The sequence below is a fragment of the Talpa europaea genome (assembly GCF_964194135.1).
Source record: "Talpa europaea genome assembly, chromosome: 13".
NCBI lineage: Eukaryota > Metazoa > Chordata > Mammalia > Eulipotyphla > Talpidae > Talpa > Talpa europaea.
The window spans coordinates 1849852-1921940 of record NC_140080.1 but is presented as its reverse complement, the minus strand read 5'-3'; the positions used below and the strand labels follow the sequence as shown (position 1 = coordinate 1921940).

General features: G+C 44.9%; 1 protein-coding gene across 1 annotated transcript; it reads left to right on the top strand.

Annotated features, from left to right (window-relative positions):
* Nucleotides 1-18991: 18991 nt before the first annotated feature.
* Nucleotides 18992-63164, top strand: TACR3 (tachykinin receptor 3; the record flags this gene model as incomplete). Its single annotated transcript, XM_084251985.1, has 5 exons — nucleotides 18992-19404; nucleotides 44377-44565; nucleotides 45967-46117; nucleotides 54202-54398; nucleotides 62852-63164. 5 exons carry the CDS (start codon nucleotides 18992-18994, stop codon nucleotides 63162-63164), a joined length of 1263 nt encoding a protein of 420 aa, XP_084108111.1.
* Nucleotides 63165-72089: the final 8925 nt, after the last annotated feature.

The following is a 72089-nucleotide window of genomic DNA, read 5'->3' as shown; positions in this document are numbered from 1 at the left end:
TTTATAAAATTCACTTATTTTCTTTTTTTAGCTATAGCTCTTATGTCATTGATATGTAATTCCTGACATTGATGATTTTTGTCTTCTCACTTTTCCCTAATCAGTCAGACTGGAGATTTATGAATTTTATTATGTCCTCAAAGAACCAACTTTCACCTGTTTTGAATTTCTCAATAGTTGGTTTTTTTTTTTTTCATTCACGGTTTTTCAGTTCAATATTTTGTAGTCTAATATTTCTTATGCTTAGCTTGGTTAATTTTTTGGGGGGTCGTTACTGTTCTTAAAAAAATTCGTACGGTAGAAGCTTCGTATTTGGGAATTTATTTTCTCATAATGACGTTTTATGATGTAAATGTCTCCCTAAGCAGTTTTTTATTTAAATATCTTACATTTCAGTTTGTGTGGCTAATTCAAGTTCTAAATATTAAATTTCTAAATATTTCAGTATTTCCAGCTGTTTGAATGATTGATTTCTATCGAATATCAAAACACTTGTTTCATGATATTAAATATAGTCTACAGAACAGGAAAAATAATCATCTATTTCCCTTCAATAAACAACTAATACGCATCCTTCACCAAACTTTTAAAAAACTGAATAGGAGGGAAGACATATAATTAGGTCAACATTAACTGATTTCAAAAACCGGATAAGAACATGTGAAAAAAGACAACTATAGAGCAGTATCTGTGATGAACATAGAAGCAAAAATGCTCAACAAAATCTTAGTAAACCAAATTCGGGAATGCGTTAAAAGAGTTTAATGCAAAATGTTTCAGTATACATAATCAATGTAGTACACCAAGTCAACAAAAGTGAAGAATTAAAAATTAACCATATGACCTTCTCAATATATGTGGAAAACACATTTAACAAGATCTGACATCAATTTATGATAAACCTCTAAATAAAATGGGCATAAAGGAAAGTGCTTCAGCTAATAAAGGCCATATGTGGTCAACCAGCAACTAGCATTATACTCAACATTGAAAAACTGACAGCTTTCTCTCTGAGGTCAAAAACAAAGAAGTCCATTCTCACAGTATGTTGTCCTTACTCAACATAGTATTTCAAGTCCTAGCCAGAGTGGTCAGACAAGAAATGAAAGGTATGCAATAGGAAGGAAGGCGTAAAACAGTCACAGGTTACAGATGATATGAGTTTATATGTGAAAACCCCAAAGGCTCCATGAAATAACTGCTAGAAATAACCACTGAATACAGTAAAGCTGTGTGCCACAAAATCAATGTACAAAAAGTAGTTGCATTTCTTTACATAAACAGTGAACCATCAGAAAGAGAAATTAGAAACCAGCCATTTACAATTGCATCAAAACTAGATGATCTTCAGAAACTGTAAATACGTTAGATTACATGGCAAAGGAGAGTTAGGGTTGTACAGAGAATTAAAGTTGTCAGATGACCTTGAGGTGAGAGGTTAGATTAATGTCTATATCTGGATGGGCCGGAGGAGAGTCCTCTGTCAGCATCTACTGAGGATTGGTTGCAGGACCCCCGCGGGCACCCATATCCCAGCATGCTCAAGTCCTGCATATGTAATTGTGCAGCATCTGCACATAACCTATGCACATCCTCTCCTGTATACTGCAGATCGATTCCAGATTGCTTATAATACAATGGAAGTTTGAGGAAACAGTTGGGAACTGTATTAGGGAATGATGACAAGAGAAGAGCCTTGTAGGCCTAACATGCAGGACTTTCCTTCCATCATGGTGGGTGGGTTTTGAGGTGTGGAAGGACACAGAAGGTCGGCCGTGGTCACAGAATCTTTTGTAACTGAAAGGAAGAAACAGAAGCGGCAGGTACAGACAGAGCAGCAGGATGAACCTGAACTTCCTTACTGCCTTGGACGTGGGAGAGGTGGGCCCATGATGGTTGGGGACCCCGAGAATCTGGAAAAGGCAGAGAAACCAATTCTCCCCCCAAACTTCCAAAAGGAATTGAGGTCTAGTGACCCCTGGATTTGAGATCCATTTCCAAGTTTTGACCTTCAGAAATACGCTGTGATTAACTCCACATGGCTTTCGGGCCCTCTTGGGGGCGGGGTGGGTATTGTGGCAGCGATAGGGAGCTAATGCGCCATTGGCTACTTTTGTGATAGGGTACACCATGCTCCCACCTAGAATGCCTGGGTTGTTGCATCATTCGTGCTTTCTGATTTAATAGTAGGCTTGAAAAATTTCTTGGTTAGATAGTATTGTTATGGTAATTTCTCTTACTAGATGGGTATTAATATTTAGTATGAAATAACCATAGGCTGTTTAATCTTCAAGTTCATAACATTACCACAGTAAATATTACTACAGTGAACATTCTCATGTATTAATTATTTTCTGGAATTTCTCATCATCTCCTTGGTAAACTTCCAAAACTGTAATTATGGGGTTGAAAAAACACAACTGTAAGACTCTTCACGGGACGCCCGTTAGCCCAGCCCTGGTCAGGATGAAAGTGCGATACCCCGACTACACATGCAGCTTTCTGCTCTCCTTGTCTCACCCCGGGGTGGGGGGAAAGGAGGGACATGGTCACCACTGCTTTGCCAGCATTGATTAGATTATTAGTGATGGAAGACTGGGAATGGTTTAAGCGCGATAACGTGTGTGACCACTCTTTCTGGACACCTACCGGGCCGCCCCACGACCTGGGCACTCTTGCTGCGCCACCATTGCCAGCGAGGCCCCTCCTGGGGTGCCCACGCTCCCGTGACTCACAGCGGGCTGGCCCTGCTGAACAGCCTGCGTTCTGCCAGGGACTGAGAAAATGCAGGAATTATATGGATTTTCTCATTAAAACCTTATAGAAAATTTATGTAGACGTTATTACCATTTTATAAATCACAAAATCAAGCTCCATTTAGAGCTTAAGAAGTAAGACAAACCCCTGAAATGATCCGTAGGGACTGAAGGCACTTTAATGGGGTGAGTATAAGCTATGGCCAAGCTCAGTGCTGCATGGTAGCATGGGGGCAAGCAGCAGATTTGTATTCAGGCTTATTTCATGAATACTTGATTTTTTTCCTGCTCAACTCTATCATTGCCTAAGTTAATTTTTCTCCTAGCCTTATTTTTATTCTAAAAGGGGGGAGGGGAATAATGGCTGCATTACAATTTGGCTCTGATTGTGTGTTATACATGCAAGTTTCTGAAACAGAGCTCATTCCTTGTTCATTCTGCTGGACACACAGCTCTTGGAGCTCGAAGATCACACCTGTGTTGCTAAAAATCATCCACTGCCTGTCAGACAACAGATACCAAATATTTGTTCGGTTTCCCTTATTTTTGCTGTTACTCAGTACTAGAATACTCCCCAGACTGTCCATTAAAATCTTTTTTTTTCCTCCATCATTCGTATATTTCAGTGTATTCCTAATGGGTAAAAATATTTCCCAGCTTCAGTGATGAATCATAACTGAGAGAATAGTAAATCATGTACTAATATGTGATTCACCATGGTCTTTGTAGCTTCTAATTTCAAAAAATACCTATTTGTGATTCCTTGGAAAAAAATGTCATAGAGCTCTCTGTGTGTAGTCATTTGACCTACTACGACTACAGGTACATTTAAAATAATGAAAATGTCATTCGTCATAATAAATCATGTCAGTAAACATCAGACTTTTTAAGCACATCTCCTTAGATTGATTTGGCAGGAAATGTAGCGCTATTGACCCAGAACACATACAGAGGCCCAGAAGCCTCTTCCTCCTCCTCGAGTCCACGTAAGGTAGTGAATCTGAAACTCATTTCTCCATCATCTTTCAGCTGAGACTCTTCTATGTGACATGGCTTTGCACCAGCAAGGATTGCAGCAGAGTCTGTTCCCTTCCTGATTTAAGTATGTAGACTCCACTGCGAGTACCTTTATTTTTTTGTTGTTGTTTATTTTTTTTTTTGGTAAGGGTGGCACATTTTTGCCTTGTAAATATGTGTAAATATGCTGTAGTAGTGACCTTGGGCCTTGTGGAGATCGTTGTGCAGGAGTGGCTGAGCTCAAGACCTTTTAGAGTTGAGAACAAGATGAGCATCAGCAAGTGCCTGTCACAAATGTCCCCATGGGAAAACACATAGCAGACACTACTGTTTGGGGCTCTCTGTTTGCTGAGGCCATACCCCTTACTGACAAAATTGACTTTCCTGGCAAGCAGAAAATGGAAACTTGTTTACTTTTAGGGTTAACGTCATAAGTCTAAAATCTTAGTCTAAAATCCTAAGGTATTAGATGCCTAGCTATTATTTTTAACATTAGAAATGAAGAGAGAAATAGTTACTGCTCAGCTACAAATGTCCAAATGCAGAGAAGGTTGGACAATGACAAAGTTACATTATAGCTATATTAATATGTACACTTGATTGAGTTGTTGTTTGTTGTTGTTGTTGTGTTGTATAAGTGCTTTGGAGGTTCCTTAAAAAACTAAAAATGGATCTGCCATATGACCCAGAAGTTCAACTCCTAGGAATCTACCCAAAGAACCCAAAAACACTAAATGGAAAAGAAACCTGGGCTCATGTTTTCCAGTTTTTCTTTTTCTTTCTTTCTTTCTTTCTTTCTTTCTTTCTCTCTCTCTCTCCCCCCTCCCCACTGGGTACAGTCAGAAGCGCGGGAGGGTGAGAGAATTCACCAGAGTCAGAGGGGAGAGCAGAGCAGGCAGACTGACGAAGTACACTGCTTAGGGGAGCAGCAGGTGGCAGGAGAGGTCTGTGCGCCATGCGGGACCCTCACCCGTTGGCTGGGGATCGAACCGGCGCTGCAGAGGATGCTGGCAGCTTCGCAACACAGCACTCAATCGCTGTGCTACCGGGGAGACCCTGTTTATTCCAGTTTTTCAATAGACGAACAAACATAGGTTTTTAATTCAACTAAGAAAGTCTTTCTTTTGTCTTTCTGCGTCCACAAAAATAAAACTGCAGTTATGAGTATGAATTTATGTTGCACACATTGTCCCAAGTCTCTTTGGGCCACATCTTTGTGCTGTCTTTATTATAAAGAAGGTTTTAAAGTTTCAGGAGTCAAGGGTGGACATTTTTATTTTGATGCTTTTGAATTTTATCCTTGGAAGAAATTCTGGCTTAAAGTATTTACTTTGAATGCTTGTGTGTGTGTCTGTGTGTATGTATATACATGCATTTGCAGTCTGTCTAGATGTGGCACGTGCTTTGCGGTAGAAATCGAATTTTATTGTCCCAAGTGGACAGCCATTTGTCCCACAGCCGTTTATGAAACAGTCTCCATTTTCCCCACCGATCTAGCACTAAATCTCACTTTATGCAGTGACTCGGCACCCCCTTTCCATCCTGATCCACTGATCCAGTTACACCAAAGCTACTAGTCTGTGTTTTTAATAACCTCATAGTTCCATCATGCCAGATTCCTCTTAAATTTCTGTAACTGTTCTTAAACATTTTTTGTAAACTAAAATTAATTTGCAAGTTCCATGACAAATCTTTTAAGGTTTTATTTGGGGTTACTTTGAATTCATAGGCTGCTTCTGGAGAAAAAAAATGTGTTTATAATATCAGATTTGTCCATAGAGAAACATGAGTGAACTCTGCATTTATTTTTGACTTTTTTATATCTTTAGATAAAATTATAGATCTATTTGGAGGGCAGGTTATTTTATTGTCCCCACACGTTTACATGGAGCTGATACACATATTGATACCCTGTGTACCCTCTAAGACCTCTTGAAGTCTTGGAGGTGGAATCGTGAGTGGCATCTAATGAATTCTGTAGTTGGAATAAAGCAAAGTGGGCATTTTCACTTATGTCTGGTAGATACTTAAATTCATGCACTCTTTCTAGAAAGCAATTTAAGGAAATAGATCAGGAACCTAAGCTGATGACTCAGAAGTCTGAGGAAAAAGTAAGCTGGGGGAAACAGATGAAAGACTAGGATTTATGTATAAATATGTTGATCTTAATGTTGTCTGTCATAGTTGCAAGTGTCAAATAGCTGCAAACAAGTATTCAATTTTAGCTAAACAAATTGGGCAGAGAATAAAACAAGGCAAGGGGATGAAGTTAGACAGGGATTCACACAAGCAGGTGTGTGCCTGTGTAAAGACATGCAGGAAGATGTTACTGTAATTGTGATGTTGAAAAATTCTTGAAATAACCAGAGTAAATTTTTAGTGGAAAATTATTTTAAAACAAAGACTCTGGGAAGTTCTTGGTAACAGAACATGACTTTACACTACGTGCATTGTGAGGTGCTGTATTTGTGTGCTTCCAGTAAACCAGTGATGTTGGTTTGGCTTGGTCTGCCCATTGTTGTCCATCATGGAAGCAGTCGGTGCAAGATTTTTCTCTTGCATCAACATCTTAGCGGGAGTGTGACTTCCTCATGAGGCATTTTAATTAATTAAATAGGAAGCCTGAACTACTAAGTTTCATTGCGTAATGGTTGAAAATTGCAGGTGTTTGACTTACATGATAACAAAACATAATTTATTGTATTTACCACCAAATAAATTGATATGTCTGCTGTAGGAGGTGCAATGATCAAAATTTTAAAATGTCTTAGTAAGCTCTGCTTTCTCACTTGAAATATAAGCCTATTAAATATGAACAAAATTTTCAACTCTTAAATTGTATGAAGGCGGGCTTGACAGGGAAGTGTGAGGGTTTTTTTTAAGAACACAAAAATGGTACAATAATAAGGGAAAGAATAAAAAATAGTGTTTTGCTGAACACTTTTTAAAGTTTTTTTAAAGATTTATTTATTCATGCAAGAGCTGAGGTACAGGCCAGAGGTGTGGGAGGTGAGAGGACTCACCAGGGACAGAGCGGGGAACAGAACAGGCAGATTGACTGAAATACACTGCTGAGGGGAGCAGCGGGCGAGACAGGAGAGCTCTGCTGCACCATGTGGGAATCTGCCTGGCCAGGGACTGAACTTGTGCTGCAGTGTCTGATGATAGCTTGATAGTGCTGTCTTTAACCCCTGAGCCACCAGGGAGGCCAAGCGCAGCATTTTTCTCTTGGTCATTCGCTAGATGTGTGAGACTATTGAGAGTTTCTTCTTGGGGTTGTAGCCCCGGAAAAGAATGTACACATCCTTCTGCAGAGAGTACTAATTCTTGTGTACCTGACTTTCTGCGTAGATCAGTAGTACTAGGAGCTGTTGAAGATAGTAGAAGTGCTGAAAACATTAAAGTGATAACTAAAATCCAGGAAAAAACAAAATCACAGTGGCGATCATAAACTCCTTCGTGTTTACCTGGTTTTAATGTGACATCTTTTTCACACCGTGACGTTCAACTACAGGATAACATGTATATACAGTTTATGTATTAAAGAAATACTTTACAGAGAGAATTTACCAGAAATAAATGTTCAATCAAATGCCTCTTTGGTATATGTAGCTATGATGGTGTGAGGCTGGATAACTTTCCCTTTAGGTATATTTGTAATGTGAACAATAGAGCTGTCTTCATGTATTGGGGATAAATCCCACTTATTAGGCTACATCACACTAGATTATATTGCTATGTTTTTTGGATTCTTCTGTCAATATTGTCATTGAGAATGATCTGTAATTTTCTCTTTGCAGCTGCCTTTGTCAGTCTTTGGTATAACTCTTATGCTTCCTACGTGGAAATAATGAGGAAGACTTTCTTCCTATACTCTAATTATTTTATTCACATTTTATAGATTGTTAGCAGTTTCATAGATTTCCCTCAGAAAGCTTTCGGGCCATGCTTATTTTTAGAGGAGAGAAGGGCAGATACTAATTGGACAATTTTCTTTACATTTCAAATTTTTCTTAAGTCACTGGTAATTGATCCATTTATTTCATGTTCTAGAATAAGATTTTAATAATTTTAGATCCTCTGGCATTTCCTTTTTTGCATTCAGTTCTTGAATTTACTCGATCGCAGTAATTTCATTCTCCACATCACCACATTGTCATGCCATCTTGCCCTGCGTGCTGCCCTGATTCATCCCCATCACTCAGCTCTGACTCTCCAGAGAGGCCCAGTGTGGGCTCCGTCCCTGAGAGAACTGCTGCCATCTGTGGAGTAGCACTTGCCATCTTATGACATGCACTATCGGGGAGCAGCGCTCAGCAGGTCCTCAGAGGAGGTCACAAGCCGAGAAAGGGAAGAGCCAAGGGCTTCACTTCAGTTCTTGAAGGTTCTCACATGTCGCTGCACCAGTCTGTCTCAGACTCTTCTCCCAGGTTCTCTGTACACAGACACGAGAGTTTCTGAGAAGCCTTCAGTGACTCTGTCACTCTGCCTCCTTCATCCAGCACACACTTCATTGGGCATGCTGCTTCACTCCTGCCTTCTTCCAGCTTTGCCCCTTCACGTGCAGCCTTCTCTCAGAGAGAAACATTCTCCCTACTGGCTCTGTATCTGATTGCCTTTCTCTTCCTGAACACCCTGTCACTAGGTCATTCCCAGGAGAGCACAGCTTATCTTCCCAAGGTCAAGTCCTTTAGGAAGGAGTTCTCTTCCAAGCCTGAATAAAATCCTCTTCTCTTTTTTTTTAAATTTTTTAAAAAAGATTTATTTATTTATACAACCACTGGGTACACTCAGAAGCACGGGAGGGTTGAGAGAATTCACCAGAGCCAGAGCAGGGAACAGAACAGGCAGACTGACTAAGTACACCGCTGAGGGGAGCAATGGGCAAGGCAGGAGAGGTCTTCGTGCCATGTGGGACCCTCGCCGGCAGCCGGGGATCGAACCGGCGCTGCAGAGACTGTGGGCAGCTTTGCAGCCCAGCGCTTAACCACTGTACCACCAGGGGAAGCCCAAATCCCCTTCTCTTATCTTTCCAGAGAATTCTCTGTATAATGAACATCTCACACAGAGAACTCTATTATGAATTTGCTGTTCATTTGTCCATTATCTCTGAACACCTTTTTCCTTTCAGGAACATAAAATGACCTCAATAACCTTTGTTAGATAAATGAGAAAATTTATTATAAGCAACTTACCTAATAGGAATTCTGAAGCTGAAGAGAGCTGTCAGCTCAGATAGCCTGTGAAGATTTCAAGAAACTAGAAATTATGCTGCAGCAGTTTTCACTTGTATCCAATGCCCTTGCCTTCTGCTCACGTACTCCCAGTAGGAAGCAATCAGACCAGTGCTTTGTCCATAATGCTGTGCTCTCCAGGAGCTAGTAGTGGCTATAACGCAATAGATGTGTTTTTGCAGAAACCAGAAACACAGAGAAAATGTCTTTTTATATGCATCGAAGAACATTGGTGACATGTGCTTGTCCTTGATGCCAATCTTCCAAGTAGGAGTTTATTTCAAAAACATCTATACGTGGTGGCTTTATATTTATCAAAATAGATGTCATTTTCCCATTTTAGGGTGCATTGGCACAGCCATGTATGAATTAGGTAGAATATTCTGTATAATTACTTTTCTGAGTTCTCTTTTACTGACATCATTGTACTTTCCCTATGAGTTGATGAACTACTCACAGAACAATAACATTAGTATCTCATATAGGATCCATATATATGTGTATGTTAATCTTTAATGCAAATTAATGCAACTTATTTTTATGTTTTACTAATAATTGCAGATGTAAATAAGGCTGCTGAGAACATAGACAACATTTATAACCTCCCTTGCTCATTTAAAAACTGCTCATCTAAGTCATATATTGAAATGATACCATTGGGTAGTATTTCTCTTCACCTAGCTAGAATCCTTTGCAATTTCAGAGGAAAATCAAGTGAATAGCCATAATCAGACCACCATTTACCATATGAAAGAGTTCATGGACACCATAAGTCTATCATGGATTGTGGGGACATGCTTCTTGGCAGGTAAATAAGCTCCTTTATGGTAAGCTCTATGTCTGCTCTGATCTGAGCTTCCAGTAATGACAGTTTTTCATACGTGAAAGCCTGTGCTTCCGGACTCAGTCTCCCCACTGTGGCTCCAGCTGGGTCTCGTGCTGCTGCCCACTGGCTTTGTGGACCGATCCCGCTTCTTGGCCTCCTCAGGTCTGAGTGGAAATATTATCTTGAAATCTTCCCTGATACTTCCTTCCCACGTTGAGTCGAGCGACTGAGAGACAGGCTGTGTGGAGAGGGCCCCTGTGCTCACAGGCGGCACTTCCACTGCACCCTGTTGGCTGTAATCTACTCACGTGCCCCAGGGGAAGGGGGTGTGAAGAGTTGTCAAAGAACATGTGGGATGGAAAATAATCAACATAGCCATCTTTGTAAAATACAAGGTGTGACAAAAATACACCATTACAGTGTAGGAATAGTAGGGGTCGTGTTAAAAATCCAACCAATGATCACTTTTTGGAGATTATACTATGCGCATCAGTGAATTTCAGGAACGGCAGAAATTAGTGAAAGCAACTCTAGGAAGAAATAACCTAATGGAGAAGATTGCCCCTGAATGGGCCTTGAGAGATAGGTAATACACGCTAACAATCCCTATATGTTGCAGAAAAAACATGTGCTACCCAGCTGGTCTCCATTTCCCATTTAGAACCAATTATGGTCTGTTGGGGTCTTATTAAAGTTACAGTCAAAAGGGGAAAGAAGCTTTGATATTATTGACAATGACAAATATACAACTAGGAACATCTAATAGACTAGAACACAGCTATTAATACAATAACCATTTTCCTGATACAGCTAGCATGAAATTTTAATATGGAAAAAGGAACAAATTTACAACCAGTCACAAAACCCCAGGTTAAGGAAAGGAAGGTAGAAACTATAAAAGCTCTTCATTGAAAAACTATCCATGAAAGGATTTTTCCATTTTCATGTTAAATACCTTTGAACAAATCTTTGTTGAGTATCTTTAAATAACCTAGAGTGTAAGAGAAAAAAAAAAAATTGTGCCAGCCTGTCTGATTGAAAACAAATGACTCACATTAGATATTGTCTGGATATTAGTTTCTAGAAATAGCATTATTTCTTTGAAAAACTAGAAAAGATTAGTTTACTTAAAAAATCTATAATAAAGCAGATTGCAGTCTGGACAATTCTGAATGTACTAAATCTGTGGGTGAATATATGATTAATTAGTTAGTAGATTGGCACAGATAACTTTTAAATATAAACATAAAATGGACCAGTAAGTTTCAAATATCAAAGAAGGCCATTGAAGTTATATAAAAAACTTTAAATGCCTCACATAATGCAGGGTGATTTTCAGGCTTTTCTGCCCTCCCGCCATTAGGATCGATGATGGATCCTTGTGGTCCTGAATGCATGCCTGATGACAGGCACTTGGAGTAGGGTGTGGGCATGCGTAAGTGGGTACAGCTGGGCTAAGGCTGGACTTGTGAGGGCGGCATCATGGAAATGCCAGAAGAAGCAGAGAGTAGAGCAGAGGAGCAGAGAAACAGAGAGAAAGAGAGCGGAAGAGAAGCAGATACCACCAGAGAACACCGTAGAGCCCAGATAGAGTGAAGACTTGCTGGGGGCTGGGAGGCCTGCCAGCCTTCCGGCACCCCTGCTTGCTATGTACCTGGTAAATCCCAGTAAAAGCCTGTAAAAGCCACTGAGGGCTCTAGGAGTCTCCTCCTTACCCCATCTGCTTGGATCATAGAGATTCTGCTCCGTGTCCTCCTGCCCCTTACACATAATAAATTAGTACTCATTACATAATAAAATGAAGATTTCTCTAGCTAACATTTACGTCTGCTAGCCGAATACCTCTAAGAACTAGGGAACCCCGGGCCACAGATCAAATGGCTGAGCCTATAAGATGTTGCGGTTCTTCATCAGCTGGGTCTATCCGCCAGTGCTTGATGCAGTTTCTTACTATCACAGTCTTAGTTCTAGTCATCCCCTCTTTGCCCTTAACCTTCTCACTACTTTGTACAATTCCCTCTGGCGCTTTCCCACCTAGCACAGTCATGTCAAAACATTATCCAAACAACAGGGCTCCATTGGTTCCCTCTAGATACCCACATCCACAGACTCCCCTTGCGTTTCTCAGCAAGCAGCGGGGTCTTTGTCTTCCAGGTCTTTGCCAGCCAGTGCGACAGTGAGGACACACAGCTCCTTCCAGTCTCCACCTCGAGTTCACACAGTTAACCTCAGCTCCCTGGAAGACGCTCTTGATTTTTGATAATCCTTTATGAAATGTAGTCTCTATTCTAATTTCACTTGGTCACTTCAATCCCTGATGTGTCTGGGCTAGACTGTGAAATTCTACCACATTCAGATGCAAATGCAATATACACGATAATGTCAAAAAGCCATTACTGAATCAGGAATTATTACTTGGCACACAAGGCAGAGATACATAAAATGTATACTCCAAAAATTCACGAGAAGGCTGTTCTAGTTTTAGCTCTGACATAAAGCATTGGAAGCCTTGGCTCCCATCAGTATGCTGAGAACAAGTGGGGCAAACAAAATGGATGACTTTGTACCCATCACGGAATTGAGGTCAGAGGGAAACCCCAAATCTGGAGAGTGGGGTACATGCAGAGAGATCCCATAGCCAAGATGTGCTTTCTGAGGAAGCGTGGCAGCTTCCAGAGGCTGAGGGGGAGGCGGGGGAGCCCGAAGCTGCCCTCCCACTAGAAACTTCTGTGGGCTTCCCCTCGAAGAACCCCACCAGCTGTTCATTGTGAGGTGCAGGAAAGGGCCCCTCCCTCCCTCGTTCTGGCCAGAAGAGGGGCCTTGTGGGAGTCCCAGCCGCCACCCATCGCAGCCTGCTCTCCAGGGCAGACTCCCAGCACCTGCTGAAGCCCCCCTCAGCTGAATGAATTCAGGAGCGCTAGGAGAGCGGAACCCCTTGCACACTCTAACCCCTCCTAGCTGCGGTCCCAGCTGCCAGGGGAAAGCTATAGAAAACAGGGAACAGGAAACGGGGCTTTCAGGCTCTAAGCTGGGACTGGCGCAGGCCAAGATGGGAGGAGAGGGGCAAGATGGGCAAGTTAGGAACTGGAGTATGAAGTGACAACTGAAGAGGGATTAGATGCACTCGTGAAGGCACAGGGGAGGTGAGCTCACAGGAGGTTGGAAGGTTTCCCTCCCCCACACATTACTGGAACCGGAAAGGGCTCCGCTGTAATTGTGACGACAGTGGAGAGAGCCCACTGAGGAGCGCCACAGAGGGGCCTCTGGCAGAAGAGAAGGGGTAAATGGAAAGCAGAGTGAATGGAACCATATCCCACAATGGAACTCAGTGATAAAAAGGAATATGTTACTAAGTCCCACAAAAAGCCTGGGTGGGGCCTCACTGGTGGTGCAAGGGGTTAAGCAAAGCGCTGTGAAGCTGTCCACAGCCTCTGCAGCACGGGTTTGATCCCAGCCAGGGGAGCTGCAGCAGGGCGCAGCAGACCTCTCCTGTCTCATCCACTGCTCCCCTCAGCAGTGTATTTCAGTCAGTCTGCCTGTTCTGTTCCCCGCTCTGTCTCTGGTGAATCCTCTCACCTCCCACACCTTTGGCTTCTACCCCAGTTCTTGTATCCATAAATAAATCTTTTTTTAAAAAAAAAAGCATGGGTGGGCCTCCCCAGTGGCACAGTGATGGAGCGCTGGGTTGCAAAGCTGCCTGCAGCCTCTGCAGCACAGGTTCGATCCCTGGCCACTGGGCGAGGGTCCCACATGGCGCGCAGACCTCTCCTGCCGCCCACTGCTCCCCTCAGCAGTGTACTTCCATCGGTCTGCCTGTTCTGTTCCCTACTCTGACTCTGGTGAATTCTCTCACCCTCCTGCGCTTCTAACTGTACCCAGTGCTTGTATGAATAAATAAATAAATCTTAAAAAAAAAAAAAAAGCATGGGTGATTTTAGATGCATGTTGCTAAGTGAAAGAAATCTGTCTGAAATTCCCATGGAAGTCCATTATTATGAAGTTCTGGGAAAGGTAAGCTATAAAATTGAACAGATCAGTGGTCGCCAGGATTTTGTGGAAAGGGTTGTTTTCAAAGTGGCTGAGCTGTGATAGATGATACCGTGACAGTGAACATGTGACATTGTGCATTTGTCTAAGTCTTAGATAATTTACAATTTAGAGTTAAGTCTTCATGTACACAAGTGTAAATGTAAAAATCACTATGCAGTTGTGAGGGTCCCTTAATGGGATGCAAGCTGAGAGCAAAAACTCTTACTGTATTAAAAACATACTAAACAGCTTCATTCTTGAGTGTGGAAGAGAAACTGAACTGATTGACTTTGGGAATCGCTGGAGACGTAGGTCTAAAGGGAAAAACCTCCACATAAACCCTGACCTCTAACTGGTCACACTGTTGTCTCACAGAGGTACAGTCAGCGGTTCTGAGACCACTATCCTTGTGTGGTGGAGCTGTGAGTTTGGTCAGTTGACGGCCAGTGGGAGCATCTGAGCTAAGAGTTCGCATCCTGCTACCTATCTTTCATGTCCTTTGAGATAATGCCTTCAGGGTAGTAACACTTAGAAAGGGAGAGAAGCCGTGGAAATCCATGGAAGAGACATGAACCAGGTGAACAGAAAAACACCAGCTAAAGAAAAAGAAAACGAGCGCCCCACACTGTTCAGTGTAGAGCAGTTATTTTTCTGCTGACTCTTTCTCAGTGCTCATCCCTGAATTACGTCACACAGCTAACAGGGAGTCCCGAGCATGTGTGTCAGACCCACTGTGCATGTGTATGACACAACACTCCTACAGCGCAGCAGTCATGTCTCTCCAGATTTAGAAACGGAGACACAAAGCAGCAAGTGGTTTACCGAGAGGTATGTAAATAAGAAAATCAGAATGTAAGTGGAAGATTGTACCTAAGGGTTTTGAACTTCTAAACTGTGGGGAATTGCTTCTTTTCTGCCTTCTTGACAGATTTTAATCCAGCCCCTTTACCCTGTCTCAGCACTCTGGCCACTGCCACTGCCTGACTACAGACTCTGTTGCCGTTAGCCCACATTTGTGGTAGCCGCCCGGCAGCTCCTCCTCACTCATCACACAGTCCTGAAAATATGTTAATAGAAGATACACGCCACATATAAATATGGTAAAAAATATTGGATGAAAAAAATTTAATCTGTCAAATGTTATTGTCCCTCAAAATTTCTTTCATTGCAACAATAATTAAAGAATTTAATCAGTTCTTTAATAATATAATGCTCAGCTTGGTTTCTGGCTCACATTTAAAAATCCAGTGGGTTTATATGGTTAAAAAAAAGACAGAGCTAATTGATTAATAACCATATTATTTATGTGACCATAATCATTTGTTCTATGAAATATCTAAATATTATCTTTCTGCTCTCTAAATTATAGCTCTCTGAGCTTCCTTCCTTTTGAAAGGAGTAAGTGCAGTATAAGAGTTACCACTATTCACATCTCATTAGGAAACTTGGCAGTGATCATGCTGTGATGATTTTTGATTGAATATAGCTATTGCCATGGTTGATCACATCACTCCAAAATACAGACTGCAGAGGGAGTTCATTTCACATTGGTTGAGATGGTGTTAATTTTCTTCCTTTGCAGATAGAGTCCATGGAGTGTGCATTATCATTTTCAATACTTGTTAATTAATAACTAGAGATGCCCAAGTGCTGTGGCTTGCTCTGGTGTAGCCATGAAATCATTGGTCGTTTGTAATCAGCCGGGATTTCATTTAACAAAAATATGATGGTAAATTGCTTACATCATTTATAGTGTATTCAGGATGTGAAACTTTTGGCTCTACTAATGAGATGTTTCAGTATCTGGAAAAGTCCTTTTAGGGAGGGGGGTAAAATAGCTTGTTCTTTGAGAACGAATGTATCGAATTCTATTGTTTGACTTACATTCAGTTTTTCAGTGTGCAATAGGTTCTTACATATCCTTTATCTAGTTTTACAAAGATACAGATAATGACCCAGCCTGTTTGTTCTTCTCACTTCTGCTTGTAGTCAGTGGGCGAGAAAGAAGATGCTGGCTTTTGTTTTTGGGAGAGGTCTAATGCGGGTACACTTAATGCACTCCGGCTGCCGCATCTCAAGGCTCACTGGCCACGACACTAGTGGCTGCTGGGCTGGACACTGCACACTCAGTGCCTTGACCTTTGCCTTGGTTCTTGCTTAAAGTACAGCCTTTAGGTGCTATTCGTGTTTGCTTCACTCTGCCTAATGATATGTGCTGATGTTTTCCTGTGAACTAAGAAATTCTCCAGGTCAGGCAAACAATCCTGTTTGCCTCGCCCCACCCAGAGTCCCATCTTACATCTGTGCTGCTCTTCAGCAGAAGTTGTATTCTCAGTAACTCATTTGTTTTTATCTACATGATTTGGGAAGAAAATGAGTGAAATCATTTCCAGTGGAAAAAGACAATGGGCCAGTACTGCCACAGAAGAGCTCTGACGCTCTCCTGAACTTCCGCCTGCAGAGTCCCTGGACATTAGCTAATAATCACTTCCAAGGAAGAACAGATTTGATCCAGCCGGAGCTCACCCAGTGCTCCACAATGCAGATTAATCGTTGACTCTCGTGTCCTCAGCATAGTTAATGTGTCCTGGTGACTGTTCTTGTTTGTAGTTTCCTCAGCCCACTCTGCACAGCCTGGGGGCTGGTCACCTCGACCTCTCTCACTGCAGACCTCCTTCCCCTCTTGAGCAGTGGCTACAGTCGTAGTCATCACAAAGAAATACATTTTTAATTGCATACAAAGTGGGTAGATAGCTACTGTCACTAATGCCAAGGACAGCCCGCATTCTAGATTGCGGACGTTCCAGTAGCATTTATTGCCATTTCTTTGCTTCTGTACTTGACAGATGACTCCCTCTAGTAGAGCTGTTCTAAGTTAGCAGAAACATAATTTTGGCCAAAATACTATCTAATTCCATGGATTGGAAAATCTAAAGAAATATTACTAGATTGTTTTAAATTATTCAAAGTATTAAAAGATTTTTATGTATTTTGTTCATTTTCCAAAGAAAAGATTAAGGACTATGTCTTTTTTTCATATTGTGGTATGAGCTTAAATACACAAAATACACTTAAAATTTACCTTTTTTAAAAATGTTAAATGAAAGACACCAAACTGCTAGGATGAAACACAGGCAGAAAGCATCTGAACATCAGTCTTGGTGATAACGTTTTGAATCTCCCTCTAAAGGCAAAACCAAACACTTGGGACTGTACTGAAATAAAAGCTAGTGCGCTGCAAGGGAAATCTTCAGCAAAATGCAACCCCGTCGCGTCGCGAGAACTCTCTCTAATCCTGTCATCACCCCTTTTTTTTTTTGTCGTTTCACTTCTGCTTATGTGTTACTGCTGCAAAGGCAGAATCATGGAGTTACAAGGATCTGTGAGAATATGTAAAGCAACAGGAGAAACTAAGTGGGTTATTTCTGTACATTCACATTAATTTTCCAGTGTTAAATATTTGATCAAAATGTATATAATAACCAAACCACTACATGACTCATGATGTAATCTGGAATAAGTTGTAGATCACGCAAAGAAATTTATTTCCTCATTGATTTCATTAAGGAATAAAGGGGCTTTTATTTGTAACCTAAGTCATTTCTGGATGGTGAATTGGCAGAGAGAAGTAATTTCCTTTTCAAAAGGAAACTGTTTAATTCAGAATTAGCAGGAAGGGTGAAATCTATTAATTGTGATTTACCACATTTTCATAGGCATCTCTGGCAAGAAATAGGAAATAATGACCTCTAATAATTTTCCTTCCCAGTATGCACTTATTCTACAGCAGGATTGTGTATCGGGTGCCTCTGTTTCTGTAGTACCCTTTTCATTTTATTTTTTAAAAAAAGCAAATTGGAAAATGTCCATCAACAGTCCCCAAAGCCCACTTAATGCAATTATCGTGGCAGGTTTTAATAATTCCCAGGGAACACAGAATACAAAGTTTTCACACATCACAAGCTGAATTTTCTTGAAAGATGTTGTCTGATCCATTTTATCTGAAAATGTTCAGGTGAAATGCACAGGGATGGCAGAAGGGAAGCCTGCAAAGCTGCAGGGTCCTCTGCTGCCTGGTGGCTCAGAAGGACAACTCTGTTGAAAGGGCTTATCCCCGTGTCAGCCTGGAAGGTAGCTTTAAAAACAAAACAGAAAACAGGAAAACCAAGACTTCATGTCCAAGTAAGAAAAAGTGAGTTCAGGAGGTGGCTGAAATGTCCTCACCCCAAGTCCCTTCAGGGGTTACAGAAGAGTGCTTTGCTGTGGGACGCCCTGGTCCATGGCCCAGTGCCTGGAGAGCACGGCCTGTTCCTCCAGAGCCCGAGGCCTCGCCGGCCCCGCTGGGCCTCAGAAGCCAGGTTTGCCAGCCACTCGGGCCGTCTCGGTGGCCAGGCCTGAAATCCAGGATGGCAGATGTTGGGGTCCATGTGACCCTGTTAGTATCTTGACAGCTTCCCGCATTTATGCACCCTAGCGGAAGGAAGACATTCCAGGCTCTTCCATAGGTTTCGGGAAACCTACATCTGGGGTTTCTGGTTTCCGCTCAGTGAGCTGCGGGTTCCCACTCGAGCAGAAACCCGCCGCCGAGGGCAAAGGGCGGAGTGCAGGGATGGCTGGGGCGGGCGGGCGGTGGGGGTTGCTTGGCAAGTGGGAGCGGAGCGAGAGGACTTGGGCCCGGAGTCAGGACGAGAGCACGGGCAGAAAAGCACACGCGTGAACTCCCAGACCGCAGCAACGCCTTGAAAACCGCGCCCGCTGCAGGCTGCGCACACCCGCCGGGCAGCGCACAGGGAGGGAGACTCCCGCGGCCGAGAGCAGGACGGGCTGAGGGGCCCTGGGACCCGGAGCCCCGCGGCTTCTGGAGCTGCGGCGGGAGGCGCCCGCGGAGAGCCCCCGCGGGCCCGGCGCGGCAGCGCATCCCGGGGGCGGGCGGGCCGGCCGGGGTTGGTCGGCGCCGCGGCCCCTCCCGTCCCCGCGCGGGGTCGGCGGGGCTATAAAGTGCGCCGCCGCGCCGCGCCCCCGCCCGCTGCTCCGGAGCCGTCCCCTCGCGCCCCGCGCCCGCCCGCGCCCAGCGCCCCGCCGCCGAGCGAGCCCCGGGGGCGCGGGGAGCCCGGCGGCCGACCGCCGCGATGGACTGGACGGACGCGGGCAACCTGAGCGCCGCGCTCGGGCCGCCCCACGCCTCCCCGGCGCCCGCGCAGCCGCGCGCCAACCTCACCAACCAGTTCGTGCAGCCGTCCTGGCGCATCGCGCTCTGGTCCCTGGCCTACGGCGCCGTGGTGGCCGTGGCCGTGCTCGGCAATGTCACGGTCATCTGGATCATCCTGGCCCACAAGCGCATGCGGACGGTCACCAACTACTTCCTCGTGAACCTCGCCTTCTCCGACGCGGCCATGGCCGCCTTCAACACCCTGGTCAACTTCATCTACGCGCTGCACAGCGAGTGGTACTTCGGCGCCAGCTACTGTCGCTTCCAGAACTTCTTCCCCATCACGGCGGTGTTCGCCAGCATCTACTCCATGACGGCCATCGCGGTGGACAGGTGAGCGGCGGGGGCCGCGCGGGAGCGAGGGCGGGCAGGGGCGCGCGGGCCGCGGTGCTCTCGGCGGCGCGGCTGCTTCTGCTTCCCCGGGCTCCCCTCTCCACCCTGAGAGGCCCCCGAGGGACTGAGGGCGAGCGAGAGGGGAAGATCGGTCACGGGGAGTCGGACCAGCAAACGGGTGGAGACAAACTTCGTGAGTGGCTGCAGGCTTGCCGGGAAACGTGGGTTCCCGGTGAACTGGCTTTCGGCCCCTCCCTGCAGCCCCTCTGGAGGAACGGCGGACGGCCGCTCCACCTTCCCTCCCGCTCCCCGCGGCCGCTGCGCCCGCCCCAGGCCCACTCGCCCCGCGGGCTTTGCCTCCTGGGGCGCATCCCGCGGAGGCAACACCGACTGTTCTCGGCTGGGAGCTCCGCAGACGGGCTCGTGCAGGCGGCGCGCTGCCCAGTCCGCCTCCGGGAGGTGCCTCCGCATCCTGCAAGGATGGGCAGCAGAGGCTCCCAGGATGAGCGATTTGAAAAGGAGAGGCTCGGCTTTGTGGCCATTTCAGATACTTCTTGGAACGCGCCACCCCCCACCCCCCAGCGGCAGCGGGGCTCATTAGGTGCTTAGGCAGCCGAAGAAGCTGTAGACCCCGGCGTTTGTTCTGATACTGGAGGCGTTTCGGAGTCGCGGTGGTTTGTGCTGCCTCAGGGAGCGTGGTGAAGTGCGCGTGCTAGCCGGACGCGCGGGTGAATGCCCGCCGGGGGGTGCTCAGCCTCAATCCCCTGCTGTGCTAACGCAACCCTCCCGTGGAGCCGAGTCTCTGCGGGCGGCTCAAGGGGCGATGTCCCTTTAACCTCAGTCCGGCTGCTGCCCTGGAGAGGCGGCAGCCTGTTGCTTTATGAAATTCTCGGTCTTCTTGAAAGGTTAATGATGTGTTACGAAATTTCATGAAAATTGAGAGTGTGCAACTGATACTTCACGTCTAAGGAGAAAAAGCCTTTTTCCAAGTTCTCATTCCTCAGTTACTAAAGATACAAAATGTGCGTGTTACCATTTTTAACAAAAGCTGACACATGCTTGTTTCAGATACTCAATATTTTAAAGACTTAGTCAAGGGAATGTGTTCTTACCAGCAGACACTTGGTAAAAAGCAGCACAGAAAGAGGGAAACACCTGTGTAAGATACTCCTTGAGACTCCACAGGTGCCACAGTTCTAGCACTCCAGTAGCTGGTGCCCACAGCGCCTTGCCCTATTGCTGTGGTGTCAGACATGAGCTGACAGAACTAGCCAGCCCTGCATCTGCAGGAACCCCGTAACTCAGCTTGGCGAGGGTCAGCCTTCTGAGGAAGTGGGGCGCCTCAGCTTTTGAGGAGCTGACCTCATTGAGCGGCAGGGGCTCAATGATCCTAGCAAATGGGTGAAGGAAGAGTCCTGGAGACCTCAGTGGCTTGTCCCGGGTTTTATTGCGTTTTACCAGGTTGGGGCGGGGCGGGGGGAGGAGGCTGGCAGTCTTCGCTCTTTGTGGGCTCTCTGGCGTTCTCTCGTGGCCTCTGCTTCTCTGCTCGTTCTCTTCCGGTCTCTCGCTTGTTCTCCTTCTGGTGGTTGCATCTGTTCTGCTGGCATCCCCGTGACCCCGCCCTTAAAAGCCCACTCTTAGCCCAGGTGTATCCACCTATGCATGCCCACACCCTACTCCAGGTGCCGCCATCAGGCATGCACTCAGGACCGCAGATTCATCATCAATCCTGAAGGTGGGAGGGCAGAAAAGCCTGACAGTTACATACTCTACACCTCACTGTGCGTGCCCTCCGGGACAAGCCTTCCCTTTGTGATAAGGGTTATGTAGTCCTCACCTCCTCCTTATCCTTGAAGAAGCCATCATGCAGGCTGCGGTGTGAACACGTAGCTTATGTAACTCGCTCTTTCTCCCCCTCGGCTACTATAAACTGAATTTACCCTCCAGCCCAAGGAGAGAGCGTACTCAAGTGGCTTTGTTCCTCATGATTGTCTGACCTTGAACACTACTGCACTTCTTGGGGGGCACATGCAGCTTTCCCTCAGCTGCAGTAAAGTGTTTGCACTTTCCTACAGCTATAGGGAGGCTAGAGCAGAGCAGGAGTGTAGCTTGTCCTTTGTTCAGTAACAGGCAGTGGGTTTGCCTTGAAGTGTGTGGTATGTGTTCTGCGCTGGGAGAATTTCTTCCTGCTTTGATTTTTTTCTTACATGATGTCAGTGGCACTCAGGATTGAACGTGATCCCACAGGCTCTGGTCTCACCCTAAAGCCTGCTTCCTGCTGTGTCAAATTCCTGCAAAAATCGTGTTTTTATTGACCAAAAAGCCATCTGTCAGTTCCACACACTTCCTTCCTGGAAGACAACTTCTCCTTCACGCACAAGCACGCACACGCCCTACATCTGCACACACACACCCTACCTCTACACATATACCCCATACCTGTACACACAAACAAAATTTGCCTATGTGCCAATGAAGAGTTGCTCTTTCTCTCCATCATCCTCCCAGACGTGCCGTTTGGGGATGTAACAGTGACACGTGACATTCATCTCACAAATGCCCACCTTTCCCAGACCTGCAGTCACGTCCCAACCCCGCAGGCCGCCCCGACCTGTGCCCTTCTTACCTGCACACTGTACGAGGGCTCCTGAAGGTCGTGAGGACTTCAGCTTTCATACACAAAATCATTCCCTTCCTCTAAGTTAGCATTTAACACGTTTACATTCTCCATGGAGGATGTAAATGTTAGCAAGAGCCAGAATTCACAGGTGAAGAAATGAAAATATTTAATAAACCTGAAGCATGGGTTGTTCATTCTCTGCGTCCATCCCCTCACGTTCCTCGTGCTGGCAGTGGGCAGAGCCTGTGAAAGCCCGCTTTTCCTTTGGCCTTAAATGCCCTCTGCCAGTTCCTTATTAAATGTTCTGTTGTTTTAGGGAACAGTTCACAGGTCACTTTCCAGGGTAACCGGCCTCTGTTTTTCAATTACGTTATTTTTATTGAGGTAATGATTGTTTACAACAATGCATATCATGCGGGGGCACGGGTTCACACCTCTCTACACAAATGTTACCACACCACACCTACCATTAAGGCACCCATAATCCCTACGTAGACCATCGGCCTCCCTCCCCCTTATCTTTCCAGTCACCCTCCCTCTCTGGCAGCCTCAAGTCTACAGTCACTTTGCAAGGATTTCCTTTGGTTTCCTTTGTTCTTTATGATTTGTTACTTTATATTCGTCATGTGAGGAAATCAGTATTTATATTTCTCCTGGCTTCACTTAGTATAATCCCCTCATGTTCTAGCCATGTTGTTGCAAATAAGTTGTTTTTGTAGCTGAGTAGTATTCCCTTGTGTATATATTTCACGTCTTCTTTTTTTTTTTGTTTCATTTATTGCCTACGAACATTAGGATATACTTTCTTTTTTTCTTCATTACTTGTTTCTTAACGTTTTTATTCCTTCTTGTGCAACATTTGATTTCTCCCCTCAGGTGTGGACCCATAAATCCCCCACCACCACATCACCAGTGAACTGTCCCCCTGGTTCCTGTGCCCTTCCTCCCCTGTTTTGACACCTCTCCCTCTTCCTGCCTTGCTATAGGCCTGAGATCTATGATTTACCCTCAAGGTTTGTCTTTTTTCAGTATTCTTCCTATAAGTGAAACCAGCCAGTATTTTTCTTTTTCCTTCTGACTTATGTTGCTTAGTATGATCCCTTCCAACTCCATCCATGTTGCTGCAAATGGCATGAGTTAATTTTTTATGGTGGCTGAGTGGTATTCCACTGTGTGTATATAGACCGCTTCTTGATCCATTCATCTGTTTGGGGGCATTTGGGTTGTTTCCATATCCTGGCTATTGTACACAGTGCTGCAATAAACAAAGGGGTGCAGGAGTGGAATTGCTGGGTCATGTGGTAGATCCATTTTTAGTGTTCTGAGGTAGCTCCACACAGCTTTCCATAGTGGCTGGACCTGTTTGCCTTCCCACCAGCACGGTAAGAGTTTCCTTCTTCTCCACATCACATCCTTGCCAGCATTTGTTGTTGCCAATTGTTTTAACATGGGCCGTTTTTATCAGTGTGACGTGGTATCTCATTATGGGTTTGATCTGCATTTCTCTCATAAGTTATCTTGAACATTTTTTCATATACTTGTTGGCCATTTGCATTTCCTCTTTGGAGAAGTGTCTTTTTAGCTCTCCTGCTCATTTGTCAACAGTCATTTTTGTTGTCATGTCAGCTCTGTGTAGATCTTTGATATCAGTCCTTTATCAGTTGTATGAAGTGCAAATGGTTAAAATGGTAAACTTTATCCACATTTTTATGCAACCATTACCATTACCCATCTCAAGAAATTTTTCATCATCCCAGGTTAAACCTCTCTGTGCCCACGAAGCAGAAACTGTCCTTACCCACTGCTCCAGGCCCTGCCACCACTTGTGTGCCTCTGTCTCTTGTGACTCTCTAAATAACTTCACATAAGTAGAGCCAGACTTGATTTGTCCTTCGGTGTCTGACTTATCTCACTTATCATAGTGCCCTCAGCCCTGTTGTGGAGTATATCAGATTTTTATTCTTTTGTAAGCCTGGACTATGTATATTTTTGTATAACACATTTTGTGTGTCCATTCATTCTCCAAAGGATATGTAGAGGGTTCTACCTCTTGGCTATTGGGAATATGACACTATGGACATGGGTATGTAATGTTTTCAAGAACACCACCTGTTTTATATTCCCACTGGCAATGTGCAGGGTCCCTTTTTTTATACATCTTTGCCAATATTTATACTCTGTTTCTCTTTGTAACATCCATCCTAATGGATGTGAAATGGAATCATTTTGATAGGGATTTCCCTGCTGATGAGTGATGTTGAGCATCTGTGTTTATTGGAGGAAAGTCTATTTAGGTCCTTCGCCCATTTTTTAGTTGACTTTGGTTTTTTATTGGCAAGTTGTAGGAGTTCTTTGTATAACCTGAGCAGTAATCCCTTCGATGTATGATTTGCAAATATTTTCTCTTGTTCCGTATTTGACATCCTGATATTCTTTTGATGCAGAGAAGTGAGAAATAGTTCCCCTTTTCTCATTGATGCAAAGTAATATATCCAAAAGAAGTTCTCTGAATTAAATTTGAAGTAAAACCCTAGTCCCCACGTTTGAAAATAACATCACTTCTCCCAGTCTCCAGGCATATGTGTATAAATATGGTGCCATTACCATGCACACCCAACTTTTATTGTCCATAACCTTTACTTGTAAGCCATTTCTTGCTAGTTACCCATTGCATCCAAATCTGCACAGTGACTCACTCAGATGCATATCAAACAGTTCAGATTCCAGATGAGAACTCTATCTTTGCTTACATATTATTTAGGTGGAAGTATTATGGCAACGTCAAGAATTTTGTTGTCTTAGAAATCATGAATACCTCTGTGTGTGGAGAGGACTGTTAACATGATAATAGGTCATTTTGTACAAGGAACAATTTTTTTCTCGGGAATTGCACGAAGCGCCTCCCCTGTGGCAGTAATTGAGAGGCCTGCCTGAAGGTTCTGGAATAAATAACCTGTTACTTCTATGTCAGTTTGCTTGTACAGCCCAGATAGTGGCTCTGCCCTTGCTGGGACTGCTCCTTAGAGCTTGCCCGAGTTTCGTCACACATGTGCCTTCCTGCTGGTCTCTGGGATTATGTACTAGAGGGTATCTGGTAACCTGTGTAGCTGGGTTTTTGCATTTGGTTCTGTTTCCAGCTTTTGGGGTTCCTTGGTCCTTGACTGTGGCAATGAAAGAATTCAAAGCCATGTCTAGGCCGAACCAAGCAAAGTTTATGGAGAGACAGTGCACCTGGGATGGGGTCTGGATGGGCAGAGTCCATAGAAGAACAACTGCTGTGAATGATGGGGACTCCTGGCTTACATGGGGTACAGGGACCTGCTCACTCAGCCCTTTCTGGGGCTTACAGCACAGGTGCTCCCAGGTGTTGTTTTACCAGTCCAGACAGGAGTTTCTAACTCCTCCCCCTTCCAGAGAAGGTTGGGTTGGCCCTGCTTCCCATTTGGCTTGTTGCTCCCCTGGACTTTGTTTGCCTTTGCCCCTCTGGCCATCTGGTCTGTTGACTCTTCCCTGGCTTTACTCTGGCAGGTGTTTGCTGGGGTCCTGTGTGCGTTGGCTCTTCACTTACTTTAGGTATCGTCCTTCCACAAGGCCTGAAAGTTCCACTCTTCGATCATTTTTAGGCCCAATTAAAAAAAAAAATCCTAGAAGCAACATACCTGGTATGTTGGAATAAATGGAGACAGTCCGTGGTGCTGTGCCAGAGCCGTCTCTGTGCTCACAGTGTGCTGGGCTCCACACTGGGCTGGCAGGTTATTTGGCTACTTAGGGCAGTGTGTGCGAGCCCGGCAGCGACTAGGAGTCTCTCGCCGTGGTTCTGTCCATCCTGCCTGGAGCCTTTTGAGTCAGTGTTAGCACAGGTTGGTATGTTCTGGTATGTGCCAACTGGTTTCCTTACTATGGAACTTACCTTTTGTCATTAAGAAATATCCCTCTTCAGATTGATTTTACGTTGGGTTATATGACTTCCTAAATTAGGAGTTCTCTGTGTAATTTGGACACAAGGCTTAAGTGGACTTAAGCTTTGCAAATAATTCTCCCTGTCTGTGACGTGCATTTTCACAATCTTTTTTTTAATATTTTATTTTATATAATTCTTACATCATTTTTCATCTCTGTACAATGTATGCACTTTCATTATGGTTATATTCCCCATACAATTGCACCCCCCCTTATTTTGACTCTAGTCCTTCCTCTCCCCGCCCCTCCCTAATCCCCTCCCCCCACAGTGTGTCTCTGGTTTATAGTTGTTTGTTGATTTTGATTTTTACTTTATATTTGATTAGTCTTTTTCCTGGTCTCTTATTTAAGTTTTCTAAATTCCTGCTATGAGTGAGACCATCCGGTATTTGTTTTCACATTCTTGATGGTATGTTGGAAGAGCAGAAACTGTAATTCTGACAAAGTATGACTTTTTTTTTTTTTTTTTTTATTGCTTGTGCTTTTGTGGTCAATTCTAAGAAATCATTGCCTTCCCCAAAGCTGTGAGCATTCACTTCTCATTTTTTCCCTGACAGGTTTCTACTTTGAGATGGTACTTTTGCGTATAATCCATTTTGAAACTATTTTTGTGCGTGGTATAGGATGACAGTGTAATTCATCTCCGTGTGTGAATATTCAGTTTGTTGGAAGGACTGTGCACCCAACCCCCACCCACTGAATTGCCTTGACACATTTGTCAAAAATCAATGCAGTATAAATGTGTTTACTTCTGAACGCTTTATTTTTGTTTCATTGATCTATGTCTACTTCTGTGCTAGCACTGCACTGTCTTGATTGCTTGCCTTGTAATAAGTTCTGAAATAGGAAGTGTAAGTCCTTCAACTTTGTCCTTTTTATTCAAAATGGTTTTGGCTGTTCTAGGACTTCTGCATTTCCAATTGATTTTTAGCATCAGATTTTTAAATTCTGGAATCAGAATAGGGATTTTTGCAAAAGCTTTTTAATCTATCTGTCAGTTTGGGAAGTATTCGCGACTGAACGGTACTGGCTTTCCTGCCCCTACACTGGATGGACATCTTCGCGTCTGTCCTGCTTTCTAGTTTACAGTGGACATTTGCAGTCTTTTATTATGTTTATTCCTAAGTGTGGTGGTGGTGGGGTGCTATTGTGAATGGATTTTTGAGTGTTTACTCTCAGATGGTACCAGTTAGTTTAGAAAAATGTGGTTGATTGAGCTTGTGCCCTATAGCCTTACGCTTACTGACTGACTGCAGCAGGTTTTGGCTTTTAGCTTCCTGGGGATTTTCAACACGGAAGACCCTGAAACCTGGCAGTGAAGTGTTACCTCAGCCTTTCACTATCTTCTTTGTTTTCTTCTCCTCCTGTTCAATTGCACGGGTAGAACCCCCCTATTTTGTCAAGTTTTTATATGAAGAGATAGAGTTTGTCAAAGACTTGACTGCCTCTGTTACGATCGTGTGGTCCATGTTCTTTATTCTGCAATTCTGGGATTTATTAATTGATTTTAGGAAGTCCCAGGCATTCTTGTAGTAGATAATATTTTCTATATTTTTCTAAAGTTTAACTTTCTTAGTACTTTGGGATTTTTGCACCCGTGTGTAACAGAGGCATTGGTCTGTGATTTTTCTTTCCTTATCTCTTTGGCTATGATATCAGGTCAAATCCATCTTTTGCTTTGTATGAGGGAATAGTGACCTTATACAAGAAATGGGAAGTGTTCCCTCTGCTATTTACTGGAAAAGTTTGTGAAGGATTGATAATAATTCTTCAAATGTTTAGGCAACTTCACTAATCAAACTATCTTGACTTCCTTTTGTGAAAAGGTTTTTATTTACTAATTATATTTCTTGTTATAGGTATATTCATGTTTTCTACTTCTCTTGAATCAGTTTCAGTTGTTTTTTATAAATTCTTCAGCTTTACCTAAATTGTCTCATTTGTTGGTGTGTAGTTGTCCAAGGTATCGCTTAATATTCCTTTTAATTTCATAAAGTTGGTGTTCATGTTCCCTTTTTCTCCCCCTTCCTTTTTTTGCCTCATGGTGAGACTAAAATTTTGTTATTTTGTTGTTCTTTTGTAAGAACCAACTCTTGGTGGCATTGTTCTTTATTATTTTTTACATTCCCTTTGCTTTTATTCGTTATTTCAATCTGCTGGCTTTCGATTTAGATTAATTTCCTTTTTTAAAGTTTCTTATGAAACCATTCTTTGCTAACAAAAGCATGTAAACCATTTTATTAAATCTAAAATTTTTAATTCCCTGTGTGCTTTTTGGCCAGCCCATTGGTTATTTATAAACATTTAGCTGAATTTCCCGTATTTAATAAAGGAACTTTATAGAATTCCTTTGTCGATTTAAAATTGTGGCCAAATTACATTCACTATATGATTTAACCTTGTAAATTGTTGAGACCTGTTCTAAGGCCTAAGTGCTCTGTCTTGGAGAATGTCCCATCCTTACCTGTGAAGAGTGTGTTCTCTGCTGCTGCCAGGTGGAGTGCTTTATAGATGGCCTGTGTGGTGTCTGCTGGCAGGGAGAGGGCACTGTTCGTATCCAGCTATCCTCACTAGCGTTGTCCCTTGTTCTACCCTTTATTAATACTGATTTATTGAGGATGTGCAATAATTGTTACTGTATTGACTATTTTCACTTGTATTCTATTTTTGCTCATGTTATTCATGTGTCTCTTGTTTATTACGTGGGTCTGTATCCTAGTAAGTTTCAATGTGCGGGGACTTGTTCTACTTGTCTGGTGGTGTGGCCACTCTTACTCTGGTATTTTCCTCACTCATTTAATCTTCGCATGGCCTGTCTTTTCTTGTTGCTTTACTTTCCACTTACTTGTATTTTTAAGTTCTTCCTGTAGATTTGAGGTTCTTGTTAGTGTTTTCTACTGTCTGAAGAACATCTTGTAGTATTTATTTCAAACAGATCTGGTTGTAACAAATTATCTGTCTTATCTGGGAATGTAATTTTTAGTTTTATTTTTCAAAGATGTTGTGATACTTTCTCTTTCATACTTCAAATACTTTTCTCTTCCTGCCTTCTGGCTCCCTCCCATCGCTTCTCATGAGCACTTTGCTGTTCATTTTATTTTAGTTAACAGTCCACGAATGCTTTTCTCTTCACAATTTCAAGATTTTTAGTGTATTTGTGTTTGTCCCTCAACACTTTATGGTATGTCTAGGTGTGGATCTTCGATCAGCTTCTTGGATTGTGGATGGAGTAATTGATGTTCTTGATCGAATTTATAAGTTTTTAATCATTTCCCCAATATTGACCTACTGCCTTCTTATGGTAGTTTAAAAATACCTAGAAATTTTTTTTTTACTTATTGTTCTTGTCGATTAAAGTATTTCCATGATACTATTTTATAATCTCTTTGATGGTCTTTATGAATTATGAAGCCCAGTCAGAATGAGTCCATGGATCTGAAACTTCCAAAACATAGTTCTCTTGGCCTGTTTCACTGGTGAACTCGATGAGATAAAGGGGAAAAAAACAAAACACTAATACTGCAATCTTTTCCAGAAAATAGAAGAATAGAGAACATTGTTCATTTCAATTTGGATGTGAAATTATGTGACTGACAAATGATTTACCTTCCACAAACTCGGGAAGACTTGCAACAGTTATGGCTCACAAAGAAGACAGACTATTAAAATAGAATCATATTTTTAGGGGACAGGAATAATGTGCAGGAAAAGAGAGACTGCACTTTGACCTGCTCAGTGTTTCTCACAGGAACTGATGGCCGTCTAAAACAGCCTCCTCAGTTTCTCCCTGTTCAGCCTGGTGATTCTTTATCCCATTTTATGACACTCTTGTTTGCAACTGTAGTCAGGGAATGTTGGCTAATTAGTGCCTGCATATATTTGGCACATACCATATATTTATTATGTGATTAAATTGAATGAATGGAGGAAACTGTTTTCCAGTGAGTTCATAATTTGTTTTTAAGATGTCATGAAATATTTCCTCCCTCCACCAACCCTTATGCCCTCTTTGACCCTCCTCCTCCCTTTTAACTTTAGAAACCTCGCTGATTTTATTAGTCTGCTGGTTTTTATACGTATTTTTCTTTGTTGAGTCATCCACTATATAAATGCCCAATATTTTGTCTTTCTAACTTGTTTCACCTGACATTATTCCCTTCCACTCCCCCTTTGCAATAAATGCCAATGTTTTGTCTTTCCTTTGGCTACAGAGCATTCCATTGTGTGGATACAGTATATCATTTTGATCCATTCCTTTTCCCATGAGCATTTAGGTTGCTTCCTTACCCTCCTTATTATAAACAGTATGCAGTAAACATAGTAGCGTGTAGTTTCATGAGTTTCTGGTTTCACCTTCTTTGAATACATGCTGAGGAATGGGTTTGCTGGGTCATAACTCATTTCCATTTTAGTTTTTTAAGGTAAATCCAAAAGGGCTGTACCAGTTTACATTCCCATGAGCAGTACAATAGGGTTCTTCTTTCTCCTCATCCACTCCAGCACTTGTTTGGTACAGTTTAAAAAGACCCCCATTCTCACATGTGTGAGATGGTATCTCATTGTGTTAGTGACATGATGGACATTTTTCTTCATATCCTTTGGCCTTTTGGGTATTCCCCTTGGTGAACTGTCTGTTGAGAACTGCTGTCCCATTTATTAAATCGATTTTTGTTGTTAAATTTTAAAAAGTTTTTTTTAATATACCTTGGAATCCCTTGTCAGTTATGTAACAACAGATACTTTCTCCCATTCAACAGGATACTTTTTAGTCTAATTATATCTTACTTTGCTGTGTAAAATCATTATGAATAATCCCAATTGTTTATTTTTGCTTCTACTTCCTTTGGCATGGGGGTCATGTCTCCAAAAACATCTTTATCATTGATGGCATGAAACATAGCAACAGCGTTTTCCTCTATGTATTTTACTGTTGCAGTTCTTACATCTGATCTTCAATCCATATAGACTTTGTTTTTGTGTGGGAGTTGGAGAGTGATCTGAGCTCATTCTGTTGTGCCTGGCCTCCAGCTTACCAAGCACCATCTCTCTCCCGGCACCATGCCTCTTCCCAGTCCAGTGGCCTTGGCTGTTCTGTCGTGAATTCAGTATTGATATGTATGTGGGTTTGTTTCCAGGCTTCTCAGTTCTGGCCCATTGATCCACATGACTGTTGTGATGTGTTTTAGTAGCTGTTGCTTTTAAGTATAATTTAAGGACAATTGACAAAATGCTTCTGTGGCTCCTGTTTTCTCAGGATTATTGAGGCCTTTTATGAATCCATATAACTTCAGTATTTTTTGTTCAATTTCTTTGAAGAATACTGTTAGCATATAGATGGGGATCGTGCTAAATTTATATATTGCTTTAAGTTAAATCCTTATTATACAGATTTATGATAGTTCTTATAAATATATTGATTTTTTTTCCCCATCTATGACTTTGGAATGTTTCCAGTTCCTGTGTCATAACTTAAAGTCTTTAATGACCTCTGTAGTTCTCATTGTCTAGGTCTTTCGCTTCCTTCGTTCAGTTAATTCTGAGACACTTGATTCTTTTTTAATGGATTGTTTTTAATTCTTCATTGTTTGCATATAAAAATGCAGCATATTTTTCTATGTTGATTTTGTAAACTTTTTTTTAAGATTTATTTATTTATGCATCCATGAACTGGGGGACAGGCCAGAGGCACTGAGGGTGAGAGGATTCACCAGAGACAGAGCAGGGACAGAACAGGCGTATTGACCGAAATACCCTGCTGAGGGGAGCAGTGGGCGAGACAGGAGAGGTCTGCCTCACCATGTGGGTTGCTCCCTGGTGAGCCAGGGATCAAACTCAAGCTGCAGAGGCTGCGGACAACTTCACAGGCTGCGTCCCAACCCCCTGCACCACCAGGGAGGCTCTTCTGTGTTGATTTTGTCACCTTCCATTTTGCTGTATTGACTTATCATCTTTAATAGTCCTTAGTGTCTTTTGCCTATAATAGACACCTAAATTATCTTCAAAGAAATAGTTTTTTTTACAATTTGGATTGTTCTTATTGCCCTTTTTTGTCTGATTGCTCTAGCTAAAATGTCTGGCTTCTGATCTGAGAAGAAAAGCTGTTAGTATGGGCTGTAGGTCTGTGATAAGTGCTCTGTGCTATGCTAAGTAGGTCCTTCTAGGCCCTTTTTGTTAAGCGTTCCCTCATAAGTGGGTGTTGAATCTTACTGGTTTCTCTGGATCTGTTGATATTATCACTTATTTTGGCCTTTACTTTTGAATGTATTATATTGATTGATTTTCATATACTAAGCTATCCTTCTATCTGGGATAAAGCCCACATGGTCATGATACATAATCCTTATGATATATTGTTGAACTTAATTTTCTGGTATTTTGTTCAAGGTTTTAGCATCAGTGTTCATCAGATTAATGGTCTGTACTTTTCTTTTTAATTGTCTTCTGGTTTTTATATTAAAGGAATGTTAACGTCATGAAATATATTCGGGAACATTCCCTCTTCTTGAATTTTTGGAAATAATTTGAACAACATGGGCACAAGTTCTTCTTTAAGATTGGATATAATTCATTTGTACAGTCATCTGGCCATGGACTTCTGTTTTGAAAAAGATTTTATTGCTGTTTGCATTTTCATGCTTGTGATCAGTTCACGTCTTTGTTTCATTCTGGTTTAGTCTTGATGGACCGACATATTGATCCAGAAATTGTCCATCTGTTCAAGAACATGGAATTTATTGGCATATAATTGCTCATAGGTGATCTCTTGTTTATACATCTTTTGTAATTTGTCCTCTTCCACTTCTAATTGTGTTTATTGCTGTTTTTCCCATTAATCTAGCCAGAGTTGTGTCTGTTTTGACGTTTTGACCTCTATTTATTTCCACTTTCATTTTATTATTTTCTTGCTTCTACTAACTGTGTATTTTGCCCCTATTTTCAAGTTGCAGTGGGTGTACTATTAAATTGTTTGTTTCATTTTTTTTCTTGCTTTGTGACCTGGACCTGTATTGCAATTAATGCTCCCTCTGAAAACCACTTTGGTTGCATCTCATAGATTCTGGCAGCTTGAATCCTGTTTTCATCAGTCTTGAGGCATTTATTGCTTTTGTTTTCATTTTCTCTGTCTTCCCCAGTAGCTGTCAAGCAGCATATTGTTTAATCTTCATGTACATAGAATTTTCACTGTGTGTTTTTTAATAGCTGATTTCTAACTTTATGGCATTCTTGTCAGAAAGAATATTTGGTACAATTTGAATCTTTGTAGCTCAAAATTAACTTGTGGGCCTCCCTGGTGGCGCAGGGGTTAAAGACACAGAGCTATCAAGCATTCCCCAGCCACTGTAGCCTGACACTGGCCAGCCAGGTTGCTGACCCACATGGCGCAGCAGACCTCTCCTGTCTCCCTGCTGCTCCCCTCAGCAATGTATTTCAGTAGATATGCCTGTTCTGCTCCCCGCTCTGTCTCTGGTGAATCCTCTCACCCCCTGAACCTCTGGCTTACACCCCAGTTCTTGTATGCATGAATGAATAAATCTTAAAAATGTAAAAAAAAAAAATGATTTGTGGCCCAATATATGGTATTTCTTGAAAGTACTCCATGTGCACTTGAAAAAAGGCACATAGGTTTTGTTTGGAGTGTTCTATAAATGCCTGATAAGTCTGTTTGCCCTTTTTAAAATTTTGTGTATATTTTACATCTTTTTTTTTTTTTTTTTTTTTTGGTACAACGTGTGCTTTCTCCTCTCAGGTATAGTCCCGGTATAATTCCCAGCACCCATTCATCTGTGCACCATCAACACAGTCCCTTGTGCGCTTCCCTCCCATGTTATGATCCGTCTCACTCCCCCACCCCTGCAGAGTGTCTCTGATTTATAGTTACCTGTTAATTTTGTTTTTCATTTTATAATTATTTTTTCTGATCCCTTATTAAACCCTTATTTAAAGCTATTGTTTCAGTGTTAATTGTTTCTGGATCACTTCACATTTGGAAGTATTACCATCCCCTTGTATTACTGCATTGTTTGCAAAATCTCTCCCTAGTCCTGTTAGTGATTTCCCTGTGTGTCTTGGCGCACTGTGATCTGGGACTTCCTCTGGAGTTACGCTTGTAGGCTGCTGTCCTTCCGTGTGAGGCCATGACTTATAATACAGTGTCTGTCTCTCTCAGTACTTTTTTCAATTAGAGATGTATTTTATTTTTGTTACCCTCTCTGTGCCTGCTTTGTCATCACTAAAGGAAATGCTTGAATTCCCAAGCTCATAGGGTCCTTGAATCTATTAACCAATCCAAAGCTTTTATGTTTTTATTTTCCCCCCAATCCCATCCCCATGTCCCTTGGCCCCTTTCCTTCCTCCCCCTGCCACTTAACCTCAGAGCCCTTGAGGTGTTTGTTGATGTCCCCTGGTTTGTAAAGTGTTTTACGTTACTGATTGTCTGCGATGTGAATGTCCAGTATTTGTTTTTGTTATGCTGACTTGACTTTGCAACACGTAATTCTCTCAAATTCCTTCTCTTTTTGTTGAAAACAACCACAGTCTGTCTTTTCTTGTGACGTTACTACTCGATGGTGTAAATGTACCACATCTTCTTGATCCTTTCATCCACTGCAGGACATTTGGCTGCTCCTTCGACTGCTGTCCCCACGCACACCAGCCCCAAGGTGGCAGCCTATAGTCCATGTGTGAGGCAGGCTTTGTTCAGGGTTAATTAATTAATTAATTTCTGAATGTTTGGTAGAATTCATTTGTAAATCCATCAGGTCCTGGGCTTTTGGTTTTGGGGAGGTTTTTGATTACCATTTCAATTTTGGTGCTTGTAATTGGTCTGTTTAGGTGTTCTATTTCTTCTTTATCTAGCTTTGGGTGATTGTAGAGTTGTAGGAGTTTGTCCATCTCCTCTAGATTGTTGAACTTGTTTCCATATAACTGTTCATAGTAGTTTCTGATTATTCTTTTGATTTCTGCTGTGTCCGTTGTGATTTCTCCTCATTCATTTATGATCCTGTTTATATGTGCTTTCTCCCTTTTATCCTTTGTGAGCCTGGCTAGGGGTTTGTCTATTTTATTTATTTTTTCGAAGAACCAGCTCTTGGTTTCATTGATCTTTTGGATCGTTTTTTTAATTTCGATTTCATTTATTTCTGCTTTGGTTTTTATTATTTCTTTTCTTCTACTGGTTTTGGGGTTTTTTTGTTGTTCTTTTTCTAGATCTTTGAGCTTCGAGATTAGGTTGTTTCTTTGAGTTCTTTCTTGACGTGAGCCTCTATTGCTATATATTTTCCTCTCATTACTGCTTTTGCTGCATCCCATACATTTAGGAAATTGGTGCCCTCCTTGTCATTCAATTCAAAGAATTTTTTAATTTCTTCTTTGATCTCCTCGTTAGTCCAGTGGTCTTCCAGTAGTGTGGTTTTCAATCTCCATGAGGTAGGAGATTTCCTTGCCTTCTTTTTATGGTTTATTTCTAGTTTGATGCCTTCATGGTCAGAAAAGATGGCTGGTATGATTTCAGTCTTGGTGTATCTGTTGATGTTTGTCTTGTGTCCCAGTATGTGATCGATCCTGGAGAATGATCCGTGTGCACTTGAGAAAAATGTGTACTCCGTGGTTTTGGGGTTTAGTGTTCTATAGATGTCTGTTAAGCCCAAGCTCTCTAGATCCTTATTTAGAGCTTTAGTGTCTTTACTTATTTTTTGTCTCATTGATCTATCCATTGTTGGTAGTGGTGTGTTGAAGTCTCCCACTACATATGTGTTTTCTCTGATGTCTGTTTTCAGAGAGGACAACAGTTGTCTGATATATTTTGGTGCTCCTTCATTTGGTGAGTATATGTTAATGAGTGTTATTTCTTCTTGAAGTACTGTCCCCTTGATCATAATGTATTGACCAATGGGGTCTCTTTTTACCTTTTTGAGTTTGAAATCTGTTTTATCTGATATAAGTATAGCTGTGCCTGCTTTCTTTTTTGGTCCATTTGCTTGTAGGATTGTTTTCCATCCTTTAACTTTGAGTCTATTTTTAGCTTTTGTAGCTAAATGTATTTCCTGGAGACAGCAAAAGGTTGGGTTTTGTTTCTTAATCCAGCTTGCGACCCTGTGTCTTTTTATTGAAGAGTTTAGTCCATTTACGTTTAGAGTTAATATTGATATGTTAGCATCTGTATTTGCCATTGTGTTTGTCTTTCCTTTGATTTTATTTATTTATTCTTTTAATAACTTTTTTTTTTTTTTTTGGCCTTCTTTCGTTGTTATTCGTCCCTCTGAGGTTCTGGCTTTAGGACTCCTTGTAGTATTTTTTGGAGTGGGGGTTTAGTCGTAATGAAATTCCAGAGTTTCTGTTTGTCTGGAAGGTCCTTATTCTTTCTTCATAAAGGAAGGAGAGCTTTGCGGGATAGAGTATTCTTGGTTGGCATCTGTTTTCTTGGAGTCTGTTGACTATGTCCCTCCACTCTCTCCTTGCCCGTAGTGTTTCTTCGGAGAAGTCTGATGTCAGCCTGATTGGTTTTCCTTTGAATGTTACCTGTTTCTTCCCTCTTGTCAGCTTCATTATTTTTTTCTTGTCTTGGATTCTTGGGAGCTTTACTATTATGTGTCTTGCTGTATTTTTCCTTTTATCATGGAAGTTTGGTGTTCTTCTTGCTTCTTGTTTGTCTATTTTCAGCTCCTTCATGTTTGGGAAGTTCTTTTCAATTATTTCCTTGAATATTTTCTCTGTTCCTACATCTCTCTACTCTCCTTCTGAGATTCCTATAACTCTTATATTTCCTTTCCTCATGGAGTGAGATAGTTTCCGAAGTTTTTCTTCAGTCTTTTTCCTCCGTACTTCTCTTTCCTTTTCTGTTTTGGTTCTTTTTATTTCTGTGCCTTCAAGAGTACTTATTCATACTTCCATTTCATCTATTCTGCTTTCATTGCTTTTCCCAGAGTTCTTTAGCGCCTCCATTAGTTCTTTGATCTCCTGCATTTCTTTTACTTCCCTCTTTAGGGACTCAATTTCATTCTTCTGATCGTTAATTATTTTTCCCTTATCATTGTTTTCCTTTATGACTTCTGTTAGTTTTTAAATCACGGCAATTTTAAATTCTCTTTCTGGAAGGCTCAGAAGTTCTTCTAAGTTACTGTTGTTGCAATCTGGTAGGTGGTTTTCTTTTTGTGGTGTGCTTTTTTTCCTGAGGAGTTGCTGGGTTGCATGTGGTTTTTCTACTCCGTACTGCCTGTTTTCTAATTTGCCCTATTCCTTGGGACACTGTGTTGCTGGTAATGGCTGGCATCTTGGGCGAACTTCCCAGCTCACCTCTGGCTCCTCCGGGAGCCTTCTGCCGATTCAAGCAGTCTCTACTGAAGAAAGGTCCCTGTTCTAAAATGGCGATGCGGGGGACGCACTCCCCTGTGTGCCCGGTCTGCCAATAGTTTGAATGATTTTGATCTTCATGTATCTGTTGATGTTTGTCTTGTGGCCCAGTATGTGATCAATTTTGGAGACTGATCTGTGCGTGCTTGAGAAAGATGTGAATTTGGATATTTGGGGGTGCAGTGTCCTATAGATGTCTGTTAAGTCCATGATGTCTGTGTCTTTATTTAGGGCTCTAGTGTATTTATTTTTTGTCTCGTTCATCTGTCCATTGGTGAGAGTGGGGTGTGGAAATCTCCCACTGGGTATTTATTTTCTTTAATGTCTGGTTGTTTTGACGTGAATGTTCCTCTACCTGGGAGTTACCGTAGCGATTCCTCCAACTTCTCCACTTTGGGTTAATGTTCTGAATTCTTTCTTCCTCCAAAAACTTATAATAAAAGAAGATAAAATTGGATTGAACATCATCTCTATTGCCCTGCTAAAAGGCTTTTTGTGCATTTTAGAATGTTTGTCACCTTTTAAAAGCAGAAAGCCATTTATTGGTTGTGTACTCTTTCTCTAGCATTCCTGCTCTTTCTCAAAAACACTGAATAACAGAAACATTTGTAGCTGAATTTCAGCTTCATGTGTGTTTCATTGAAGGCATTACTACCACAGAAATAATTTGTCACTACTTAAAAAATATTTTAATAGGGAATTAAATCTTTTAAAAATTCAGTTTTTTATTCAGTATTTTATAACGTAACACTGACATGGAGAAGGGTATATATAATGTGCTTTCTATGATGTTTTGGAGCCAATACAGAGATGACACACAGTGATAGCATCCTGGACTTAAAAAGATGTGATTTAGAATTTTATAGTAGCTCATGGATTAAATAATTCTACTCTCTGTTTTATTTATCATCAGAGATAAAACTGGCAGGATATAATCTCTAGCAGCAAGGCTTATATTGTCAATATAGAAAACCATTTCCAATCCTCTGAGAAATTGTTCCATATCATTCTCACTAATGATGTAGCATTTTGATCAAATTGTTTTGTAATTAGTATAAATAATTAGAATTTGAGGATGAAATGAATTATAACTAAAGCTCTTAGAATAGTGCCAAGTACATAGTAAACATTTAACAGGTGTTAGCAGATATTGCCTTTATTAAAATCTATATTGATATTTACGGAGTATTCATTTCAGCCTAAGACTTAGGCCTTAGAGGCCTAAGTCCCACCTTTGAAGCCTCAGGTGACTTCCACTGTGTCTCCCTCTCTACCTGCACTCGTTCCCCAGATGCCCCTGCTCCTCCAGCCTGAGGACTCTCTCCCGCTTTCCTTTCCTCCCACCTCCACTCCAGCTGACTGTGGTTCAGCCCCTGGCCTGACCTTGCTTCCTTGGGGAAGCCATGGTTAACTTCAGTACCTTCATTTCTGCCTGTTCCAGACTGGGTCACATCTTCCCAGGGCACAAGGCAGGACTTCCCTGGCAGCATGCTCAAAGAATCAGGGAGGCGGCCAGCCTGAGAAGGGAGGGCAGGGTGGCGGCCTTCCCAGAGGCTGCAAGGAATGGGCCCCCAGGTGCACGCGGGGCCTGGCCTTAGCGCCCGCGCAAACAGGATGAAGAAGGCGGTGTGCACCTTCTGGCCTCGGCACCTGAATCCTTTAAGATGGATGCTTTACGTAATTGGATTTCTTGTGGGTATCCAAGGATGGTACGGTTTTGCGTACAGATTCATTATGGGTGAGACGAATACATTTTACAGACTCGAGAATGGAAACAGAGGGTACCAGATTGGTCAGATGGAAATTTTTAGCATATCTAACCCGCTTCAGTTGCCTCCCTAAAGGAGGGTGCTGCCTTCCACTGGGCAGTCCGCAAGCCCCCAAAGTGAGGCCACCAAATAGCAAGAAAATGTGTTGCCAATGACGGGGTATTTCTCACATACTCTGTGCCAGTTGGACCAGTGTATTTCTCCTGCCTTTGACTCTGACCCTGTGTATTGTGTTCATAAATGTGGCCAAGCAATGTCCCACTGCCCTGGGCGGTGTTGGCTAGATTTCAGTGGAAAGTGTACACAGTGGATGTCAGACACCCATTGCTCTGAAACCATCCTTCAGTGCTGTTTCCTCCAAGGCCGTGCATAAATGTTACTTTCAATAACCAAAAAATAAAGAGTATATGGAACAGTGGCTTGTTTCTTGTGACTTTTTCAAACTTCCTGTTAGATGTGTACATGAGCATAAATGCATATATTTAAGTTTACTTCATACCTCCTCCCCTGTAGCTTAAAAGCCCCGTCGCTCCACGCCCCGGACTGATGCTTTCCATAGGACAAACCCTGCCACCCTCACCTTTTCTGTGTGCTCTTAGCGTGCAGCCCCATCTCCCAGCTGCGCCTCAGAGGGGCCCTCCATCTGTCTCTCTTGCTTCGGATTTCCCCTTCAGGGCCCACACCACACCATGGACCTCCTTTTTGGCTTGATTGCTATGTGAGGGTGTATCCTGTGATCGAAGTTAGGACTTCCATTTCCTTTTTAGGGTCACAGTTTAGCCCATAAAAACGCACCATCCACGTGACTTTTTCACACAGTTTGCCCTCACAGACATCCTCTTAGTGGCCCCCACCCTCTGCCCCGAGCCTAGAATGACTTTCCTTTAGAGAAAGAAAAGGCACAATTGAAGTGTTTCTCCCAGCAGATATACTGATATGGCCATTTATCTTGCCTTTGCACATTACATGTGTTGGTGAGATTACTTGAGTAGTCTCTGCCTCAGCAGACTGTGAGCTCTGTGGAGGGGTTTGTCCTTGCGCTGCAGTGTCTGAAATACCACAGTACATTCAGTGAATGAACGGATACAGCGTCAGACCCAGAACGACAAAAAATGTATCCCTACCCTGAAGCGTTGTTGTTCAGTGAGAATAGAAGTTGATGGCTTCCATACAATTAAAATAAAATAATGTTCTACCTAATGCTGGAAACAATTTCCTAGCATTAAACTGTTGCCAAAAATTCAGCAAGACACCTGCCACATGTTTTCCATGATCCATGCCACAGGAGCCAGACAGAATGTGAATGCATTGCGTGTCAGCTTCTCTTCTTAGTCTCAAAATACTGTCTCGGTATCCAGGTTGAAGTCATGACTTTTCAGGACCACAAGATTATGATAGTGCAGAAGTGTCCAGTTAAACAAAATCCTCTGACAAATGTTGCCCTTGACTCTGGAACAACCACAAATAACTCAGTGTGCGATCAACATATGGGGAACAGAAACACCTGCTCACAGGTATTGACTTCATGCCATCAGTTTTGGTTTAATTTTTGCACATAAACGCTTTTGGATTCAGAGGGCAAAAGTCTACTTAAGATTCTTCGAAAGGTACCTACTTTTCCTTCTCTTTCACAGTCCACCGCATTGTTCTGTTCAGAAGCTGTTCTGTAGAGCTGCAGATGTAAACTCTGAACCCCAGCAGAAAGGGCTACAGTGCCCACCCTGCAGGACAGGGACCAAGTCCCTCAGTGAGGGCCAGCACTGGCCCTGGCCGAGGATTATACAGTGACCACTACAGACTTCTAGGGACCCTCAGGTTCTGAATATGCCATTTGCTAATTATACTTTGTGTTCAATCAGCTCTTTTGTTCTTGAGATAAGTTTAGGATCAGTCTCTACAACACCACCAATGAAGAAAGGTCTTTGACTTACTGACTCATCATTAGTGAATACATAAAACATGCCAGATACAGGTGCTAAAGTTGCCAACGTGGATTGACCCCTTTTCCCCGAGATCCTACAGACAAATGAAGGATTGAGGGGGAGTGTCACGAGGTAGGCAGGGGAGGCAGTGGCAGAGGGCAGGGCGGAGCAGACACCTGGGGTGTGACAGAAGGTTAGGGAGAGCTTGGGGCAGTAGGACCTGCTGCATCTGAATTCAAATCACAGCTCTGCCACATATCTGCGCAGTAACCTTGGCTACTTGTGAGAAAATAAATGACATAACCCAGATGGTAAGCACTGGGATTTTATTTTGAAAGATTTACTGAATCTTTTTAAGGCGCCATTTTCTTTTCTGTAAAATAGATTTAATAACATTACTTGATTGCTTGGATTATTCTGCATATCACATATTTAAAATAGGTCCAGTCAATTACCTGGTCGTGGCTTGCATTGAGCAACCACCCCTGTCGTCCTGGCCACCAGAAGCAGTGAGGCGACTTCAGCAGTGTTCAGTTTCAAACATGAACATTTTGTTTCCTTTGAAGTGTTCACTTTATTTCCCTAAACAAACGTAATGTTTTTGATTGTTTTCTTATATAGAACATTCACATTTATCTGTTAGCTGTCATACATAATAAATTAAGAATGCTTTCTTTAAATAATTGATGACTAAATTAAAAAGACGAGTAACTTCTGACATCTGCTGAAGAGCTAATCCTGCCTAATAGTTACAAAAGAGGAGTAATAAGAAACTTGATGAATTACTCTCATTTAAATTACTTTCTCAAAGTTTAAATCTGTTGGGCTTAAATAATACTCATCCTTTAATGAAAATACTACTGTAGAATATTTTGAAGTTTTGCATAAATCAACATGTATTTGAGAGGTTAGGTTTCTGTACTACTTGTGAAATGGCATAATAGTTACACTGTGATTTAGTTTAAAATGTGCTATCTAAAGCAACTACATGCCAAAAACAACTGTAAGCCAAAAAAAGAAATAAAATGAAACATTAAAAAGTAAGTTCAAGGAGAACGAGATCAAGAGAAAAAGAATGAAAAAAGAACAGATGAGTCAAAAAGAAATAAGATGCTAGCTTTAAAATCAATTATTTCAATAACTACATTAAGTATAAATGGTCTAAACAGTTATAAAAAAACAGAGATCAGATTACATTAAGAAAGGAAGATCCAGCTATATGATACATCTAAGAAACCCACTTTTATTTAAAAAAAGGTAGAAGTAGGTTAAAAAGTAAAAGAATACAAATAATATAACATGAAAAATGATGGATCTTCCTGAGATTTTGTCAATCTCAAAATTACAAATACCACCACAGAGAACCAAGAGTTAAGAAATATGCAAGATAAAACTTTTAAAGTCCATCTAAAAGTAGTGTTTTAAATGAAAAGCAGAAATCAGGAAACACTAACAAAAACTCTCATTTTGAAGAAAGAGACTAAGCAATGCAGAGTACATGAGTTTATATTCCATACTATATATATATATATATATATATATATATGAGAAATCAAAATGGCCAACAGCAAAAATTTTTTAAAAAGTAGCTTTTGTTTGGCCAACAGAAAAATGCAAAAATATAATCATTTTGGTATATAGTTTTTTCTTCTCTGAATTTGAGCCAGAATTTGGCAGTTATGGTACATCAAATGAAGAAAGCTTGAGTTTTGTTACCATACTCAGAGTTTCCAATTTTCCAAAATGATGCACTGTAAAAATTGCACTGTAAAAATCATATGTAAGTACATTTATAGGACATGAAATGTATTTTCCTATGTTTATACACAAATGAACAGATAGTCAATGAAAAATTTTGTGATGCAGTATGAATTCAATTTTGAAGAAGACTAGCCTTAGTCAAACCTGCTTTACTCATCCCTATCTGAAGTTTGAACTTCCCTCTTGAAGCTTTTAAATGGGTTTGTTCACAATCTTGTTCCTTGAGACTTCTCATCTTTTGTAGGAATTTTTCATAGCTGTTGTTCAGAGTTTTCTTTTAAAAATTAAAGTAGAAAAATTGGAGATGTTTTGGTACAGAATTCATAATTCGGAGGTATACCTCAGTGGTAGAGCATTTGACTGCAGAACTCGTGATTTTAAGTACTTACTCTACGTATTTCCAGTTCATCCAGCAGACACTTACAAATACTGATAATGTGCTAGGCACACCACCAAATAATCAATACCTTTCACTTAAATTACTTCTCTAGGTGGTAGGTGTTCTTATTTCTATTTTTAAAATGAAGCTGAGGTTCAGAAAGATTAGGTGACAGAAGAAGATTTGAATCTATAGCTGCCTGAATTCTAGGACTTCACCATGGTTACACTTGTATGCTAACACCACACAACAAAACCCTCATCAGCTTGTTTACTGAAGGAAAGACAACCCTGGCCGCTGAAATTGCATTTTATTCTATTAATTGCATTTTATATAACACTGTACATGAATGGGGGTACAGGTTCACAGCTCTTCGGTAAACATCACCACCCTTACTGCTAAGGGCACCCACTGTCCTCCACCGGAGTCCATTGGGTTCCCTCCCCTTCTGGTAGTCTCAATTCTGCAGTCACATATTTAGGATTTGTGTTGATTTAGTTTTGCCTACCCCTTGTTTTGTTTTCTAATGCATAGATAAGTGAAATAATCCAGTATGTGTCTTTCTCCTGAATTATTTCACTTAACATAATCCCTTCAAATCCATCCATATTGTTACAAATAGCAGGGGCTGTACTTTTTATAGCCGAATAGTATTCCATTGTGTATACAGACTAATCTTTTTAACTTATTTGTGTCATTGTGCAGTTAAATAGTACTGCAGTGAGCATAGGAGTGTGTGTATCTCTTCAAGTGAGTGTTTTTGCATTCTTTGGGTAGATACCTGGGAGTGGAATTGCTGGATCATATGGTAGATCTATCTTTATTATTTTGAGCAACCTCCCTACTGTCTTCCACAGGGGCTGGACAGTCTGTATTCCCACCCACAGTGTAGGAGGGTCCCCTTTTTCCACACCCTCCCCAGCACACGTTTCTGTTTATAGGATGTGGGCCATGCTCACACTTGTGAGGTGGTATCTCATCGTGGTTTTGATTTGTGTTTCCCTGATGAGCACTGAACATGTTTTCATGTGCCTGTTGGCCGTCTGTGTCCTCTTTACGAAGTCTGTAACTCTTCGGCCCATACTTGTTTTGGGTTGTTTGTTTCCTTATTGAATTGACTGAGTTACAGATCTAGGCGAGTTTCTAGGTCTTAGACATTCTGCACTCTGCCTATAGAGAACCCACAAGATGGTTTTGCTTATTTTCATGCAGGTATATGGCCATTATTGATCCCTTGAAGCCCAGACTGTCTGCTACAGCCACCAAACTTGTCATCGCAAGCATCTGGGTCCTCGCTTTCCTGCTGGCCTTCCCTCAGTGTCTTTACTCCAAAACCAAAGTTATGCCAGGCCGGACGCTCTGCTACGTGCAGTGGCCAGAAGGTCCCAAACAACATTTCACGTGAGTTAATTCTCTGTTGTGATTTTCAGTTCCATTTATTTGAATGCTCAAGGTCCTATCAACTGTAACGAGGCAAATGCAAGATATTTCCCTCACAGCCTCTCATGTACACTGTTATCAGTGAGGTAGCACGATTTCCACCTGGCATAGCTGTTGTACCATCCGCAGGGAGGTGGTGCGGGCACTGGAGACAGAGCAAAGCGCCCAAGAAGGCAAGACTGTTGGGGCTGGAAAAGCAGTGAGTGGAGGGACTCGGTCTTAGGTGGGGGCCGCTCTTCTAAGAAACCTTAATCTTAATTGGAAAGGAAATAAGGATGCTGCATGATAGAAGTTAATATTTCATATTTTGGACCCACCTTAAGAGAAGCAAAGGGAAAAACATTGTGTAATTGGGTGAAATTTATTTTCCATTTTTAGCATTTAAATTGTTTCAATAAAATTCTTATCTTGTGACCTATTTTCCCATTTAAAAATAACAAATGTGAATGTAACAGTCATCTTGTATAGCAGCCATTCTATGTAGCTCAACTCTACCCACATTCCAGAAATTTGAAGAAAAATATTAAGCACTCAGATAAAACAGGCAGCAGTTACTACACTGAGGACTGTAGTCTGCCCATCACCTTGGTAAGTCTTAGTCATTTAAGGAAATCATAATAAAAAATAGTCTGTATGGACGAAGTCATTTCTGCTGACTTCATGTCGGGGCTCAGTCAGCAATCGGGAAACCAGAGGAAGCAGTGAGGCCCCCCTGGCCAGAGCGCAACCACTGCAGAGTGTGTTGATGCTGCTTGGGCTGTGCGGTCGTGGCCGCCCTCCTCGACCTCCCTAGCATTGTCTTTATGCTTTCGATGGAAAGCTATACAAGCCTAAGATTCAGGTTGGTAAACTGCAGTATGCCTTTGGCGTGGCTAACACATCTCTGTGCTACTTCTTAGCAAATTCCAAATGCATTGACTGCAGAAATGCCCACAAATGTCTTTACCTGGTCTTCCAAATCACAGTAAATTAACTCGTGGCTCTAACATGGCTCGGAGCATCTACTGACCTTTTTCTTTTCACTTGGATGAAAAACAGCTTTTTTAAAACAGGTCAGACGTTGCAGGCACTCAACAGGCCTGCGTGGGAGAAGGGTATCTGTCAGTTGTTGGGGGCACTCTGCCCTCTTTTCCTCTGATGACACCTCAGGTTAGCTCGGGAGTGACTGAGCCGAGGACAGGCCTGCATTCCGAGCCGGGCTGGGGGTCACGAGCCATTGACAACAGGATGAGAATGTGCGAGTTTGTAAAATGAGGCCTGACAGAAGTGGAAGTAATTGGGCATTTTGGTGATGATTGAAAATAACTTATTTACCCCCGTTCTGTCCCCGTATGCCCTTCAGCCTGGTCTTCCTTCTTGCAGTTACCACATTATCGTCATCGTCCTGGTGTACTGCTTCCCCCTGCTTATCATGGGCGTCACCTACACCATTGTGGGAGTCACTCTCTGGGGCGGAGAAGTCCCAGGAGACACCTGTGACAAGTACCATGAGCAGCTCAAGGCGAAAAGAAAGGTACTATGCTGTGTAAACCCTTCCAGAGGTCCGTGCAGGTGGTGGCCCCGCAGACGGGTCAAGCCTCGTGTCAACTAAGTAATATAATGTGACTGGCTGCTTTAGTCCTGCTTTCCTTTTTTGGTGCTCTTTCTAGTGACTTTTAATTTCACGTTTCTGTCTTCTGTGACCCGCTATCCACGCGCAATGTCATTACAGTCCCCTCCTGCTGCAGGCTTCAGCACCTCCCACAGCGTTTGCTCACCATACACCTGAAACTTCTAGAATTGCTCTCTAACAGGAATCCCAGTAGTTTGCATTTCGGCAGTTGTAACCATCTCCAGTAACCCTTGTCCTTTATGGGACGGGATGCCTCAGGAGTGATCAGTCACCTTCCGGAAGCTGCTTTTATTGCCAGGGGTGGGTCTCGTTCGTGTGTGTGTGGCAACTTTCCAGTATCCATCCGCTCCTTGCCCCTGCTCTCAGCTCATTACTGCATGGCTGTCATGGTTGTCTGATGAAGGAATGGAAGACTTGCATTACCACCTTTATAAATTATTGGTTGACATAGAAAACCTACTTCTGAACAATGCACATTAAGCAAGAAAATAAAAAAAATTATGTTGCCAATTTACTAGGATTATTGTTCAGATTTTTTTTCTACCAGTTGGTGGCTCTATGAATGAGATTTTTTTTCTGTTTGTGGAATTAAAAGTAATCTTAGAATCATCTACTTCATCCTTGTTTTTCCAGTTCATGTGACTTAATGCGACTCAGAGAGGTTTTCTGAGGATTAAGATATACTGAGTATACCTATTATTGTTCATTCCATTTATGACTCGCTCATTACAACTATACCTTGTCTATGGCCACTACCCCTAAAAAAAAGCCTCAGTAATTTTACCACCACTTGTCTGTCAGCACTTAATGGTCAGTCAGGGTTTTAAATCAAATGTAGAAAAATGGATTCTGCTTTGATACTGATAAGCTTAATAGGAGTTGAATGTGGACACTCAGGGCTGGTGACGAGCGTGGCCTCCATCTGGACGAGGGTTCTGAGGGCGCCCCCCCACACCCCACGCCACCCTCAGTCTGAGTGGACTTGGGGCTCTGGGGGGGTGGGAAGCAACATTTGCTTGTAAGCATTGTAGTGGCCCCACATTTTACGGTGAGCCTGAGTCTGCGAATAGCTGTCTCACAATAAGGGAATTTTTCTTGTTTTATAGAAAAAAGAAAATGACTCTCAAGGGTACAAAATTAATAACTGGCAGAAGTTGGACCTAAATCCTGGCCACAAGTTTTTAGGATTGCATCGTTTCAGAAAACTGTAAGAGTTCAAAGAGTCAGATTTTGAAACAATACTTTGTGTCTGAAGTGTTGTGTCCACAAGATGCTTTTCTGCTGCAGAGACAGGACTGGTGGAAATTGCGTTCTTCCATTTAACAAATCAGGAAACTGAATGAAGCTCAGGAAGGTAATAATTGCCAAAACAGCTCTGTCCACTGGAAATGACTGCAGTGGTAAAGATGGTCTGTACAGTGTCCAGTGGGGTAACCATTAGCTTCCAAACACTTGAAGTACAGTCACTGCAACCAAGAGACGATAAGAGACGACGGAGCACGGTCCATCATTTCAGCGGTCGTTCTCATTTATTGGGATAATGTAGCTAAAATTGAAGAAATTTGGTGATGCCACCATTAAGTTTTCACAAAAGTTAAGATACATTTATCTTAAAATTAACATTTGTTTATGGAATTCTGGCATTGAAAAAAAATCTCCTTTATTCCTTTGTGATTTGGTAATCTTTTTTTAATTAACATTGTTGTGACCACACCCAGCACCAAAACACCCACAGTCTATTGTGCTCCCTCCCCACTTTGTTCTGTCCCTCCTCCTCCCGCTCCGGTAGCCTCAGTGCAATAGTCAGTTTCCCTTTGTCTGACTCTTTGTTTGGTTTCTCTACGCTCCATCTGGCATTTCTTTCTCCTCTCTCATTTTGCTTATCTTAATCCCTTCCAGCTCCATTCATGTTGCTGCAAATAGCATAGTTTATCTTTTGTGGTGGCTGAGTAGTATTCCATTGTGTATGTGTCTTCTTGATCCACTCATCTGCATTTGGGCACTTGCATGTTTCTGTGGCCTGGCTATGTAAATACTGCTGCTGTGTACATAGGAGTGCATGTTTCCCTTTGATTTCGTGCTTTTGCATTCTTTAGACACCTAACAGTGGAATTGCTGGGTTATGTGTGTCAGGTCATTTTTAACCTTTAGGGAAACCTCCATACTGTTTTCTGTAGGAGTGAACCAGTCTACATTCTCAAGGGTCCTTTTTTTCTCCACACCCTCACCAGCACTTACTGTTTTGGTCTTTTTGCTATGGGCCCACGGTAAGGTGTGAGAGGGCGTCTCATTGTGGTTTTGATTTGCATTTCCCTGACGATAAACGATGAACATTTTTCGTGTGCCTGTTGGCCATCTGCATGTCGTCTTTGAAGTGCCTCCTTGTTAGCTCTTCTGACCACTTTTTTGTTTTTTCTTTTTGTTTCTCATTATGTGTCATGTACATTTCCACTATATTGTCTCACTTTGTTGCTTATTTTTGCTAAGTTTCTTGAGCCATAAGCAAAGACTTCCTCTGCAAGGAAAGAGCCATCCTGACTTCCCGATACCATAGCTAATATACACACCCACCACGCACACAGATACACCACCCGCACACATGCATCTGCAGTGCTGATGGGAAAAACCACGAGCCGCGGAGTCACACCATTTTGTTTGATTCCTACTTAGTGACTGGTTTTCTGACTCTTTATCTTCTGCTCTATTTTCTCATTTACGATACTGAAGTAGTTCTTCAAATTTTTTGATGAGGATTGATGAAGATAATGTACACGTTCAAGGTAATGGCCATAAGTATGCAATTCCAATCTGCACTTTCCTCTATTCGTGAGACAAAGATAAACCTAATTTTCACCATCAAGGGAATAATGCTTGGCATGGCTGTGTACAAGCAACTAGCATTTACTGTGCTTCTGGTGCACCTGACTCTTGATTTGGATGCTTTAAATAGACTAACCAATTGGATGCTGCCAGCCACTCGAGGAAGTCACTATCGTCATTTTCGTTTCTCAGATGAAGTAACAGTCATTAGGTGGCTAAGGAACTTGCCTTGGCTACTGGATGGTAGAGTGAGGATTTGAACCCAGAACATCTGATAGAGTACGTCTTTATTATTCTGATTATCTTTGTGCTTTTACTCAAGCACTGGGGTTAGAAGGAAAGATTGAGTCAGATAAGGTAACCCTTTACTTATTTTTCTATTGGCTTAACTACCAGTAATGCAAGTGAATTATATTATTGTATTTATTGATATAGTCTAAATTAAAAGGCTTTTTAGCTTAAACCAGGCAAAATATGTAATATTTTTTTAAAAAGTCATTTTCCACTATCAACTCGAAATTCTTTACAGCACTGTCCATGAACTTAAAACTTAATTTGTGAACATAATTCCTCAGTAAGCAGGAGCTACAAGCACATACCAAAGTGAGGGGACATCGATTTTATTTTCACCCACCACCATCCATCAGACCACCTCCACACTGCTCCTACTCCACCCTCACCTCCCCCTCTGGTAACCTCAGTGTGGTCAAGGTGTGCAGTTTATTTCATTTGGTGCTTTCACCTGCTCTGTTTCCTTATATTGCCCATGGGGGTAGATCATGTGCACTATTTCTCTTTCTTCTTCTAACTGAATTTGCCGCACTTAATTCCCTTGAGTTCCTTTCATTTTGCTGGCCCTCGAAGGATTTCACCTTTAATTATAGAGGAGTATTCTGCTTTGTAGGTGTACCCCATCTTTTTGTCCAGTCATCTGTCAGTGGGCATGTAGGGTGTCTTCTAATCTTAGCCATTGTCCATATGCCACTGTAGACATTTGGGAGCACATAGCTCTTTGAGTTGATGATTTTATACTCAGAAGTGGGCTTCTTGGATCGTACTGGCAGTTCCTGTGTAGTTTTTGTGAGGACGCTCCATGCTGTCCATATCCAAGATCATCACATCTGTCTACATTCCCATCAAGATTGCTATAAAGGTTTCTTTTACTTCACACCCTCGCCAAAACTTGCTGTTCTCTTTGATGTGACCCAGTCTCACGGATACGAACTGATCTCATTTTTGTTTTGATTTGCTTTCCTCTAAGTGACGAGACTTTTTTCATGAGAAAAAAGTCTAGAGAAGTGTCTACTCAGATTCTCGGCCCTTTTTTTAATCAGATTGCTTCTTTAGAGTATTGAGTTCTTTGTGTAGTTTGGACATTAACCCTTTGTCGTACACAACAAAGTGTGTACTCAAGAACACACTTTGTTCTTCACTTCATTAGACTGTCTTTTTATTCTGTTATTTTCTTTCACTGTAGAGTTTTTAATTTGATGAAAAGCTTATTTTTGCTTTCATTACCCTTGCCATTGAGTTTGAGTGACCACAGATGCCTTTAACACCGTTAGCATGGAACACATCACCTGTATTTCCTTCTTTTATGTATTTTATAATTTGGAGTCTTACATCTGGGTCTTTAATCCACTTTGAATTTATTTTTGTATGGATTTAGTGTGAGATCCACTTTCAGCCTTCTGCATGTGGCCGTCCAGTTTCCGAACACCATCTGTTGAAGAGATTTTCTTGGCTCCTTTGTATGATCATAGCTCCTTTGTCATAGATTGTGCACTGATAGGTAAATCTCACTGATACATATACACTGATATATATACTGAGATGTACATCAGTGCTATATATATATATATATATATATATATATATATATATATGACACACACATACACATATATGGGGTTTACTTCTGGGCTCTTGATTCTATTCCATAGATCCATGGATGTATTTTTCTTCCATTATCATACTGATATAATTCCTGATGCTTTATACCATAGCTTGAAGTTGGATCATATGCCTACATTTGTCATTGTTTTCAAGGTTGCATCAGGGACTCCGGGTTCTTGTGGTTTGGTCTATGTTAGTGCACATTTTCCATAGACAATGTCAGTTACTGATCAGTAATGTAACAAGTCAGGTCAATATATAGTATTCTTTTGTTTTTAGTTTAGATGAGTTTTTTTAACAATCTAAATCTCCATTTAATAAATTGTCACGTGAAACAATATACAATCCCCTTAACATATTCTCCTTAGTTAATGTAGCACTGAAAGAATATTACTGGTTTTGCTGTAACTAAAAAAATCCCATAGCCATTACACTTCCATTACCAAGTATCAGTAGATAACAAATACTGTTGCTTATATTTAGAGAAAATCTAGATTTGTAAAGCCAAAGTAGTGTAACATTTTGTGTGGATCAGAAAGAGGAAGCATTTGGGAGGGAAGGGAGATAGAGCACAGGAAGAAAGGACTAGATTTTGATCCCAAACAAACGAGTTGGAGGCTGTGTGTCTAGCAGGAGGAGTGTGAGGCCTGGTATTGCATCATCTTGTTTGAATCACCACTTTTCTCTCTTATTTGTAAAATGAGAAAATGGAGCTAGTATATCTATATATTCTTTGAACTAGAAGCATCCTTCAGCCACCCTTGGATGACTATTCCCTGTGCAGGGAGTTTGCAGCCGTCTGCACGGAAGCGTCCATGGGGCGCCTGCACGCTCTCGCAGGTGCTACCCTTAGCTTGCTGGCCTTGCCACATCCACGTTGTCACAGATGGTTTTCTTGTCCTTAACATAAAATCAGAATGAAATGTAATGCTTTCTTGCACCAAAGTCAAGTCCTGCTTTTATTCTTGGTGCAGTTGTCCTGTCAGCAAGTGTTTGTTTAGAAAAGGCAAATAGTTAATACCAGGCTCACCTTAGTCACATGCCCTTTTCTTAGCAGATGTATGCATTAACATTGCTGTTCATTTTTGGACGGAATTGGCTGTCTCCCCTCAGGTGTTGTCGTCGTTCTCCCCCCACCACCCGTGATCCATCCCCACCATTCCTTGTGTTCTTCCTGCCCATTTTGAGCCCCTCCATCTTCCTCCTCTGCTGTAGGCCTTATGTCTATGGTCTGCCTGCAAGATTAGTCTTTTCCCTGACCCTCTGTTGGGCTTCTCTACAGTCCACATGCCAGTGAGACCACTGCTCATTTTCTTTTCCTTCGGACTTAATGCACATAGCAAAATCCCTTCCAGCTCAGCCATACTGCCACAAAAAGGCATGGTTCATTGTTTTGCCTTGCTGAGCAGCATTCCGCTGTGTACATATGCCAGTTTCCTGAGCCATTCATGGACTGCATGGAGGTTGTTTTCATATCTTTGCTGTTGTAAACAGTGCTGCAGTAAACAGAGTGCAGGTGTCCTTTGGGTAGATCCCTAGGTGTGGGGTCATATGGTAACTCCATGTTAGTGTTCTGAGGAACCTCCCCATAGCTTTCCATGGTGGCTGGACCAGTTTTCACTGCCACCAGCACTGTAAGAGGCTACTTTTTCTCCACATCTTTGCCAGCATTTGTTGTTGCCAGCTTTTTTTGGTAGGACCACCTCATACCAGTGAGAATAGCCATCTCATTGTGGTTCTGATTTGCGTTTTCTTTGGACAGGTGTCTCTAGCTCTTCTGCCTATGTTTTGACTAGGGTGGTGGTTCTGTTCAATTGTGTGAGCTCGTTGTAGCTCTTTGATACCACCCCTGACCAGTTGTATGGAGTGCAAATATTTTTTCCTATTCCATGGGAGAGAAGAAAACGGAAAAAGTGCAATTTGCAGAGCATGGGGAAAGCACTGACACGGTGAGGCCAGCAGTGACGTGAGCTCATGCCGTGGCTCTTCGTCACTGATGGACTGTCCATCTGCTCAGCATGGTCACTCGGATGGTAGGTGACGGGCCCCAGGGACGCTCTGCCTGCACACTACTCCCTTGCACGCTGTGTTTCTCAAGCTGTCTTAGGCCCCTCAGCTGCCAGCTGTCATCTAGTCACCAGCACGCACAGGCAGAACAGGTGCCATCCAAAAGTGGTGTGTTCATGACGCCGAGATGGCTCACAGGCCATTTGTCAGACTCTCTGGTCTATTCTAGTCTGAATGGGTGAGTCTCAAAATTATTTTGTGTAGTGTATATTCTAAACATGTCACGATTTCGTAATTCCCAAATGATGTATGAATAAACTTCATAGGCTGATGGATGAGAACGATGAACGGATGACCTTGTAGACTATTTTCGTTTTACAAACAGATCCAAGCTACTCAGTGTCCAGTCAATGTGGCACAAGGGAACAGATTTTACTTCACTGGGAGGCGCAGAAAATACCCTCCCCTCCAGCCTCCTGGCAGAAATGGCGTGGCCATTCAGTATCTGTTCCTCCCACGGCCGGCTCTGCACCTCCCGCTGTGTTAGGGATGATACGGTGCTGGGGCAGGAAGGGAGTGACGCGATCCTCTCCGCCCTTGTGGAAGGTAGGCCCTACCGAGGGGGTCGAGACAGGCATTGTGTGTCGGCTAGGGCTTCCCCGGACATTAGCCTTCAAAAATGTGAAAAAGCAGGAAATGATCCCTCCTTTGCAGTTATAAGAGCTGATGTATAAGCTGTCGGTCTCCACTGCTCATCTGCAAAGTCACAGTGAACGGCTGTGCACGCCAGCGTGGACATCATCGCTGTGCAGAGCACCTTTCCCAGTTAGCAGATTAAGGGGAGAAACAAGTCCTTGCTCAGGTGGCTGCCTGGTAAAGCTGGCGTCAGAACAGACACTCACGCATCCGGCCATGTCGGGGGTAGCGTGTGCTGGGCAAGCAGTGTGTCTTTGGCACCTCGGCCGCCTCGCCCTCCAGGCCAGACCTCCGCCCTCCCGTCTCCCCAGCACCGGGGCTCTTGTGGACACGTCTGAGCAGGTGGAGAGTGTGTGTGTGCGTGCGTGTGTTGGGAGAGGGTGGCGTCCATAGGGGCGCAGCCTCGACAACGTGTGCACCACCTTCTGGAGGGCCGGCCCCACTCCCCATGTCCAGGTGTGTGTCACTGTCTGGTAGGAAAATGGGACCCTCAGCCACCTACCAGAAGCAGCACCTTTAATGTCCCCCCGCCCCATTCACCAGCCATGACCTTCCCCTCTGTCTAGGTGGTGAAGATGATGATCGTGGTCGTGGCCACGTTCGCCGTGTGCTGGCTGCCCTATCACATCTACTTCATCGTCACCGCCGTCTACCAGCAGCTCAACAGGTGGAAGCACATCCAGCAGGTGTACCTGGGCAGCTTCTGGCTGGCCATGAGCTCGAGCATGTACAACCCCATCATCTACTGCTGCCTCAACAAAAGGTAGGACCCGGACGCCATCCGCGTCGCTCCTGCTCGGCGGGAAGCACGGGGCGGGCTCCACGGCGCACACCTGCACAGAGGAGACAGGCACAGAGTCCTTGATGCTGCCCTCCCCCGCGACAAGGCCGTCCTCAAAACGGCGTTCTCACAGGCTCGTCGCGGCAGGGCTTCTGCGGGCAGATTCCTGCCACACCCTGCACAGCCGCGTCTACCAGAACCGTGAGAGAGGGAGAGAGACACACGGAAAACCAGTGAGAGAAAGAAAGGAGGAGACAGATGAGCGAGAGATGGCAGAGGGACAGACATAGAAAGACGGGGGCAGAGAGAAGTCAGAGACAGAGGGAGCGAGAGCCACAGAGCAGGCTGAGAAAGCACGTTGGAGACAAACACATGGACACAAGGGAGACAGAACAAAACCAGAAAAAGGACAGAGGCGGACTGGCAGTAGACGGGCACACACGGGGAGAGAAAGGAGACAGACACACAGAGAGGCCAAGAGACACAGACCAGGACAGAGATCGTCAAAGAAGAGGGAGACGGACTCAGGCTCAGAGACAGAGGCAGACGGGAGGGCACACATGGGGACACAGACCGCGCAGAGGCAGGCGTCAGACACGGGGGAGCGAGGGGGAGATGGAACATGACAGCGACTGACACAGAGCTAGGGAGAGACACAGTCAGAGACCGAGACAGCCAAACCGAGAAAGATACAGCGAGATGGACCAGAAAGAAAGACGGACTCTGACAGAGACATCGAGACGGAGCAGAGACTGAGGAGAGACAGTTTCTCGTCAGTCTCTCCTGTGTCTCTCTCATCTGTCTCTCCTCTGCCTCAGTCTCTCCTCTATTCTCTACCCAGTGTCCTCCGTCTCTCCTCTGTCTCCGTGTCACTCATATGCCTCTCCTGTGTCTCCCCTCTGTCTCTCCTGTCTCCTCAGTCTCCTGTGTCTCTCCTCTCTCTCCGCTCTGTCCTCTGTTTCTTCTCTCTCTCTCCTGTGTCTCTTCTCCGTCTCGCTTCTCATCTCTCTCTCCTCTGCCTCAGTCTCTCCCCAGTCTCCTCTGTCATTCTCCTGTCTCACCTCTCTATCCTCTATCTCTCCTCAGTCTCCTCTCTCTCCTCCGTCTCTCGTCAGTCTCTCCTGTGTCAGAGAAACAGACACAGAAGATACACAGAGACAGGTGTGTGAGGGATAGTGCAGAGACACAGGACAGACTAGAGACAGGGGAGAGACAGAGACCGACAGGAAGAGAAGACAGAGCGGGGGAGAGAGAAAGAGACAGACAGGAGAAACAGGACAGAGACAACAAGGACAGAGAGAGAAGAGAGAGACGGAGAGACAGAGCACAGGGAGACACCAGGAGAGATACAGGAGAGACTGACGAGAGACTCTCTCTCCTCCGTCTCTCGTCAGTCTCTCCTGTGACTCTCCTGTGTCTCTCCTCCTCCTTCTCTCTCTCCTCCTTCTCCTCTCTCTCCTCTGTCTCTCTTCTCTCTATCTCTCCTCTCGCTCCTCTGTCTCTCCTCTCTCTTCCGCGGAGACTGAGGAGAGACACAGGAGAGACCGAGGAGTCAGAGAAGAGAGATAGAGGAGAGACTGACGACTGTCTCTCCTCTCTCTCCTCCGTCTCTCGTCAGTCTCTCCTGTGTCTCTCCTCTCTCTCTCTGACTCTCTTCCATCTCTCCTTTTGTGTCTCCACTGTCTCTCCTCTCTCTCCCCTCTGTCTCTCCTCCGAGGAGACTGAGAGACACAGGAGAGACACAGGAGAGGCACAGGAGACAGAGGAGAGACAGGAGAACGAGGAGAGGCACAGGAGACACAGGAGAGAGAGAAGAGAAAAACGAGAGAGGGGAGAGACAGAAGAGAGACAAGAGAGAGAGAGGAGAGACACAGAGGAGACGAGGAGAGACACATGAGACAGAGGAGAGGGGACAGAGGAGAGAAAGGGGAGAGACAGTAGAGACAAGGAGAGACTGACAAGAGACTGTCTCTCCTCTCTCTCCTGTGTCTCTCCTCTTGCTCCTCTCTCTCTTCTGTCTCTCCTCTCTCTCCTCCGAGGAGACTGAGGAGAGACACAAGAGAGAGAGGAGAGCAAGGAGAGAAGGAGAGACACAGGAGAGATACTGAGAGACAGAGAGGAGACAAAGGAGAGAGAGAGAGAGTAGAGACAGAGGAGCGACAGAGGAGAGAGAGGAGAGACTTACGAGAGACTGTCTCTCCTCTCTCTCCTCCGTCTCTCTTCTGTCTCTCCCCTCTCTCCTCTGTCTCTCCTGCTCTCCTCCGAGGAGACTGAGGAGAGACACAGGAGAGAGAGGAGATAGAACAGAGGAAAGACAGAGACAGGAGAGTAGGAGCAACAGAAGAAGCTGAGTAAAGACAGAGAGAGACACATGAGACAGAGGAGAGAGAGGGGACAGAGGAGAGAGACAAGAGAGACAGAGGAGGGAGAGAGGAGAGACACAGAGAGACAGATGGGAGAGAGGAGACAGAAGAGACAGAGAAGACTGAGTAGAGACACAGGAGAGACTGTCAAGAGATTGTCTCTCCTCTCTCTCCTCTGGGGAGACTGAGGAGATACACAGGAGAAAGAGGAAAGACACAAGAGAGACAGAGAGGAGGGCGAGAGGAGATGGAGGAGAGACAGACAGGAGAGAGGCGAGACTGAGGAGAGAGAGGGAGAAAGAGGAGAGACAGAAGAGACACAGGAGAGACTGGCAAGAGCTAAAGGAGAGAGAGGAGAGAGAGAGAGAGAGAGAGAGGAGAGATAGAGGAGAGTGACGAGAGACTGTCTCTCCTCACTCTCCTCCGTCTCTCGTCAGTCTCTCCTGTGTCTCTCCTCTGTCCCTCCTGTCTCTCCTCCGGGGAGACTGAGGAGAGACACTGGAGACAGAGGAGAGACAGAGGAGAATCAGAGGAGAGAGAGAGAGGAGAATGAGGACAGACAAAAGAGAGACGGAGGGGAGAGAGAGGAGAAACACAGGAGACACAGTGGAGACAGAGGAGAGACTGTGTCTCTCCTCTCTCCTCCGAGGAGACTGAGGAGAGACATAGGAGAGACACCGTAGAGACACAGGAGAGAGAGGAGTGACAGAGGATAGAAAGAGGAGAGACCCGGGAGAGACAGACAAGAGACTGTCTCTCTCCTCTGTCTCTCCTCCGAGGAGACCGAGGAAAGAGGAGAGACCCGGGAGAGACAGACAAGAGACTGTCTCTCTCCTCTGTCTCGCCTCTCTCTGTCTCTCCTCCGAGGAGACCGAGGAGAGACAGGGAAGAGAGAGGAGAGACACAGGAGAGAGAGAGAGGAGAGACAGGAGACTGAGGCAAGACAGAGGAGAGACACAGGAGAGACATAGGAGAGACACAGGAGAAAGAGGAGAGACAGAGGAGAGACTGACAAGAGACTGTCTCTTCTCTCCCTCCTCTCTCTCCTCCGAGGAGACCCAGGGAAGAGAGAGGAGAGACACATGAGAGACCTAGGAGAGACACAGGGGAGACAGAGGGGAGACTGAGAAGACACACAGGAGAGAGAGGGAGAGGAGAGAGAGAAGAGAAATTGGAGAGACTTACAAGAGACTGTCTCTCCTCCGTCTCTCTCCTCCCAGGAGACTGAGGAGAGACAGAGGAGAGAGGGAGAGAGAGAAGAGAAAGGAGAGAGGGAGACAGGAGAGAGAGGAGAGACAGGTAGAGAGAGGGAGAGTGAGGAGAGACAAGGGAGAGAGAAGAGAGAGAGGAGAAAGGAGAGAGCGAGGAGAGAGAGGAGAGTGAAGAGAAAGAGAGGAGAGAGAGGAGAAAGAGAGAGACAGAGGAGAGACACAGTAGAGACAGAGAAGACTGAGGAGATTGAGTAGACACAGAGCAAAGACAGAAGAGTGAGAGGAGAGACACAGGACAGACAGAAGAGAGACACAGGAGAGGCTGAGGAGAGAGGGGAGAGAGAGGAGAGACACAGGAGAGAGAAGAGAATGAGGAGAGTGAGAGGAGAGAGACAGAGGAGAGACATGAGAGAGGGGAGAGAGGAGAGGGAGGGGGGGGAGAGAGCGAGAGACACACACAGACGCGGAGAGAGAGGTAGCAGATGGAGCGACACAGACAGTTTCATACGGTCAGAGGCACAGACCAAGACATGCGGGAGCAAGAGGAGACCGACAAGGTCAGATGCTGAGAGACAGAGTCAGGGAGAGACGAAAAGACAGACAGATGCAATAAAACACTGAGGTGGAGGCAGATGGGGACAGACATACACACAGAGGCGGAGAGACAGATGGAAAGAAACAGATGCAGAAAGCAAGAGACTGATACAGAGTTAGACAAACATAGGGAGGGAGACAGAGAGACAGAGGGAAAATGGCCAACAGAGGGAGACAGAGGCGTCAGACCAGAGACACAGAGACAAGGAGCTGACAGACAGAGCTGCAGTGACAACAGACATGAGAGATCCAGAGACAGAGCAAGAGTGGGACAAAGACAGAGCGAAAGAGACAGATGGAGACAGAGAGACAAAGAGACACAGATCACCACAGAGGCTGAGAGATAAACCAAGAGTGAGGTACAGCGAGTCACGGAGACCAGAGAGGAAGGAGACAGGGACAGAGAGACAGGAGAGGAACAGAGACCGAGACGTGGCCGGAGACAACAGACAAGAGAGACAGAAGAGAGGTCGAGATAGAGGGAGAGAGGCTGAGAGACAGAGACATACAGAGATATTAGAGACAGAGACAGCGAGGGCAAGAGACAAAGAAGCAAACACAGAAAGACGGGAGAGACAGAGACCGGCTGACAGGGAAATAGATGTGGGGAGAGTGAGATGGTCAGAGGCTGAGACCCAGCAGACTGAGAGACAGAGACAGTAAAGAGACAGAAATGGACAAAGAGAGAGTTTCATTAGTTTCATACAGACATAGGGAGAGTGAGCCAGTGGGACAGGCTAGTGTCTAGTCCAAGGCCTAGAGACAGACCAAGAGATACTGGTTACTGGACAGAGAGACAGGAACAGACTGAGAGACCAGAGACTGGGACAACGAAAGCTACAGGCAGACGGAGAGTAAAAGGGAGACCGAGAGGGTCAGCTGCTGAGAGACAGAGTCAGGGAGAAATGGACAGACAGACAGAGATGAAGAAAGAGATGCAGACAGACACAGAGGCGGAGGCAAATGGAGAGAGAAACTGACACAGACAGACATAGGGAGGGAGACGTAGTGTCTGAGAGACAGACATTAGTCAGAACAGAGATGCGGAGAGACACAGTGGGATCGAGACAGTCAGAGACTGAGAAATGCAGTGAGAGACATAGACAAGGAGAGATCCAGAGAGATGGAGACAAAAATAAAAGGACAGACAGAAGGACATGGAGCGAGACAGAGGCTGAGAGAGAAACCAAGAAAGAGGTAGAGAGAGACAGGAAAGAGAAAGAGACGTGGCTGGACACATTAGAGGCAGAGAGGCTGAGGCAGAAACCATCACAGACACTGGAGACAGACCTAAGAGACACAGATGCAGAAGGCGGGAGAATGACATGGGGTTAGACAAACATTGGGAGGGACACAACAGTCAGAAGCTGAGGGACAGAGACAGCCAGAGACAAAGAAGAAAACACAATACGGAGAGACAGAGACGACTACAGGGAGATGGACAGAGACCATCAGAGGCAGAGACTCAGCAGACAGACAGACAGACAGAGAGATGAAGAGACAGTTTCCTACAGACCTGGGCAGGGGGATGGAGAGAGAGAGAGAGAACCGAGGCCTAGAGACAGACCAAGAGATGCGGGTGGATGGGCAGAGAGACAGAGACACAGAGAGGAGACAGACAGACGGGAACAGACCCACAGAAGGAGTAAAGGGTGACCGAGAGGGTCAGATGCTGAGACACAGGAGGAGAGGACAGAGAGACAGAGACGAATAAAGGGATGCCAGAGAGACAGAGGCAGACGGGGACAGAAACGAGAGAGACGCAAGCAGAGACAGACGGAGAAAGGTACACGGAGAGGGAGACTGCTGAGGAGTTAGACCAACCGCGGGAGAGGCTGAGACAGAACTTGGCCAACAGAGAGCCAGAATGAGACGGAGTAGTCAGAACAGAGATGTGGAGGGACACAGTGGGGTAGAGAGGGAGTAGGGGAGAATAATGGACTCGATACAGACCGGCAGAGACTAAGAGATGCAGTGAGAGACCAGCAAGGAGAGATCCAGAGGCAGAGACCAACAGGAGGATTAACAGAGCAACAAAGACAGGTGGAGACAGAGAGACACAGAGACACGTGGACACAGAGGCTGAGAGACAAACCAAGAAAGAGCTACGGAGAAACATGGAGACCGGAGATACAGGACAGAGGGACAGGGACAGAGAGACATGGCTGCAGACAACAGATGACAAGAGAGACAGGAAAGAGAGAGGTTGAGAGAGAGACAAAGAAGCAACACAAAGAGATGGAGAGAGACAGAGCAGCTGACAGGTAGATGGACAGCCATGGGGGAGAGCGCAGACGGTCAGAGGCAGAACAGGACAGAAGGAGAAGCGGAGAGACACAGTGGGGTCGAGAGGGAGACAGGGAGTGAAATGGAGGCACAGCCAGAGACTGAGAGATGCAGCAAGAGAGACACAGAGACCAAGTGTGGGACAAAGAGAGCAATAGAGACTGATAGAGACACAGAGATAGATTGAGACAGAGGCTGAGAGACCACCAAGAGCTACCCAGAGACATGAAGCCTAGTGAAAAAGGAGAGAGAGAGACAGAAACATGGCTGGAGACAACAGATGAAGAGAGACTGAGGAGACACACAGAGGGAGAGAGGCTCAGACACTGGAGACAGGTGGACAGAGATATTAGGGACAGAGGGCGAGAGGAAGAAGCAAACAAAGCAAGGGGGAGAGAGAGAGGGAGACTGACAAACAGGGAGAGGAGACACAGTCAGAGGCCGAGAGACAAAGAGAGGCGGAATGAGACAGTAGTCAGAACAGAGAGACACAGTGGAGTACAGGAGGAGACGGGGAGAAACTGAGGCGACAGAGAGAGACAGATAAAAGAAAACACACAGGCAGAAGGACCCAGAGCGACACACAGGCTGAGACACCAAAGAGCTACAGAGAGACAGGGACAACAAATGAAAGGAGTGACGGCAGAGACAGATGGAGAGAGGCTGAGACATACAGAGAGATGAGACTTCACAGAGATGGGGAAGACGAGACAAACTGACTGGGTGACAGACTGACATGGCGGGAGAGAGCAGATGGTTAGGGGCAGCAGAGACAAGGAGAGGCGGAGAGACAGTGGGGTAGAGAGGAAGACTGCGAGAGAAATGAGGCGACAGACTGAGAGAGGCGGTGAGAGGTACAGAGATAAGCAGAGATCTAGAGACATAGATCGACAGATGGAGACAGACACAGAGACAAAAGGAAACAGATCAACCCAGAGGCCGAGACACAAACCACGAAAGAGCTGAGAGAGACCAGGGGACAGGGACAGAGACGTGGCTAGAGACAACAGACCAAGTAGACAGGAGAGAGCCAGGCCAGGACAGCAGCAGACACGGAGACAGGAGGAGACACGTCAACTGACAGAGATGGAGGGAGAGAAATGAAAAACACAGCGAGAGAGAGAGAGAGAGCGCGAGAGAGAGTGAAAGAGCTAGGGGAGCCAGTGACAGAGATACTGCATGAGATCTGCTAGAGCGATGGAGGACAGAGGGACACACAGGCAAAAAGACAGACACAAAACAGACTACGGAAGAGAGACATTCACACAGCGGGGTTCCGAGACACACCAAGACAGCGCGCTGCTGACACAGGCCGGAGCGAGAGGCGGGAAGAGACAAAGACTTCGGTACAGAGGTACCTGACGCAGGTAGACAGGCCTGGGGAGAGGGAGGAGACAAGTTGAGAGGAGACACCCAGGGAGTCCCATGGAGACGCAGACAAGAAGGACAGACTGACGGATCCAGACAGTCAGTGGGAGAGGTGGAATCGGAGGGAAAAGGAGAGGCACGGAGATAAAGCGCCAAGGATCCATACGGAGCGAGAGCGAGGAGACCGGGTCCACCTGTCAAGACAGAGACGGAGGTCGCCGGGGAGAGACAGATGCGGCCACGAGGACATTGATAGAGGGCACAGAGTGCAAGAGAGGCAGGGACGGTCCGAGACAGTCAGTTACTCAGAGTCGAAGACCGACGCAGAGAGGGAGTGAAGGGAGGCCAAGAGAGTCAGGCGCTGAGAGACGGAGTCGGAGACAGAGAGACGAACGCACACAGGGAAGACAGACACACAAGGACAGATGTAGCGAGAAAGACGCCAGAGAGGCTGAGAGAGACGGACAGACAGCAGGTGGGCGAAGAGTGGCAGAGAAAGACAGTGTAGACGTGAAGCTCCCAGAGGGGAGGCTGGAGAGGGGCAGGAAGGGAGCGCCCCGGTGCAGGCGCACACACCCCACCTGACTGTCCCGCGGCTTCTTGTCCTCCTCAGGTTCCGAGCTGGCTTCAAGAGAGCCTTCCGCTGGTGCCCTTTCATCGAGGTCTCCAGCTACGACGAGCTGGAGCTCAGGGCCGCCCGGTTCCGCCCCACGCGCCAGAGCAGCCTGTGCACCGTGAGCAGGATGGAGGCCGTGACCGTGGTGCTGGACCCCAGCGACCCAGATGGCGCCAGATCCACTCGGAAGAAGAGGGCGACCCCCAGGGACCCCATCTGCAGTGGCTGCTCTCGCAGAAACTCCAAATCTGCTTGCACCCCCTCGAGTCTCATCAAGTCCCCCTACACGTCTGTGCATGACTCTTCCTGAGCCGCGCCCGGCGGGCCCCCCGGACGGTTGTCTAGCGGCCCTAAACTTCCAGGTGCAGCCCAGTGAAAACACAGCTGGCGATACCTGCAAGGGGTTCATTTCTCCCACCCGGAAGTGAATACGCATCTGGGACAGTAAAATGACAGTGAGGTGGTTCTTTGAAAGGTGTAAATTATTTTCAGAAACGCTGATGAATGAAAAGTAAATACAAAGATCAGTGAGTCATTTCCTCAGTGATAAACTGAAAACTTACATTTAACAAATGTTCTGTGTAAAATGGCATCGAAAAAGAAACCGAGTCCCATCGACTGTGTACACACGTCATTCTCTGATCGTTGGAGAAAGCGACTTCACATCTGGGAAGTTACTTTCTGACCATTCCATAGTTCAAGAACATCACGCGAATACAGACTTAGGACCTTAGGAGACCAAATTCCTACAGTCCTGTCGTTTCAGACATTTACATCCCTGTGATAGGCGCAGCATAACACAGTAGAAAAGCCTTGTACTTAAAAGGGGAGAATCCCATTTGTCTCAGAAACTGTTTAGTTTTTGCCAAAAAAGCTGCTGAAGACTGATTCCCAGTGGGGAAGGCTGACGGGAGCGCCTGCCAGACATGTCCCCCCTGGGGAAGGTGAGGTGCGTTGGGTGCACCCTCCCCCTAGCCCCGCCGACAAAGGAGTAAGAACAAGACGCAGAAGACGACATGATGCCAGGCCTGAGGGGAAGAGCCAGGCGTGACCAGGCAGCCTGGCGGGGGCACAGCAGGCCTCGCAGCAGGCGAGCTCACACTACGTCCCGCTGCGCCTTCCTGGGGCCAGGCGCGCAAGACTCCCTAGAGGGCTTCAGGATTTAGATCAGCACAGAAAATAGTACTTCTTGACAGAGAAAGTTAAAAGAATCAAAAGGCCTCGCTTTAAGTATCCCTGTCTTAAGAAAAATAAAAATTTTCGTCTTTTTACACCTAGAAGACGTGTTTTGAAATGACCGGTACGGGGGTAAAAAGCAAACCTGCCCGTTGGGGAGTCCGCCTGACAGCAGCTGCTGCTTCCAGCGCTGCCGCTCTGGCCTTGGGGTGGGCCGCGCTCGGCGCTGGCCACTGACAAGGATGCACGTGCTCTGTGCAGCCGCTCACCACACACTTGCGAGCGAGGGGAGGAGGGCCGAGCCGGGCCGGCGTGAGCATGGCGGCTGTGGGCGGCTGTGGGCGGGGTGGCCAATGCATGCAGTGGGGGTCCCGAGGGGGTGGTGGGGGAGTGGGGTGGGGGGGTTGGCGGGCAACCTTGTCACCTTCGTAGCTCGTGGATAAAGTTTTTTCAAGTTGTAATTACACTGAGTCGATTTACCAGACATACCTCCTTCGCATGTGTGGTAATATGTGAGATTTGATTTCTCTTTGAAAACATTAAAAATGATACTGAAAATAAAGGTAGCCCTCCTATTTCCCAGCTGCTAGCAAAACACGGTCTGAAGGGGCCTCATCTCAGCACACTCGCCAGACACCCTTCAAAACGCCATCATGCTGCCTGCCTTTTCCTCACATTGTCTAGTTTTCCTCAGTTACCTTGAGTCCTAAGCACCCCTTTGGAGAGCAAGGTTATCAAAGCATAGACAAGGTCTCCACACCTTGCAGGGGTGGCGTGGAATCCAGGGGGAGACTCGCCTGGGTGGGGCGGGGCCTACCCTTGTCCCTGAGCCCCCGAGCCTGGCCCAGAGCCTCCCTGAACTTCCCAGTGAAAAAGAAAGTGACCCAGTTTCTTCAACATGCTGATGAGAGAGCGAGTGACCTTCCTCCTAAGCAGGTCTGTGCCTGCATCCAGCCCTCGACACGTAGCCCCGGCTGCGCTGAGTCCCCTGGAGACCTGGCTGTGGCTGGGCTCTGAGTAGGGGCCGCCCAGCAGGTGAAGGGTTGAAACGGCCTTTTCCTAGATGGAGTGGCTGTGGGGTGTGAAACTAAACTCAGCTCTTAGGAATGAAGTTAGATGCACCCATTTTAGGTTGGACAACAAAAATGTTAACCTTCACCAGATACCAGATGAGGGGCTGGGAGCAGGTGTTTGGGGTCTCAGCAGCATCCCTGACGGTCTCCTGGCCTCCTGCCACCTGAGGGGAGTCCCAGGGCCCCTGCGTGTCCATCTCACAGCTGTGAGGCGTCTACCCTGGTGCCCGCAGCCCCACTTACACCAGCCAAACATGTACAAGCCCAGCCCTCGAGTAGTGAGAAAGTGCCGGGGGGGCGGGGGGGGCGGGGGGAGGGGGGCGGACTAGAGCAGGGAGCCTCACCCACCATGCAGCCACAGCTCAGACAACCCCCAAGCTCTCAAATCTACCCATGTCCTACTGCTACACCTCTGCCCTGCCGCATACATGGCTGGCCCAGCCACCTGCCTGGATCACTACAGGAGCCGCCTCTCCAGCCCCCCCTAAAGTCAGTTCTGCACGCAGCAACCCACATGACTCCTAGGACAGTGCCCACCATCTCATGCCCAGCCTGAGAGCCCTCTCCAGCCTCCCACATCACTCAGACCAAGACCAAGGCCCAAACAGGTGCTGGGAGGCGGAGAACGCCCTTGCACTGGCTCTCTTCTCGCCTTTCCTGCTCTGCTCTCCTGCTCTGCTCCCCTGCTCCCTGGACAGCATGTCCAGCCTTCCTACAACCTCAGTCTCTGGGTACCAGCTGCTCCTTTCTCTGGAGCGTTCTCACAGAGGTGCATGACAAATGCCTTGGTTTTCTCACATCTTTTCCAAGCGACTCCTAACCTAGTTACCTTACTTAAAAATCACACATTCTCACTCCCACCCCAAGTTCTTCCTCCCAGTTCTCTATCCTGCTCTTTATTTTAGCATAACGTGTGTCGTGTTCCAGAATGCCAAATAATTTACTCCATCCCATTTACACTTAGCCCCTAAGTTGATATGTAAGCTCCAGTAGGGAACATGCTCACTAAATAATGGGTCTGGAAAATATATTTAAAGAAATGATTAAAAAACCATGAATTTCCTTAGGAATAAATTACAGATCAATGAACTGCAAGGTGATAAAACCATGGAAATCCACACACGGACACTTCACACTATTGGAAGCCAAAATAAACAGAAAATCCTGAAACATTAAGAAACAACACTATGGAAAGATATATTTCGTGCAAATAGTAACCAAAGTAGACATTAAGAACTATTACAAGAGACAAAGGACTTTGTATATTGAAGAGGCTCAGCTCATCAAGAAAACATAGCAATTATAAACATAAGCAGTTTACTATAGGATCCCAAAATATATGAAATAAAAACCGACAGAGATGCAGAGAAATAAACAGCCATCCAGTAATGGACACTTCGAAGCCCACACTCAGTAATGGAGAAAGACCTACACAATAGAGAACTATTAGAAAATCTTGAGATAGAAAAAACAAAACATTCAAAAATGTATGAAAGAGTACTGCGTGGAGGAAGCTGTAGAGCTGTAATGCCTACATGAAAAATGAGAGATTTCAAATTATTTAACTTTATATTGAGAAACTAGGACAAGAAAACTCACCTCAAGCTACTGAGAGGAGAGAAATATTAGAGCAGAGATAATCAACACACCCAGCAGTTTTTTAAATATTCACTAAGTTTTACCACGGTTTAGCTAGACGGTCAAAGAAAAAGTGCACAACTAAGGTCAGAAGAGTGCAGACTACTGTCCTTACAGAAGAGAATTAGAATAGCCACTGACCTTACAGAAGAGATTTAGAATAGTACAAATAACTGGACACCAATTAATTAGATAATCTAATTTTAGTACAATTAAAATTACAGATTTCTAAGAACATGCAAAAAAGGTAGAAAAGCTCAAATATAAGAAGTAAAAAAGTTGGAATCGGTTTTTTTTTTTTTTAACCGACACTAACAAGAAAAGTCTAAGATTTGTTGTCTTCACTGGTAAATTCTAACAAATATTTACAGAAATCATAAGAGTGACCCTCTAACTCTGAAATTAGTGGAAGGGAAAAACCCTGGCTTATTCTGCGCCCAGCATCACTCTGATACCAAAGCCAGAAACGTGACAGAAAAGAAGGTCACAGACCAGCATAACCATCAACACAGATACAAACACCTCAACTCAGAGGAGACTGGGCAGGTGGCAGCACAGGGGATGTGCCAGACCCACCTCCACATACTCACAACCCAACCACAGCACAACAAGGTCAGTGACCCCCTGAGAATCACCAGACAACAGCAGCACACAACAGGAGCGACACACGCCAACTGTCGCCCAGACTGTACACAGACTCATTTCATAATCACAAGATGCAGGGTGGCTGGTGGGTCAGAAAACAGCCCACATTCCTGCTGTCCTCAGGGGACTCATTTGAGCTCCGAAGATAAACAGACTCAAAGCATAAGGTTGGAAAATCATCCTGTAAGCAAACGGGGCCCTCCAAGAAAAGGCAAAGACAGCCGCACTCATCAGATTTCCAACCACAGAGGTGACAAGAGAAAGAGGGCCACTACATCATGACGAAGGGATGAACACATCAGCAAGACATAACACTCATCAATATATATGCACAAACGAAGGGCCATCAAAATGTAGGTGGCGACTCATATCAAACCTGCAGTCACACCCCAGTGCCAGCACAAGAGCAGCAGGGGACTGCACCACCCCACCGTCCCCACTGGAGAGATCAACCGGACAAAAGTCGACAAGCAAACAGTAGCCAAAAATGAGGATTGGAGCACATGGCCTGCACAGACATTCACAGGACACTGAACTCACGTTCTTCCCAAGTGCACACAGAGCATTCTCCAGCACAGACCACACCACATGCTGGGTCACAAAACAATTCTCCATAAAGTGATAAGGATCAAACTTGCATCACAATGGTAGCAAACACAATGAAGCAAGAAAAACCTGCATAGTATGTGAAGGTTGAACACACTACTGAGTGAGCATTCAATGCGGAAATGAAAGAAGAAATCCGAAAACACCAGAGATGAATGAAAATGAAGCCAGGGCCCGAGAGACCCTCCGGTACGGTGCGCAGCAGAAGCAGCACGCCTGGGAAGCGAGCGCAAGGAAGGGCCGCGCCAAGAAGCAAGAGAGGCCTCAACAGGCCACCTTGTATTTCCCTTTAAGGTACTAGGAAAAAGAACAATCAAAACCAAGAGCCAGTACAAGGAAATAAAAATTAGAGCAGAAATAAATGAAACAGAAAAAGACCTCCAAAGGATCCATGAAACCAGAAACTGTTTCTTTGAAAAAAATAAAGACGAGTAACCTTTAGCTAGAGTCACAAAAAGCAGGAAGAATATAACAAATAGGAGAAATGGAAGAGGTTACAACAGACATTTCAGAAATACAGAGAATCATAAGAAATTGCTGTGAACATGCATGTGTAAGCGAATTGTGTCTAACCCCCCAAAATAATGCAAATTTGGATCCTACAAGCAAAGAGAAAGCCAAAAGAAGTGAGGAATGGCTAACAGGTAAAATAGACTTAAAATTGTTAACTGGTTATAAGAGAAATGGGTATGACATTATTAAGTGCCTAATACAGTAAGAAGACTTGTTTGATTTCTCTCTCCGTAAGACCCAGCCACTCCGCTCTTGCCAGTGTCTGCTCTCGAGAAACAGAACACGCTTGCGAAGCTTGCACAGGCCACGCACGGCAGCCCAAAGGCGGACACAGCCCACCTGCCTACTAGTTGACAAGTGGATAAACAATACATGGTATTTCAATAAAACAAACATCAATCTAGAAAAGAAAAAATACTGATTCATGCTACAGACGTGCATGAACCTCAAAATCACCCCACTGAATGACAGCCGCGAGTCACGAGAGACCGTGTCTGCAGGGCTGGGAACACCAAAGGAGCCACCCAGATCAGCTTGTAAGACAGCAGACTGGGGGGTGCCCAGACGCCCCACTGTGGGGAGTTACTGCTAATGGATACAAGATCTCCTTGGGTCATGAGACTACTCTAAAATCAGAGTTTGGTGTTGACTACACAACTGTGTAAATGCACTAGAAACCAAAAAGTCTGGCCACTTATCTTGAGGAACTGAAAAATTAGTGGAAGGGTTGGCTCTTTGACAAGTGCAATTGAATTTACTTACAATGGGCATAACCCTGAAACTGGATATGAAAACTTCCTTCAAAAAAATCCCCAGCCCATAGGTTGGCGGTACCACAGACTCAGAAGCAAGAATGAAATAGGATTTCCATCCTTTAGCAACAGAAACCAAATGAAGTCACCTTAGGCAACATACCAACTAACTCACAATTCTGAGTAGACAGACAGCCCCGGGGCCATGCAACCACACGGACAAATAACCCCCAGGGCTATAGAGTAGCCACACTCCGCCAGAACCCACTCCCTGCCTTACAGAACATGTTCACCAGGAAGCAGGTGTCTGGCACTACTGGAAACCCTGAGGTGTCAGTGACTGGAAATGCCCTTCGAGCATCACCGCACTGGCATGGATGCCCCTCTACCCTGTGCTTTGCCTTACAGGCTTTCATTGTCGTTTTTTCTTTTTCAAAATTAAATTAATTACCTTTCTGACCCAATAATCCAGTCCTCGGTATCTATCTACACAAAAACACTACTTCCAAAGGAAACCTGCCTTCCCGGATATGGAGACAACCTACATGCTGCAGAATGAATGAGTGAATCAGGAGATGCGGTTAACATACACAATGGAATACTACTCAGCCATCAAAAAGATAAACTTATGCCATTTGCAGCAGCATGAATGGAGCTAGAAGGGATTATTCTAAGTGAAGTGAGTCAGAAGGAGAAAGATAAATACCAGATGGTGCCTCTCATATGTGGAGCAGAGAGATTCCACCAAAGGATCAGAGAAAGACAAACTTAAAAACCAGCCACTGAAAACTGCCATTTAGATCTGAGGCATCCAGGAGGGGAGAGGTGGAACACCAGGACTGTGGGGAGGACCCTGGGCGCATTGGTGGGAAAACTATGGTGATCATACCTTAAAGGAGAAAACCTATACTTTGAAAAAAGTTTTAATTAATGATGTATCATTATTTTACACCCTTGTTTGTTTTTTTCAAAGAATTAATTTTCTTCACGAGTGAGCCAAGGAGTTTTCCACAGGGTTTAGAGTTTCCAACCCTCACTGCTGGGATGGCCAATGCTGTGTTTGCTTGTTTATTCTCACATTTTAAAAAATTCTGGGGGTCTCCTAATATGACTTCAATTAAAAATATTAAATTTAAAAATAAAATTAGAGCTTTTAGTTTTTACCAGAGCATCTTCAAAAAGAAATAGAAAACCTGAGTCGTCTTATATTGTAGTTCAGTAGTTAAGTATCGCCCCACAAAGAAAACTCCAGCACAGATGACCCCAGTGACGGCCTTTACGGGTGACTCGAGGGGGAAACAGCTACAAACCCCACACATCGCCTTCAGAAAAGCAACCAGCGCAGAACCCTTTCCACGGGCTCTCTGGGGCAGCCCTGGCCGCTAAGCAAAACCACCGAAAGACCCGGCGACGCCCTCCCGTGAATGGAGACGCGAGACAGGAAACCCAGCTCCGTCACGGCGGCCTGGCAGACCCGGGAAGAGGCACCCGGGCCCGTCCCAAGCGCCGGGGCCACCGCCCGCCGGAGCCCAGCTCCCCCTCAGAGCCCCTCGAGACCTGGCCTGAGGGGCCTCCCTCTGAGGCCTCCGCGCCGCCCTCGGGCAGGACCGGGCCCAGCGGCCGCTCCCGACCTGCTGCCGAGGCGAGGCCGGCCGGACTCCGGGAGAGGCCAGCGGCTGGGGCGGGGGGGGGGGGGGGGGTCCCGTGTCGTGTCCTCGGTCTCGGGCAGGGCGCCCCGGTCGTCCCGGGGGCCTGGGGGCCACGTGCCCGCCGCTTCCCGGCCGCTGGCTGCACACAGGCCGTCCACGCGCCGGGCCTCGGGGACCAGCGCCCCAAGCCCGCCCGGCCCGCGCCGCCCCCGCCGCAGGGGAGGAGAAGCCGCCCGCGCCTCCGCGCTGCCCCAGGAGCACAGGCCGTGGCCGCAGCGCCCGCCCGGGAAGCGCCCCTCCGCCGCGGAGCCGCCCCCGCGCCTGAGAGGACAGCTGCACCTGAGAGGACAGCTGCACCCGAGCTCGCGAGGCGCGGGGATGCGCCACCTCAGGCGCAGTCCTGAGGGCACGCGGGCCCGGGGCGCCCCGGTCCGGTCGGGGAAGCGGCCCAGGAGGCCGGAAGCCGCAGAAGCCGACGCCAAAATGCCGGGCTCCGGGGGAGGACCCGGGCCGCGCTGCCAGCTTAACAATATGCTTGTGTGTCCAGAGACTCACCCCTGACGCGCTCGTCCTGCCAAAGTAACCAGAACGGACGGATGTGGCTGGCATGAAGCTCTCCCCCCTCGCACACAAAGCCGGAGAGACCAGGAAGAGCACGAGCCCCTCAGCCCCACACTCTCCCTCTCGAGGCCCAGGACGCCCAGGTCAGAACCACAGGGTGACTTCGGGGTCGCTGTCGGAGCTAACCGGCGCCGGCTTTCCTCCGCTCACCCCAGGCCACTGCCCCTACTCAGGATCCCGTCTCTTCCTGCCCTCTCCCGTCACGCGCATCCTACCCGCCCTGTCAGCCCGTTGCTTTTCCCACCCGCGCACTGTCCACGCCAGGTCTGCACTACGCAGCAATCCGCAGCCTCTGCACCACAAGTTCGATCCCCGGCCGGCCAGGGAGCAACCCACATGGCGCGGCAGACCTCTCCTGACGCCCCGCTGCTCCCCTCAGCGGTGTACTTCGGTCAGTCTGCCTGTTCTGTTCCCCCGCTCTGTCTCTGGTGAATCCTCTCACCCTCCGTATCCCTAACCTGTACCCCTCTTCTTGTATGCATGAATAAATCTTTAAAAAAAAAAAAAAAAAAAAAAACAGGTAGTTGTCTGCCAAACAAGAGCTCTAAGAACATGAGGGACA